General features: G+C 37.4%; 1 protein-coding gene across 6 annotated transcripts; it reads left to right on the top strand.

Annotated features, from left to right (window-relative positions):
* Positions 1-25808: 25808 nt before the first annotated feature.
* On the top strand, positions 25809-59749 carry CPSF6 (cleavage and polyadenylation specific factor 6). 6 transcript variants are annotated; one of them, XM_079938435.1, is made up of 11 exons: positions 25809-25952; positions 33778-33987; positions 35639-35742; positions 40247-40392; positions 41290-41463; positions 41593-41703; positions 42186-42690; positions 44797-44912; positions 45408-45561; positions 47840-48032; positions 54637-59749. In XM_079938435.1, the coding sequence occupies exons 1-10, from the start codon at positions 25893-25895 to the stop codon at positions 48027-48029; spliced, it is 1770 nt and encodes a 589-aa protein (XP_079794561.1). In that variant the 5' UTR covers positions 25809-25892; the 3' UTR covers positions 48030-48032; positions 54637-59749. The 6 variants fall into 6 exon arrangements, with proteins under 6 accessions (XP_079794561.1, XP_079794564.1, XP_079794563.1 ...); XM_079938438.1 differs by having other exon boundaries at positions 47843-48032; positions 54637-59745; XM_079938437.1 differs by lacking the exon at positions 54637-59749 and adding an exon at positions 48575-49230.
* Positions 59750-72089: the final 12340 nt, after the last annotated feature.

Below are 72089 nucleotides of genomic sequence, written 5' to 3'. Positions count from 1 at the left end.
ACAATATAGAGGTAACAATCAGGAAAATACAGGCGGAAATAGCTTAAAGTGGTTACCCAATGGGAATGGGGCTGGAAATGGGGTGAGAAGGGAGACAGGAGACTTTTACTTTGATTTTATTTTTATTTACATTTTTTAGTGATTTAATTTATTTATTTTTACTTTGATTTTAGACTCTCTTGTATTTTATTTTTTTTACCTGTGTATGTATTAATTTATCATTATCTTTCTAAACTTTCAAGTCTTTCATAAATAGTGTAGTTCAGAGACATCGGAAGAGTCATTCTGTGCCTAGGGAGTGATAAGATGTCGTGGTGGGTAAATTAGTTAGGGTAGAATAGCTGCTATAAAAAATTAATCCCCAAGTGTATAATGACCCAAACACCATAGAAGTTTACTTCTGTCTTTCAGAGCAAGGTAGTTCCAGGTGGCTGAGGTGGGGCTGCACGAATGGGGGCGGGGGGGAGGAAGAGAGGCTGGGTTACACACAGTCATTCGAGGACCCAGGTTGGCAGAGGCTCCCTGTCTTCAGCATGTGGTTTCCAAGGTCACCTGAGAATCAACATGGAGCCAGCAGAAGGGAAAAGGACATGGAGAAGTACGCATGTGAGGGTTTTTAGCAGACATTACTTCTGCTCACATTCCATTGGTTGGAACTCTGTCAGTTGGCCATCCCCAACTGCAAGGGAGGCTGGGAAATATGGACCAGCAGAATACCCAGGAAGAAGAGGACCACGTGGGGTTCTGGTTAGCAGATAGCAGTCTGTCACAAAAGATTACCATACATACTTCTAGGGTCCCTGCTTTTGGGGACTCATAATCAGGTCTAAGGATACTAGGATAAAACCCAAAGACAGGATGTAGAAGGTGGTTTGTGGCACATCCCCTCAGCCCACCTCTGAATTCAGCTCAAGCTGAATGGTTCCCATGCTCACTGCCTACGTCCCACATAGAGCTCCTGTAACTCTCAGCTGTTCTGCCTCTGGGGTTTTTCTGAAACCACAAGAGTTCCCTCAGCCTGTGCAGGACCGTCCAAAAGGATAGGGGTATTAATACCCTGGGGACAAACCTTACCAATGGTGGACAGAGCAGGTGGATTCTAAGGCACCTCCTACTTGGGTTTTCATAACATTTCCAGTGGAGCTGAGCCCTAGCCACCTGCAGTGGTAACCAGCCCAATAATGTACCACTTACTGACTTTTTCCTCCTGCCCTGTGTCACCCTCTGCTTGCCCTCTCCTTCTTCCTCATGTCACCTTCCAAATGAACCACCTGAACTCAAGTCAACTCAGAGTCCCAGGCTCTGCTTTGGGGAAGAATGACCCAAATTAAGACAGGAGAGGAGTTAAATGCTTGCCCTCAGCTTCTCAAGAAAGCGAACTGCAGGAATTTAGGAACCCACTCTGAGGAAGGATTTGTTCCCTATTTTGGAATCCTAGGCTAGAATCTGCAGAAGTTATTGCTGGTGCAACTTGGAAGTGTACTAAACAGATACCTGGCTTAACTCCCAAACAGTTGATAACATTCTCTAACAGAGGGGATTGTACACTTGAAAGAATAGGGCCCCTTGGGGACTACAAGAACCACATAGTCAAGGTGATTTGTTTGCAAGGAACAGAGAGCCTTTCAGGGTGGCTTAAGGAAAGAGTTTTAGCATGAGAATACAGGGTATTTCCAAGGCACTCGGGTGCAATAAGCATAGTCAGGCCATATGGTAACTGGGAATCATTGGACAGCGATTCTCTGTCTTTCTCTGTCTATCTAGGACAACGTGTTCTCTCAACTCTGCTCAAGGTCCACTCTGGTCTTTGAAGTCTGGCTTCTGGGCAAGGCTCTTAGTTTCTGCTCCTCCTTAGAATTATACTTCATGTGGCTTTCCATCAAAAAATGCACCAACTGTGGCTCATACACTCTGTAACCATAATTTAGTGCCTACCTCTTCAACTGGAGCTTAGTGTATGTGGGATTTGGGGAGATGGAAGACAAACTAGAAAGGGAAGATGGGTGTGGCAGGAAAATTGAGATGGATATTTTTTTGATGTGGACACTTCGGGGTAGAGTGACCTCAGCAGAAGAGATCACTTTAGTTTATTAAAGGCCAAAGCAAGTTAGAATGGTACCTGGAGAAGGTCTAAGTGTCTAAGACTTAAGGATTAAGGCAGAATTAAGGCTGGAGATGGATGATGAAAGGAACAGAGGTGAGTTATGGCCCATGTGCTAGACAGCAGTGGTGCCATGCTACAAAATCTATGTGTCTGTGGCTACAACTAATAGAAAGCCCAAGTCTGGCTTAAACAATAAGAATATCTAATTACGTCACATAAGAAACCTGGAGATAGGCTGTTCCAGAATTGGTTAATAAAGGAGCTCAAAGATGTCAGGACTCTGGGTTAGCTTCTCTATCATTCTGTGGGTATTACCCTAAGGGTCAGAACATGACTGCTGCAACACCAAATATCAGGTGCTCCTATATGCAAGGCAGGGAGTTTTTCTTCGTGACTGTCCCTTTCATCAAGAATCAACATCTTCCCCAGATGTTCAGAGCATACTTCCCTTCAGGTTCCATTGCTCAGAACAGGGTCACATACCTAATCTTTAATCAATTACTTGCAAAGGGAAATTCCACTATAGCAGGCACCTTATCTGTCTTATTCATTGTTGTATTCTCAGAACTGAGAATATGTTTGGCACATAGTAAGCACTTAATAGATATTTGCTGAATGACTGAAAAGGACATAGAATTACCATGATTGGCTTGGATCAATCTGTGACTCATCTCCTGAGGCAGGGGCCAGACCTCATTTCCCTAAGCATATTGTTTCCCCATAACCATGCCCCATTCAGCCTTGACCATGCATGAAAATTATTCCACGGGGGGTCATCAAACTAAATGAAAAAGTAAAACAATAAAACTTTTAGAAGAAAACATGGAAAATATGTTAATGGCTATGATTATGTTTTTTAATTGAGGTATAGTTGATGTACAATATTATATAAGTTTCAGGTGTACAACATAGTGATTCACAATTTTTAAAGGTTATACTCCATTTACAGTTATTATAAAATATTGACTATGTTCCCTGTGCTATATAATATATCCTTGTAGCTTATTTATTTTATACATAGTAGCTTGTATCTCTTAATCCTCTACCACTATCTTATCCCTCCCTTCTTTCCTCTGCTCACTCTTATCCACTAGTTTGTTCTCTACGTCCGTGAGTCTGTGTCTTTTTTGCTATATCTACAAGTTTCTTTTATATCTTAGATTACACATATACGTAATATCATACAGTATTTGTCTTTCTCTGTCTGACTTATTTTGCTTAGCATATAACCCTCCAAGTTTATCCATGTTGTTGCAAATGGCAAAATGTCATTCTTTTTTATGGCTGGGTAGTATTCCACTGTAAAAAATATATATATATGTATATACCACATCTTCTTTATCCATTCTTCTATTGATGGAAACATGCTTCCATATTTTTTTTTTGCTACGCTTCCATATTTTGGCAGCTGTAAATAATGCTGCTATGAACATTGGGGTGCATGCATCTTTTTGAATTAGTGTTTTTGTTTTTTTAGGATATAACCCAGGAGAGGAATTGCTGGATCATACGGTAGTTCTGTTTTTAGTTTTGTGAGAAATCTCCATGCTGTTTTGCATGTGATGATCTTTTAATGTCTCATCTTGACTAGACTACAGTCCCCAGTCATTCAATCAGATACTAACCTAAGTGTTACAGTAAAGGCATTTTGTAGATGTGATTACAGTTCATAATCAGTTGATCTTAAGTAAGGGAGATGTCCTAGATGATCTGGGTGGATCCGATTCAATCAGTGGAAGGCCTTAAGAGCAGAGCTGAGGCTTCCCAGATGAAGAAGAAATTCTGCCTGTGGACATCAGCTCCAGTCCATGCCAGGAGTTCCATCCTATGCTTCCTGATAGCCTTCCCTATGGACTTTGAATTTGCCTAGTAGGCTCCCATTTCACATACGAAAATTTCTTGCAATAAATCTCTTAATATATAAATCTACTGGTTCTACTTATCTGGTTGAAACTTGACTGATACCATTGCATTGGGGTAAACAAAGATTTTTTAACCAAGACTCAAAAAGCACTACTATAAAAGAAAAAACTTGATAATTTGGACTTCATTAAAATTCTTTCAGGAATTCCCCGAAAAGTACCATTAACATAATAAAAAGACAAATCACACTGGGAAAAGATATTTACAATACATATTTCTGTCAAAATATTCATGTTCAGAATATGTAAATAACTCCTACAAATCAATAAGGAAAAAATAAACAACCCAACTAAAAGTGGACATGAGATTTGAACAGGCTTTTGCAAAATAAGATATCCAAACATCCAATAAGTGTATGAAAAGATGCTCAGCATCATTACTCGTTAGGGAAATGCAATTTAAAACCACAGTGAAATACCACTAGACACCAACCATAATGGCTAAAATTAAACGGATCAATAGTGCTAAATGATGGCAAGGATGTGGAAGAACTGGGATTCTTATACATTGCTGATGTAAAACAGTATAACCACTTTGTAAACCAGAAATCTGGCAGTTTCTGCTAAAACTAAATAAATATATCCAACCACTTGACAGCAATTCCAGTTCTAGGAATTTACTGAAGAGAAGTGAGTATATATGTCCACAAAGGACATGCATAAGGAAGTTCATCCCAGCTTTATTCGTATTAGCCAAAGCAGAAACAACTCAATGCCCATCAACAGAAGAATAGGTAAATAAATTGAGGTATATTCATAAAATAGAATATATTTTACTTAGCAATAAAAAGGAACAAACCATTGGTACATGCAAGAACATGATGAATCGCATAGATACTGAGTGAGAGAAGCCAAGTTTAAAAGGTACATATGAGTCCACTTATACAAAGTTCAAGAATTGGCAAAACTAATCAATGATGATAGAAGTTAGAATAGTGACTACCCACCCTTCCTCTCCATGGAATTGGGATGCAGACTTGGAAGAAGCAAGAGGGAATCTTTTGAGGTGCTGGAAATTTTCTAGATCTTGATCTGTTTGGTAATGATACAAGTATATACAGATTCAACAATTCATTGAGCTATACTCTTAGAATTGGTGCCTTTGGTGTTTAGGTATTATCCCTGTATAAAAGTAAAAAAAAAAAAAAAACACTGGGGGGTTCTATTCCTAAGGACTGTTGGGTACAATGAACAGTATCTGTCACAGCCACTCCAAGGGGTCTGAGAACAGAGGTTCCTGCTCTCCCTACACTACCTGAGTGCATTTCCCACTGGGTCTCTGAAGGAGAAGAACCTGAGGAGCACCTTCTCAGGACATCCACCTGAGAGGCTGGTGGAATTTGGAGTCCTGGGAGTTAAGAATTCTAGTTAATACTCCTCTAAGCTTTACTTGGCTTGGTGCAATGGTGTATAAAAGGAACATGAAGGATCAGACAGGATCTCCTTCAATTTAAACCTTTTGCCTAAAATTTGACTTAGTGAATGTTGTAGGGAGGCCTGGGTTTTTACTGCCTGAACCAATAATAAAGATAGATCTGGAGATGTAATAATTTACAGTAAGCATACATAAGCACAAATCTCAGTTGACAACTGGGAGGTCACCCTTTCTTCCTGTTAGTATAATTTTAAAACTACATTGAAATTTGCTGTTCCTGAAGTCTTCACTGGTACCTAGGAATATCGCCTCATGTATTTCATTTGGTTAGAAGGCTTACGTTAAATAAAGCAGCACGTGAAGACCTTCTGCTATCAAAGTTATTCAAAGCCTATTCAAATGACATCCTCTAAAATATAGACCCATCTGTTTATTAAATGGTCCATTTAAACCTGATGCTTATTTCTTCCTTAAGATAAGTCAGACTGAGGATTTCTGGATCAATATTTTATACAAGTTTCAAGCATAGATACTCCACTATTACCTAACAGAAAAAATTACCAAGAATAATATAATAGACTGTTAGTAGCCTCCCATTCTTGGAATTAAATGGTCACAACTTAAAAACTTAAATACAGTAAATGAATTATAGAGTTGGTTTTTCCTGTTTGCCTTTTGACTTACCTTTCCTCTGCCTTTAATCCTGAACTAGAATAATTCTACTACGTTAAGCTTCCTGAGCACAGTACTAACTCCCAGCTCTTGGTTCTTATACAAAAGCTGCATTTTAACATCTTAGCAAGAGTCAGTATCTGTTTTCTGACAGATCTGTCTCCTGGCAAACCAGATAACTACATTGAAGGGTCTAAAGCAGGACTGTGTTCTTCTACCTCCCACACCTTCTTATCAACTGCTCTTTGAATGACAGAAAACCCTTGGATGACCTGGGTACATTCCCCTCTGCTGGAGACATGAATTAGAAATGGCTTCAAAGTTGCTCAGAACTGGACTTTTCATGGACGCATTATGCCCTTTTTTTCTATGTCTGTGGTGAGTGATTAGTAAAAGCCTCTTTAAAAATCTTCCATGCTAAGTCACCTCGTCCATACTCTATGATGAAAAAAAAAAAAGAAAAGAAACTTCAGGGACTTGAATTTGTTCATTTATTGAAGGACCAGAATAGGTTCTTAAGAATGTTCTTGTCATAGATACTCCTTTGGTGGACCTTTGAAATGAGGAGGGTGTGACAGATTGTATTTTACAAAAATGGCTGCAACAATATTTTAGGTCCCACATGCTCTTCTAAACTCTACCACTTCCCCATTAATACCTCCTGGAGTCTATATCCTTTCCTCCTGAAACTGGGCAGACCTTTGTACACGTCTCAATGGATGGAATGTGGTAGAAGTGACAGTATATGACTTCCAAGGCTAGGTCAAAAAAAGGTAATATGACTTCTACCTGACTTTCTCTCTCTCTCTCTCCCTCTCATTCTGAGCCACCATGTAAGAAGTCCAGTTATCCTAAAGCCTTGCTGCTGGACAGACTACATGCAGAGACTACATAGAGATAGACTCGCCCAAGGAGCCCAGCTGTTCCAGCTCCCAGCTGACTGAGTCTTCTCAACCTGGTACCGGATGTGTGAGTGAGCAGACCTTCAGGTGATTCCAGTCCCAGTCACTGTCTGCAACTGCATGAGAAAAGCAGAGCAAGAACTGCCTAGTTAAACCCATTCAACCCCTATAACTGTGACAGATACTAATAATAACCATTGTTGTTTTAAGCCACTAAGTTTTGGGGTAGCTTGCTAGACAGTGATAGATAACAAAAAAAGAGAACTAGACATCTATTCTGAAGAATGGTTTGGTTAGGTGTCTCAATTTTCATAAAAGCTGGTAAAAATCTCTTTGGATAACTATAGTATGTGTTGCCATCCTAAATGAACAACATAGAACAATCACCCTTCAGGCTCTGAGAGAAGATATAAACTCCAATGATCTGCTCCCAACCCTTGTAAGAGATCTAGTTCAGAGAGGTGATCTTAATGGAGAATTGTTTGAAGGACTTGCACTCCTCTGGATTTTCTAGATGTATTCTTCGATTTAGCTAAAATTTTAGAAAGTTTTGATCTCAAACCATATTTCCCTGGTCTTCCATAAAACTGCTTTCAATGAGTTACACTACGGACCATGCACCAGGTTTAGAAGCACTCTATTAAGACACAGCTTTAGAAACACCTTATTGAGGGAATTCCCTGGCAGTACAGTGGTTAGGACGCTGTGCTTCCAATGCAGGCGGCACGGGTTTGATTCCTGGTGGAACTAGATCCCCCATGCTACGTGGCACGGCCAAAAACAAACAAAAAAAACCCTTATTGAATTTCTTGTAAAAATATCATTAAGGACACTGTTTACCACATTACTCAATGTCCCAGATATAAAACTCCACACCAGAAATTTATTTTAGAGCTAAGTTCCAATAAAAGCTTGAACAACTAGAACATTTTGCCTTTGTAGTCAAGAAAAATCACAACTGGCCTTCATTTTTCAGCAGAAAACTCAAATCCTTATCTGTGGCTCAGCTTAGATAATTATATAAAATCCTATTGCTTATATAACTCATTCCACTCCACTGACTTGTTTTTGCTTAATATATGTTTTTAATGATCCTGACTTTATTATTTATATTTTCTAATGGATCATATGTATTCTTGTAAGCTTTTGGAATCCCTTGTGGAAGAGGACAGAACAGAAATAAAGTGAGAGGAAAATGAATACATAAGTAAATTATTCTTCTGAGACTTCACCCAATTATAGGCCTCCCACAGGTCTGATTTAATGATTTATTCATTTACCTCACAAATATGGATTAAACATCTACTATGAGCCAGGCATTGTATTAGGGAGGGTAGGGGCTGAAAACATTAACACACACACACACACACACACACACACACACACACACACACACAGAGTCCTTGCCTTCAGGGGAATAGAATGCCCGAGGGTGGCCCAGAAGTTTGGGGCCTAAGAGCAGTAGGCAGCAAATGCAAATAGTGACCTCTTTGAGATCCCGTAGTCAACATAAAGGCAGATCTCCTAATCTTTTCCACAAATAGGCCCAGGGATGGGGGTGGGAGTGGGGGCTGAAGGTAGATCTTAGATGAATATGCACTTTAGGTTCCTGGCCAGGAGCATCCAGAGGCTACCATCTCAAAAACTCTTTCTAGTTCTGGAGAAGTTTTCTGCTAAACTTGCCCTCAGACCTGGATTGCCACGTCTATGCTGACCAATTCCTTTGTCCCCTGCAAGACTAACACTTGTAACTCTGGTTTGTCACACCACTGCCACTTCTACTTCTTTACTGATTTTTTGACTCCCTCTCTGGTCCTCTGCCATTTTCATTTGTACTGGTTGGGTCAACTTTTACACCTGACTCACAGGATACACTTGTAAACTCTCAGCTTCTCCTGCCAAGGGTGACAATAATCTTAATCTTCCTTACCAACCTTAAAACGTCATGTTCTGATCCACTTCATTATCTCTTTTTTCTTTCTTTTTTTTTCTTTTGCTTATGAGTAGAAGCCCCTTTCTTTCTCTTTCTCTCTCTTTCCTTCCTCCCTCCCTCCTTCCTTTCTTTCTTTCTCTCTCTCTTCCTTCCTTCCTTCCTTTCTTTCTTTCTTTCTTTCTTTCTCTCTCTCTCTCTCTTTCTTTCTTTCGTCCTTTTTTCCATTATGGTTTACCCCAGGATATTGAATATAGTTCCCTGTGCTATACAGTAGAACTTTGTTGTTTATCCATTCTATATATAATAGTTTGCATCTGCTAATCCCAAACTCCCAATCCTTCCCTCCCCCACCCACCTCCCCCTTGGCAACCACAAGCCTGTTCTCTATGTCTCCCACTTCATTATTTCTCACAGCATTTCCAATGAATATTTCTACTCTGTTTTCTGGTCTCTGTTTTTCTTTGGTCTTTGTCTTTGCCAGCAGGGGGCTCTGTACTCTTGTCTCCAAGAGTTCCCTCTACCACTTGAGATATTTTGCTGTCTTCTAAGAGAGCTGACTCTCCCTACTCTAATATTGTCAAATGTGGTTACTAATCCAGTTATCCTAGTATCTACATTCCAAAGAAGATGCTTGATTGGCTAATGCAAATGTTCATAAATACTTTATAATTAAACTATAAATCCCTTTTGGCTTCTCCAAATGCTGGGTTCTAGGTACTTAAAACAAAAATGAAAATAAGCCTGTCCTCTGTAGGCCCTTGTCTATGGAGTTTTAAGAAACTTTAGTACTCTGAGCTAAATTTAAATAGATATGAATTGCTTTTTTGAAATATTCATATGCTGTCTTCCATTTACCTAATAAGAGATATGTGACCTCAGCTAATTTCCCTGACAAATCACTGTCAAAAAGTGTGAGTACTCTACCTGGAAAATAGTCCTCATGGCTACCATTTTTTTCTCAATGGTGCATAAAAAGGAATAGAAATTCCCCTTTCTGCATATAGGAAAATCACTGAGGGGGTGACTTTAGTAATTGTCCACATCACTGAGCGCTCTTTGCTTAATGATTACTTGAAGTGTCGGTGCTGCAGAATGAAACCACATTCAGGTAATGATGGCCCCATGAATTCAATGCAGCCTTGAAGGCTGAGGTCATCCTGCATCAATATGGTACATTTCATCTCCTGTTCTAGCCCTCCATCAATACCATCCACCCTCCCTCCCCCCAACATTTTGTCAAAGAAATATCCGCCTCTAACTACTGCTGTGTTGGCTGCTGTTTTGAAGGATATGGTTCAAAAAGATATATTTTTGTATCCTACTGTCCACTTGGTTGGGTGTATTAGGTAAGTCTTAGAGCAATACTCCATGCTGTGCTTCTACAGAGAAGAACTAGGTCTATCCCATAACCAAAGCAGATTTTACACACAACTCACTGCATTTCACTACCCAGAACACTTTCTTTCACAGCAGCTGGTTCCACATTTGCTATTTACCCATACCTATAAGTACCACCATTACCCCCATCAACTGGCCAGTACCTGCAGAAGGTATAAGCCACTAGAGAAAGCCTGCAGGAAATCCTCCTATCTGCCAGAAAGCAATCCATGTTTATTGATACTGAACATCAAGGAAATAATATTGAGTGGAGGCCATCGAATTGTTATTTTTCTTATGCAAACATATTACCCACCCATGCTAAAACTGAGATGACCAGCACTGATGTCCCTCCAGGTCTTGAAAAACATTAACCTCATGGCCTATTCTATCAGTCAGAACACTTTGCATTACAAGTGACAGAAAATCCAATTTAAAATGATTTAAACAACAAAGCAAATTTGTAAACCGTAACTCAAAAGATCCAGAGCGAGGGCTGGCTTTAAGAAGCTTTAACCTGCAGCACAAATTGTATCATTAAGGACTGGGTTTCTCTCTCTCTCTGCACTCAGTGTTGACTTCATCCTCAGTCTCCACAACAAGGCCCTCAGTAGTTCTAGAATCTTCTCGAGATAACAAAATGGCTGCAGCACATTCCATCACACCACACGATCCAGGCAGATGCAAGTAGTTCTTCAAGAACTGAGAGGGTTTCTTAGAAGTCCCAGTAAACATTCCTTGGGTCTCATCAGCTGTGGCTAATATATATGACCATCCCTGAACAACTAAGTAGTACCTAGGAAATAAGATTGGAACTTTCTACCCTGAAGAAAATCAGGATATGGAATGGATTTGGGGTAGTGAAAATAATGTCTGTGCAAGTTTCCTACCCATGTGCATTTATCTTTCACAACTCCCCATGCTACCTGACACCAGGTAAAGAAACCTTTGCTCATCTAAACTGATATAATTTTTCTCTTTTCAAATCAGTGGGCCACCTTCCCTGGGTTATCTCGTCTACTGCCAAGGCTTTAAATACCATCCATGAGGATACATCTCAAAGCAGTACCTTCAGGCCAGAACTTTCTCCCGAATGTTAAAGAGATATGCCCAACTGCCTACTAGATAACTACATTTTTTTTTACTCAAAAGCATTTGAAACTCTTCTTTAAAAAAAAAAAATCCTTGTCTTTTAGAGATACATGCTAAAATATCTATAGAAGAAATGATATGATATTTGGAATTTGCTTCAAAATATGTCAGTGGAAAGAGGGGGAGGTGTGGGTTTAGCTTAAATCAGATAGATGAAGTGGTAGCTGTTGAAGTTAAAGTTGAGTATGCATGAAATTATCATACTATCCTTTCTACTTTGTGTATGTTTAACACTTTTCATAAGAAATTTTAAAGGCACCTCAAACTCAACATGTATATGAAAGTTAAGATATGGTTTCAGCCACACACATAAAGACTTAAAATAATAGTGGCTTTACAGGAGAAAAGGTATCTCTCTTTCATGTAAGTCTGGTAAATCACTCCACAGTGTCAGGGGCCCAGGTTCCTTCTATCTTATTGCATCCCTAGCCCTATGGTGTTCTCTTGGCCTTCATGGTCCCAGATGTGATATCGTATCACATTTCAACCAACAAGAAAGAAAAGAGGAAGGGAATATGCCACTCCTTTTAAGAGTGCAACCGAGTCATGAACATCACTCCCACTCAGATCCCATTTCCCTGGACTTAATTATGTGAATAATTTAGCTGTAAGCACGGCAAGGAAGTATACTGTCTTCCGCGGTAGCCACGTGCCAAACTCAAGACTTCTGATACTAAGAAAGAAGAGAAGACATGTAGAAGGACAACTAACAGCCTCCAGCCCATTCTGCCCCTCTAGTCACCCAAATATCCATGTGCACCCTTCTTCCTACACATTTATTTCCTCCCTGGGGGAAGAAACCACCAAAGTCCCATCCAGTTTCTGCATCCAGCTCAAAGTTCACAATCTCTGTTTAATTCTCAGTCCTATTTAGAGCATCCATGTATAATTCCTCATGGTCTGTTAGCCTATAAACTAAAAGAAAGTCACCTGACTCCAATCATCCTGTTATAAATTGTAGAGCACAAATAAGATTGCTCCATATATATTTTTCTCCCCTCCCTTTTAAACCATCTATTTGAAAAGAGGTGAATGGGAAAGACACAGCAGCCTCTGGTTCATCGCAATCATCAAATCCTGCAGATCAGTAATTGCAAAGACTCCCTTCACTGGTACTGGAGTGAGTCTCTAGGTTATCCTATATGGCAGTTGCTATTATTGCTGCTTGGGGGTGGACAGGTGGGGTAAGTGGGAACCTCTCTCCTGAATCCTTGCCCTTTTCTCTCCATGACCCCAAATTTTGTCCTGTGGGCGGTTCTTCCTGTCCATTCTTCTCAGTGGCCACATCTGAAGTAGGCTTTGTAGAGTGTGCTCCACTCGGGGCTGGCTGCTTAGTTTTCAAAAGGGATTTCTGTGCTGCAGACTTGGGAGTTGTTGGGCAAGTAACCACACAGCAAATGTTTCCGCTAGATATTTTTTAAGGCTGAAGACTGATCTTTTATCAAAAAGGCATGGAAACAGATTACCTCCTAAAGCCTCCAAAAAGGAACACAGTCCTGCCAACACTTTGATTTTAGCCCAGCAAGACCCATTTCAGTTTTCTGACCTCCAGAACTCTAATTTTGGAGGTTACCTTTAATTTTTTGAGTAACATATTTAACAAATATAACAATTTAACATATAATTTTTTTCAACCTATATCTGAAGTTATTCGATAGTTCTATCATAGTCCAGAACAGAACCTTAGCACAAGCTATTTCTATCTATTCTAGCATCATTATCACGTTGGCTTTTACATACATGTTTACTGCCTCATGGTTGCCATACGGTTGCCATAACTCCATTTGGTACCAAGTTTACATTCAAGGCAGAAAAAAGGAGGGGGGGAGGTGAAGAGAAACTTTATATCTATCCCATTTATTTATTTATTTATTTTTATCCTATCTCTTAAGAAAGCAAAACTTTTCTCATAAGCTACTAGCAGAATTCCAACTAGCTTGCATTGGCCAGAACCAAGTCCCTAGTTGCAAAGGAAGCTAGGAAAACTAAGGCAACACAGTATTTGCTAGTAGATCAGGATTCCATTCCCACTTTACAAAACTTGATAATGGTTTATAAGAGGGAACCAAATGCATCCCTTCTAATTATGATCTGGAGCAAGTCACTTTCCTCTGTTGTAAAACTAGCACATTATATTAGATCATCTTTGTTGGTGATGAAGGCCTGGGACAAAATAATAATAGAAGAATGGAAAGTATTTGAGAACTAGTTAAAGAAAAATTTAACAGTTTTGAGACTGAATGAGCTCAAGCTTTTCAACAGTTTTTTTTTTTTCATTTCTTTCAACATTACCTAGTAAACACCTATATCTCAGTTCTAATTTCTTTTACTTGGTTATTCAAAGATTTATGTGGGATCATCACTGCTCTACCACCAACCTGTTTAGAATTAGGTTTTCTCTTCTATTAAAAAAAAGGGGAACTTGGATTCATAGGTCCTTCTTAGCTCTGAAATTTCTTGATTCTTTTTTAACAAGCCAATTCAGCCATCATTCATTTAATGCCTTTTATAACTAAGGCATTCTTCAAGATGCTGTGGGAATATAGAGATGAGTAAAATGTGTTCCTTGACCCCAGGGAATTCACAGTATAATAGGTGTGACATTTGGGTTTATCATCATCATCATCATTATCATCAACATCAGGCCTGCTTTTCTTCAGGCCTGCTTGCTTCCAAACATTGTTGTAGCCTAGTACAGAGATCGTTTGTAACTTTACCCTAGGTATTTCCTTTCCTGGCTCCATGTAATTGGGATTGTTTCTTTTCTTTTTTTTTCTTTTATTTATTTTACTTTTGGCTGCGTTGGGTTTTCATTGCTGCACACGGGCTTCTCTCTGGTTGCAGCGAGCGGGGGCTACTCTTCGTTGCCATGTGCAGGCTTCTCATTGCAGTGGCTTCTCTTGTTGTGGAGCACGGGCTCTAGGCGCACGGGCTTCTGTAGTTGTGGCGCACGCATGGGCATGTGGGATCTTCCCGGACCAGGGCTCGAACCCATGTCCCCTGCATTGGCAGGAGGATTCTTAACCACTGCACCACCAGGGAAGCCCTGGAATTGTTTCTTGAAGAAGGGAGACAGCATACAGAAAAAAGATTGAATGGCAGGATTAGCTTCCTTTTGGAAGGATCCATGAAAATGAGGTGGAGCTGGAGATACACTAGCTTGCTAGTCAGAACCCCATAATAGCTTCCCTAGCTCCTGAGATCAAACATTTCTTTTTGACTTGAGTGAAGAAGAGGCATTAAAAAAAAAACGAAAGAAACTAGTACAAGTGCTCACTATTGAAGAATTAAATCACTGAACTGGCCATGTGGAAGGCTTAACCAGATTTGACTAATAAACTTTAATCTCATTAGTCTTGGGCTAGAATTTAGAACAATAAAGGTTGTAAAGTAAGCTTGGCCCAGAAAGATCCCTTCTAGCTTTTTGATCCCACAAGTGAATATACATGGTAGGTAACATTTACTCATTTCTATACATTCTATTCTACTTACTCTTCTTTGACCCTCCAGATCCACTTTCTACCCTTTTCCACCCTGCTCTCTACCTCAGTAGGTGACCTTTATGGACCGTATCAGTGGTACCTCTTCCACCTTTCCAGTTGGGTTCATCCAACAGGAGGCCCTACCAGGAGATGTAAGGTCAAGAGCGGAGAAATATCAGGTATTTACTTTCCAGGTTCTCTCCACTGTGTGCCTCTACTGAAGGCTACAGCCTAGGCAAGGGGTCTTCTCTTACATTTACAGATTTCTCTGAGTTTTAGTAACTGATTGCTCTCTTTGTCCCTTCAACCTTGCCCTACAGTGCTTCATCACCCTTTATTAGTTTCTCTTAACCCTGCCCACACGCTCGTAAATCACTGCTCTATTAAATTCTCTCTTTTCATATACAAATCAATTTTCACTGCAAAGTAAAGGAGCTGTTACAGTGGAGGATTACTGGACTGAATGTCAGTATTATGACATAGTATGAGTGTGTTTCGTGTTTGGTAATTGCAATCATTGTTGCTTTTGTTGTGGACATCCATTTACAATGCTTGGTGTCAGTTTATCTCTTGTAAAAATAAAATACAGTGTGTGTGTGAAAAAAAAAATCTCTTTTCCGCATTGTGTAGCATCTCTTTCTTGCTGCGTTCTGACTGGCACATCTTCCCAGAGAATTCCAAAAGAGTATCACTGCTTCTAAGGACCACTAGTTCCCTCACATCCCACACACCACACATACTATAATTTTTGTTATAAATTTATTTATTTTATTTACTTTGGGCTGCGTTGAGTCTTTGTCGCTGCGCGGGCTTTCTCTAGTTGCAGCGCGCGGGGGCTACTCTTCGTTGCTGTGCGTGGGCTTCTCATTGCGGTGGCTTCTCTTGTTGCAGAGCACGGGCTCTAGGCACGTGGGCTCAGTAGTTGTGGCTCGCGGGCTCTAGAGCGCAGGCCCAGTAGTTGTGGAGCACGGGATTAGTTGCTCTGCGGCATGTGGGATCTTCCTGGACCAGGGCTTGAACCCATGTTCCCTGCATTGGCAGGCGGATTCTTAACCACTGCGCCATCAGGGAAGCCCATACTTTCTAATTTGAGCTGATGCTTATAAAGCATTTGTCTCAGGGGCTGGCACGTATTACTATATGCTCAATAATTGTTGGCTCTTTCCCATTTCTCTTGTCCTCATCCTAACACTCTATTTGAGGTAGATAGTATTATCCCTATTTTTTTCAACAGGTCCTATTGAGTTTAAGTAACTGTTGCCCAAAATGTCACACTTGGGTCTCAAATGACAGTGTTGAGTCTCAAGCCTAGATCTGTCACATTGCATGTTACCATGCCACTTCTTACTACATCATGATGGAGTTTTATTCATATTTGTAACACTCATTACTACCTACTACAGTGGCCCCCACATAGTAGTTGCATTAAAAATATGTGTTAAAGGAATTCCCTGGCAGTCCAGTGGTTAGGACTCTGTGCTTTCACTGCTGAGGGCCCAGGTTCAATCCCTGGTCAGATCCCACAAGCCACGCAGCTAAAAAATTTATATATATGTGTGTTGATTAATGGAATGAATAAATTATGTCATCACTTATACATTTATTTAGTTGCTGTATAAGTTGTAGGAAAAAATAAACAGTATGATTATTAATTTTGAGCCCCATTAGCTCCATAAAAATTGATTTTTGATATTAAAATAATACTTCCACTCATATTAATGTTATTGTGTTTTGCTGAAGTCCAGTCCTTCACATGGACTTTATATTTCCATTTCACCTCCAGTAATTTCCAGAAAGAAATCGCAAAGATTTGTTTGCAAAGACAAATACATTTTACAAAGCACAAAATAAGGCCACTTGTAACAAACAACACACTTTAAAGTCATGGCGAGAACTGTTTATTTTTTAAAATATATTTTCACACAAATGTTGAAAAATAGCCTATGGCAAACTACAGTGTAGCCTTCAGATGGTTTTATTTTTTAATCAGGTGTGTGTCATTAGGATTATAATTTTCTAAATTCCAAACTCCATCCTGAGTCCAAATGAATAGCTATACTGCACAATAAAGTCTTAATTCTATGGTTTTTATTTTTTAAACTAAAGTTTAAATTTTTCTTGATTATACAGTTAATAAATATATATTATAACAACAATGAAAACAGAAGTGTATAAATAAATAAGAAACTAAAAATACTCAGATCTCCACTGCCCAAAAATGATATTAACATTTGGATGTCTTTGTAGCCAGTATTTTGTCTATACATACTTGAGATGAACTTTTTATTTTGGCCAGTATCTGATCATCCTGGCAGTGTGTACATGATCCTTTGCTTAATGTTCCAGCCCTGGACTTTGAATCTTGAGGGAATGTACAAAAAAACAACACAGAATAGGTATGAGGTGGCTTCAGCTCAGTAAAAAGTGTGTCAGTCTAGCAAGGATCAACGGTTAAGGGTGGAGTTCAGCCGAGTGACAGCAATTATCTAGTGGCAACAATGCTGGTGAAAGCTTCCTAGGCAGTTTCTCTCTGCAACATGATCCTGACTCTACTTTGCCTCCTTTGGTTCTTCTGCCTGTTTTCCAAATTCAGTTCTCAAGCCTTTTAGTCAATTTTGTGTGTTCACTGATACCTCACAGTATATTTTCTTACTTTCAGTGTCAACTTGAGTCCTCTTTCTTTTACTCGCAGCTGAGTACATCCTAAATGATATATTAGGGTGAGTTCACCAATGTTAGACCACGGTTGACCTATAAAAACTGCAATTTTAGGTGGTTCAGTCTAACAGAATTTGGTTAACAGGAAGTGCAGTGCTTTAAATATGAAACTGACTGATTCAAGGAGGGAATGCCTCACTTTTCTGGACTTTAATAGGTCTTTCTTATTTAGCCATCACAAAATAGTTGGTTTAACCGTTGTCTCTGAAGTGGAGTATACAAATCTGTTCATTGGGATATAGAAAGATATTAGATCATGTACTGTTTTAATTTTTATTTAAAAAATTGAAAACTTCAGCTGAACTAATATTTAATATGTGAATTGACACTAGTGTCCTCACTCAATTCATATGTCAAATGGCTTTATGTCACTAACGTATGTAGAAGGTATGAATCAAGGTTTCCTGGGGCCCAATATGTCTATATTTAGGGAACTTTCTTAAAGAAAAAGAACAAAAAGATTATGAATACAAAATAAGGTATGAAAGCAAATTGTTATTTAGAAGAAGAAAAGAAAAAGGAATTTCAAGTTCATGTGAATTTCTCAAAAAGAGGAAAAAATGTATGGTGAGTTGATAATTTTATATGCCTCATTATTTAGTGTATTCCTGTCAGTAGAGACTTTCATTTTGACTAGCCATTAATGAGAACCAGATCTTCCACTTAAAATTTTGCATGTCTCTTTAGATTAATTTTCTAAAGAATAGTATATAATTCCATACCTTTCAAACTTTGTTTCTCCTCCACTACCCACATACCTCCAGAGCCTAGCACGGTTGGACACTCCCAGATCACAGTATGACATCTGGCCTTGTGTCTTCGTACCACAGAAGTTGGGTGAGTTGGCACAGTAGCAATAAAAATATTTCTAGAGGGCTTCCCTGGTGGAGCAGTGGTTGAGGGTCCGCATAACGATGCAGGGGATGCGTGTTCGTGCCCCGGTCCGGGAGGATCCCACATGCCGCGGAGCGGCTGGGCCCGTGAGCCATGGCCGCTGGGCCTGCGCGTTCGGAGCCTGTGCTCGGCAACAGGAGAGGCCACAACAGTGAGAGGCCCGCGTACCGCAAAAAAAAAAAAAAAACAACAAAAATTTCTAGAAAGCATTCCTATATCAGGATGGCTAGCAATAACTTACACAACATAAATATTTTCTTTTAACCCCAAACTAAATGTACCCCATCATTCAATTTCCACTTAGACTCAATAAGATGCCCACTGCCATTCCAACCCCCATCCAGCATGAGGGGGCATTGTATGACAGAGGAAAGTGGAGTGGAAAGGAATAGTGGTCTCAAATTGTGGAAAGGGCCCATGAAAGTGAGGAACTTTGAATCATTAACTCCTTTTGCTTCCTACATAATCCCTCCTACTGGGGGCAATTCTGAGGAAAGAGGGGAATTTCCTCCTCAACACAGAGGATTCTAAAAAGATTCCCTCACACAAGCACTTAATACATTTCACTTGCAGTGTATTTCGATACGTGGCAGTTTATGAGAGCCCAGTTATACAGACTTACAGATTATATTCTCTAGTTTTAACCAAACTAACCATAATGAAATGTCCAATCGTCTTAAAAACAATCCTGAGAAACCATGGTTCACAGTTAATACTAATAATGAAAGTACAAGCGAAAGCAGGAAAATGGCAGAACCAACATTATCTACTTCCAATACGAACCCTTGTCAGGTACATATAGATGAAAACAATGATGATGCAATCAGATTTGACAAGCGTAAACCCCAAAATTTCAAGAAGATTTGAAATACGGATTAACATCCACTAATGATAATACTAGGCCATTATGATTAGCAAGACATTTTATTTTTATTTTTTTATTTTTTATTTTTTTTTGTGGTACGCAGGCCTCTCGCTGTTGTGACCTCTCCCATTGCGGAGCACAGGCTCCGGACTCGCAGGCTCAGCGGTCATGGCTCACAGGCCCAGCCGCTCCGCGGCATGTGGGATCTTCCCGGACCGGGGCACGAACCCGTGTCCCCTGAATCGGCAGGCGGACTCTCAACCACTGTGCCACCAGGGAAGCCCAGCAAGACATTTTAAAATCTTATTTATTTCATCCTCTAAAATTGTATATTTGTATATATGTTCATGGTATAAAAATGTTAATATAAAATGTCTCAATGAAATAATATTTACATTTTCATATACTATGGCTGTATGTTTTTAAATGTTATACTGATAGGGGTAAGTATTTTTAAAAGTTTGGGGACCACAGCACTAAACTATGGCCTGTAGTATGTTAGAACCAAAATCATGTTCCTGCAGAGGTTATGGCATTGACTTATTTGGAGTAAGTCAGAATGATAGCATGTGTTAAATATTTATGGATTTGGATTTTCCTTCCCCAACCATCAGGCTTTTGTCTATGTGTTGTCATTCAATAGGTGGAATGTGTTAGACAACCTTTGGGGTGTCCGCTTAGTTCAAAGCAACCATCTTTCACTGACAATTCTCCATGCTTTCCTAACTCACACGAGTAGAATTTGCAAGCCAAGTTGTTACTCTGTGACCCTACTGCCTTAGACAAACTTGATTGGACTAGGAGTAGACTTCTATTAAAACGGAGCTAATCAGTTGCTTTCTCCTTAGATTTTGTAATCGAAACTAAGACAGGTGGCCATGTTCTTGCATAGTCGTTATTTGAACTCTGGAGCTGAGGTTGCCATTGTTGCAAGGCCATGTACATGGAAAAGGAGAGCAAGTTCCTCTATACAGAGAAAAAGCAAATGTACAATAGGGAACCTTAGAACATTACTTATCTCCCTTCCAATCTCTTTGCTACTCTTCTTAAATATTTTAATTTATATTATTTATACTATTGGAGTGATGTGATTGTGGAAAGGGGGCCATAGCCAAAGCATGTAGGCAGCCTATAGGTGATGGATAAAACAAGAAAAGGGATTCTCCTCTAGAGCCTCCTAGAATCCAGCCCTGCCAACACCTTGACTTTAGCCCAGTGAGATCCATTTTAGACTTCTGATCTCCAAAACTGTAAGATAATAAATTTGTATTGCTTCAAGTCACTCAATTTATGGTAGTTTGTTACAGCAGCAATAGGAAACTAATGCAGGTGAGCTAGAAGGAAACTCCTCTGCAATATTTCATATACTATTGTCAAATTCCTCCCAAGGCACCTTGAACCTTCAATTCTATGAGATCTGAACAACAGAATTTCAGAACTGAGAGGGACCTTCATGGAGGACTTGAGGAAAAGGACTTGTCTAAGTTTACTTGACTAGTCAATTGTAAAGCCAGGACAAGAACCCAAGTCTCCTGTCTTTCATCTATGTACATTAACAGCTGTAAGATGTCTAACAAAGAGACTGTTATGCAGAAAGTACTCAATAAGCGAAAAAGTTTGTCATTGTTGTCATAATTATTATGCATTTTCCTTTGTAACCCACTACAGTGTTTCATTTTGTGGCCAAATAAGGATGTACCCTGCAACAACATTTTAAAATCATCAGAAAGTTGGGGAAGTGCGAGGTACAAACTATTGGGTGTAAGATAGGCTCAAGGATGTATTGTACAACACAGGGAATATAGCTAATATTTTGTAATAACCATAAATGGAAAGTAACCTTTAAAAACTGTATATGGGAATTTCCTGGTGGTCCAGTGTGTAGGACTCATGCTTTCACTGCCAAGGGCATGGGTTCAATCCCTGGTCTGGGAACTAAGATCCCACAAGTTGTGTGGCATGGCCATAAAAACAAAAATTAAAATGAAAAGCTATAAAAATTACTTTTAAAAATAAAATAAAATAATCAAAAAGCTAACCAGGAAGTGAGTAAGGAATTATCTGGCCAAGAAGCAGAAGGGGATAGTGTCTATACATTCAGAGTGCTTTTGTCCTGGGGGGCATTTTTAGATTCAAAAGAGATGGCTGAGAGTTTTAACTCCACTTTTGACATCTAGGGGAACAAAATATGGAGTCTAGGACCTGTCAAAAGTATAATTCTGAACCTGTCAAAAGTGGTGATTTTGGTAAACCATATTTTGGGCTGGTCTTCACAAGGACAGTACCCTGAGAAGTAAGGGCAAACCAAACTAAAGCAATCTCCCCAAGATTCCCAATCATCTGGGTTTGTTGGTATCACCAGGTGCATGCCAGAAGAAAATGAAAATCCTCTATGGAAAAAAAATCATCATATGTCCCACATTATTTCTTCAAGTGATTCAGTTATGATATCCAGAGAGATAAAACCTAAGATCGACAGTTTTGGCAAAAAAAAAAAAAAAAAAAAAAAGATGGCATTAAAATGATCCTAACAGATTTTAAAAAGAATGAAATAGAAATTTTAGAACGTAAAATTTTAAAAAAAAGCTAAAAAACAAAATTAACAGCTCAACAGATGAATCTAACACTATAGGAGAGAGAATTAGTAATCCAGAAAATAAACCAGAAAAAAATCTATTCAAAAGGAAGCATGGGGCGCTTCCCTGGTGGCACAGTGTTTAAGAGTCTGCCTGCTGATGCAGGGGACGCGGGTTTGTGCCCCGGTCCGGGAAGATCCCACATGCCGCAGAGCGGCTAGGCCCGTGAGCCATGGCCTCTGAGCCTGCGCGTCCAGAGCCTGTGCTCCGCAACGGGAGAGGTCACAACAGCGAGAGGCCTACGTACCGCAAAAAAAAAAAAAAAAAAAGAAGCATGGGGGAGATAAAGGCATGGAAAATTAAAAAGAGAAGGTAAGAGAAATAGTGGATAGAAAAGATCTAACAAACATTTCATTGGAATTATAGGAGAGAAGAAAGAGTGGGGCAGAAGCCATATTTGAAGAGATAGTGTCTGAGAATTTTCCAGAACTTATGAAAGGCACCAATCAATATATTCAAGAGGCCCAATGAATTCCAAGCATCATAAATAAAAAGAAATCCACTTCCAATAACTTTAAATCTCATATTTAAAGCATTTGTTATAATAAATCCCACTTATTCATTCATTAAAAAAAGAAAGAAAGAAAGAAAGAAATACACTTCCAGACATACACAGTAAAAGAGCAGAAAACCAAAGTGTAAGAGAAAAAAATCTTAAAAGCAGCCAGAGGGGGAAATCTCCAATGACCTTCAAAAAAACAGTCATGCTAACAGCTGACTTTTCACAGGTAGCAATAGAAGTCAGAATCTTGGAGTGATTTTTAAGCGTACTGAAAGAACAAAAACTGCTTTTACCCCACTTCTCCTCTGACTCTTGCCTTGCTCTTTCACTTATAGGACTCTTGTGATTCCTTTGGACCCACCAGGAAATCCAGGATAATCTCCCTATCTCAAGATTCCTAACTTAATCATATCTGCAAAGTCTGTTTTAGAATGTAAGGTAACATATTCACAGATTCCAGGGATTGGGATGTAGAACTCTATGATGGGCCATTATTGCACCTACCACATTACCAATCTAAAAAATGCTCTTGCCCTTTATCATGAGTGGCTCTTTTTTTCTATGAAGCCCCATAGGAAAAAGGAAATCAGTGTTTCCAAGAAGCAGAAGCAGATAGGCATTTTTCATACTATGTCATTTAAACCACTATCAACCTTCAACCTTGGTGAGGTAAATATTATTACCCCAATTTTAAAGATTCTGAAATTGAACATGAGAGAGGATAGGTAACTTGAAGGAGGTCATCTAGGTGGTAAAGTGTCTGACTAGAAATTTGTATCCAGATCACCAGACTGGTCTCTAAGACTCCAACCAAGCTTTTCTACCATATTAAGCACAGTTATCACTTGGCTTATCATTGTATGAATAATTTCTGGGCAGTATGTATCTTATGAAACACACTCTAACTTGGTGGGTTTTAAAAAAGGTGAAAAAGAAATAAAGAATGGGAGAAGGTTTCAAACTGGAGAGACACCTTTGAATAAAGTGTGGTAGTCCCCACCTACCTGAGGGGATATGTTCCAAGACCCCAGTGGATGCCTGAAACTGCAGATAGTACTGACCCCTACGTATACAATGTTTTTTCCTGGACTAATAGGTATTAACACACATATGTGGAATTTAGAGAAATGGTATAGATAAACCTATTTACAAAGCGGAAATAGACACAGACGCAGAGAACAAACGTACGGACACCAAGGGGGGAGGGGTGGTTGGATGGCTTGGGAGATTCGGATTGACGTATGTACACTACTATGTGTGAAGTAGATGGCTGGTGAGTGCCTACTGTACAGCACAGGGGAAAAAAAGGTACAATCTGTCTGCAGGACATATATTAAGTTAACCTTAAAAATGCATTCCAATATACTTTAGATGCAGACAAATACTGTTTGATTCCACTTATACGAGGTACCTAGAATAGTCAAATTCATAGAGTCAGAAACTGCATTGGTAGATGGGGGGGGTAGGGGCTTGGGGAGGGGGAACGGGGAGTTAGTGTTTAAAGGGGACAGAGTTTCAGTTTAGGAAGGTGAAAAATTCGGGAGATGGATGATGGTGAGAATTGTACAACAATTTGAGTGCTACTGAACTGTACAGTTAAATATGGTTAAAATGGTATGTTTTATATTATGTGACTTTTACCACAATAAAAAAACATTTAAAAAAATGTGCTAGACAAAAAGATGATTCATTTCCAGGGCTGGTTGGAGTGGGATGGCTAAAGATTACTTGACACTACTAAGAACGGTAGCAACTTAAAACTTAGAAATTGTCTATTTCCAGAATTTTCCATTTAATATTTTTGGATTGCAGTTGACCCCAGGTAACTGAAAACCTCTTTAATGGAGGACTGCTATATTGGTGGCAAAATCTTTCTTTATTAACCACGTGACTCCGGTTAAACCACTTTGGTTCTTTTTTTATTTTATTTATTTATTATTATTATTTTGCGGTACGCGGGCCTCTCACTGTTGTGGCCTCTCCCTTTGCGGAGCACAGGCTCTGGACGCGCAGGCTCAGTGGCCATGGCTCACGTGTCTAGTCGCTCCGCGTCATGTCGGACCTTCCCAGACCGGGGCACGAACCCGTGTCCCCTGCATCGGCAGGCGGACTCTCAACCACTGCGCCACCAGGGAAGCCCCGGTTCTTTTTTTAAAAAATAAATTTATTTATTTGATTTATTTCTTTTTGGCTGCATTGGGTCTTCGTTGCTGTGCACGGGTTTTCTCTAGTTGCGAAGAGCAGGTCTACTTTTTGTCGCGGTACTCGGGCTTCTTGCGGTGGCGGAGCACAGACTCTAGGCACACTGGCCTCAGTAGTTGTGGCACACGGGCTCAGTAGTTGCGGCTCACAGGCTCTAGAGCGCAGGCTCAGTAGTTGTGGCGCACGGGCGTAATTGCTCCGCAGCATGTGGGATTTTCCCGGACCAGGGCTCCAACCCAGCTCCCCTGCATTGGCAGGCGGATACCCAACCACCATGCCACTAGGAAAAACCGATTCTTTAGGTCTCTGTTCCCTTTCTCAACTATAAAAGATGTTTGGATTTAATGACACCTTTTCCAGTTTTCTGACATTCTATGAGTCTAAGAGCGAAGCCCTTGCCTGAAGATACCTCCACCTTATAGGGTGGGTCCGAGGGGGACCGCATTCAAGTTAGAGGCATTTAAACTATCCCAGAGAAAACCAACTGCAGCTCAAAGGAGGAAACAAATGAAGAGAGATGAAAGGTTCGGGGTGGGGGGAGGTGGGACGCGGAGGAGAGGAAAGAAGACGATGCCGATGATACAGATGGAAAGATAAACAGCATGCAAATGACACAAGTAGCATGCAAATAACTAAAGATAATCATCAACGGGTAACTAGCGTTTACAAGGCAAACGAAATTCTGCTGGTCTCTGAGGTTGCAGGGGTGAGACATCCTCTCTGGGCGCTCACAGAAAGCGGAGCTACACTTTGTATTTCATCGTGACATAAAACTTCCACCTCTCTAAAAGCCCTGGTTGTGAGAAATGTAAGAAAAACCGAGAAATGAAAATATCACAAAACGCTTGAGTCTACCAGGGACAACGTGAAACCAAAGTCTCTGGAAATGACTGGGACCACCCCCGCCCCTCCCCGCCCTGCCCCCCAAGCCTAATCCAGACACACAAAAGAAACCGCTTGTGTCCTCCGAGGTGCAGTTTTGATTCTCCGCCTGCGGAACTGGCGGCAGCGCAGCAGACGCACGCCCCCTGCCGCCCCCGCCTCAGCCCTCGGAAGTGACGCAGCGCGCCCCGCCCCCGCCGCTAGATCCGCTGCTGCTGCCGCGGCGGGCGGACCTGCAGGAGGTAGCGGCGGCGGCGGCCGAGGCCGAGGGAAGATGGCGGACGGTGTGGACCACATAGACATTTACGCGGATGTGGGCGAAGAGTTCAACCAGGTACGTGAGGGCCCTGGACCCACGCCGCCGAAGTAGGCGGTGCTGCGGCCGGGATGCGGACCCGGGGCCCACCGTGGGCCGCGAGCCGCCGCGGCTGCAGCCCGTGCGCCCTTGGCGCCTGTGGGCCGCGCCGCCCGACCCAGGCGCGGCGCCTCCTTACCCCTCGTTCTAGCACGTCGTCTTGCGGGCGGCAGGCGCCGCCACCCGCCGCGGGTCCCCGAGCGCGGACGCGGGCCGCCGTGCAGCCGCCGCCGACCCCTCCCTCTCCGCTGCCTCGCTCCCCATTGTTGGCGGCGGCCGGCGGGCGCTTCCCGCCGTGTTAGGCCTGGGCGGAGGGGCGGCTTGTGCGCGGGGGGAGAACGGGCCGCCCCTGCGCCCCCTCCCCGGCCGCCGGGGCGAGGAGGAAGCCTGGCGGGGCGCGCGCCGGCCGCCGTCTCGCCCCCGGCCCTGCCGCTCGGGCTCCGATTCTTCCGGTCGCTCCATTTTGTCTCTGTCGGCGCACGGTCGCCTCATGGAAGGCCGCATTCACGGCCCTTTGTATCCCGCGCGCTCTGCTTCCTGCGCTCTCCTGCTCGTGTTTGCGACAGGTTTCGGCGTGGCGCCTTCTTCCTCCTCCCCTCACACTCCGGGAAGGCGGCTTCGTGGCGGGCAAGTTTGCAACAAGTCCTTTGACTTTCGGACCCATGGCTCGTGTTTAAAAAGTCGGTTCGCTGCCTCCCTGCCTCGGTGGCCCAGGGCTTGTAGTGCCTTTGAGGCCCAGTCGTTCGTGCTTGGCCTTTGTGGTGAAAATACCTGTGAAGATAGGTGGCCCGGGCGAAAAGGAAGACTTGGACGCCCGAGGGCTGGATGGAACAAAAAAAGGCGGTAGCTCACCAAGAGATAAGAGGTGTGATGAAAGAATCTCACCCGAAATTCACGTGGTGTTGGTTTTAAAATAAAGGATTGTAGCTATGACCGGATTTCCGAAAGCAAAATGTTTACTGTCCTCCGAGGGGTTTTGAAAGGCTGGAGAAAGTGAGAATGCAAGGTTTTTCCGGTATCTCACTGGCCACAGTAGCCTAGAAGGACTAGCTGTGGAGCTATGATGTCTGATGTTGGGCATCCTTGCGAAGGGTTACTAGAGTAGTGACGTTTAAGCTGTAAGCCTACTGCTCACATCTCTACTCCCTTTTATGTAGTAACACATTTAAAAAATTAAATTGTGCGTAATTGCAGTGCACCTAATCGCTTTATCTCTTATATTTTCCAGGTCCATATGAGAAGCTTAGTAAAATTCTGGTTAATGTGTTTTTGTGGGTTTTTCCCCCTTCCATTAAGGATCTTATTTCTGACTAGGGGCTAAAGATTTTATTTTAAATAGGGAAAGCTAGAAATCTTTTCTGGTTTTTTTGAGGGATGATTGTGCCCCTGGTTTAAATATTAGAAAAAAAATGCAATTAGCTTTAAATGTTTCCTACTCAGATAAAGACTGAATATTTAAATGTAACCCACTGTAATCAAACATTAAGTTTAAAAATTTTTCTTTTTTGTTGTGTTTATATTTTGGATATATGATGCCTGAGTTGTGTCAATGACAGTTTAGAAAATTACCTTGAGTGCTAAACAGAGTCAGATTCTAATCCTTTTTTAAGGTCAGTAGACAAAGACTTCTCGGGAAATTTCTTTTCCTTTTATTTATCAAATAAGTGTAACATTCCATCGAAAAGGGGTCCATATCTGGAAGTAAAGGAAGAGTTAAATGTTCAAGACAGTCTTCATTAGCTTTCTTACAAGAAAATATATGTGCTTTGTCTTTCTACCCACAATAAAGGAAGAATTGGGCTACAATTTTAGAAGTTGAGCTTTCTTCAGAACCTTTTAATTAAATATTTTTTAGGCTTTTGCCTGTTTAATTTGGGATGGGCATTTCTCTAACCTGTATAGCTGGATGTAGTGATACTTGCTTATCCCTGTGCAGCAACTAGTGCTGACTGAGCAGGAGGTAAGAAGAGGTTAAAATTCTGTGACCCTGATGAGGAACTGCTTTAAAGGGTTCTTTTAAAAATGTAACTTTTTGTTGATTTGTACATATAGTATTATATTTCACACATAGTTGCATGATTTTTACTAGAAAGATATTTATACTTTTCAATCGGTTAATGGGATTAAAGAGACTTTGTTTTTGTTATTATTTTGCATATCACTGGCCTTTGTAATCTGCTTGCTGTGGTAATTCCTGTTTAAAATATGGCCACATAAGGATAGTTGGTGGGTTTTAAGGTTCATCCTTCATTTTTAATAATGTTACTATCATTGAAATATTTATCTGAAATTTTATCAGAATTAGAGGCAACTACAAAATTATTATTGATTGTTTTATTTTGCACTCTTACTTTGCACTGACATTACTTCTGCTGGTTGCTGTAGTAAACTATGACTTTTTTTTGGCTGTGTTGGGTCTTCGTTGCTGCACACAGGCTTTCTCTAGTTACGGTGAGCGTGGCTTCTCTTGTTGCGGAGCACAGGCTCTAGAGCGCAGGCTCAGTAGTTGCGGCACTCTAGAGCGCAGGCTCAGTAGTTGTGGCGCACGGGCTTAGCTGCTCCGCGGCATGTGGGATCTTCCTGGACCAGGGTTCGATCCCGTGTCCCCTGCACTGGCAGGCGGACTCTTAACCACTGCGCCACCAGGGAAGTCCCAACTATGACTCTTTATTTTGTTGTAGTTGAGTAAAATGTTTTGCTAAGTATAACGGGTCATGACTTTGGCTTCTAAACTGCTGTAAACATTTGAAAAAAATCTTTGTTCTTCAATGTGAGCTGTAGTTTTAATTGCACAGTATGCTTTGAAATTCTTTGTAATACATGTATTTTTCATTTTTTTAAATTTTAAATGGTCATACTTTTATGATGCTTTTTTTTCCATGTGTGTTTTGGTATAGAACAGTATAATAAACCTATTTCAAAATATGAGATATTCTGCTGTCTTAGAAGAAACTTTCATTTGGATATGGTGTGAGAAAAAGTTAGTGAAACTATAGAATAGTTCCTTTCTTCACCAGATGAATTAAGAATGGAGAATGAAGAATGAAATTGGAGAAAGGGAGAAGGCACAAGGGACTCAACTATTCCTTATAGCTGCTCTTTTAGTTCTTAAGTTGAAGGTCTTTGCATGTAACCAACCAAATTGAGAACAGTTGCTCCAGTGGAAGAATTTGAACTTCCAAACCTCTACCTTGGATTTGGAGTTGAGAAGAAAGTGGGTGGTTTCAGCCTCTATAGTGTGTATCAATTCAGTTTGAACTGGGATTTGTACTTGAAGGTAGTAGTTACTAGCCTAATATTTAATAATTATAGATTTTTATTTTGACCAAAACTAAATTAAATTTTTTAACTCAATTGTTTAATATATCTTGAGTATTTGTTATACGCCAACAAGGAAGGATACAAAGTTTAGATAGTCTGTCCTTAGAGTGCACTGTAGTGGGATTGGGAGACAAATACATAAATATAACACTGACAGGTCATGTGTTATAGAAACCACTCCTTTATGTGTATCTTTATCTGTAGAATTTTTGTTGGCAGAGGAGAGGAAAGTCAGATTCTATGAACTTCGGGAAAGCTTATGCTGGGTGCGTTGAAATGGTGTGTATTTTGCTTGTTTGGGGAGCAAAAGCTCTTAATGTGGCATTTAGTTATTGATGTACCTGGTGGTAGGTCACTGATAGCAGTGCTCACTTAGTAATCTGACCATCCAACTTTAAAATGAAAATGTATATAGGTAGTGGGAAAAAATTCATTTGGAAGCTAGAGACCTAGACATGCTTATAACTCTACTTGCCTTTATATCATGAGTCGTTATAGTTTATATTTAGTTATTGTGTATCTACTATAGCCAATGTCTAGCTAATTTTGGAAAATAAGTTTATTAGGCAAATATCAGTGAAATCTTATTTCTGATAAATTTATGTTGAATAGAGAACCCTCTAAGATAAGACTTGTAAGGTGGAAACTGAGGTAGGTAGAGATTGATTCAGAAACTTGGATAGAAGAAATGTTTAAGGGAGCTGGAACTCTTCTTACTCAGTTTTATTATTTATGAGTAGTTCATTCAGTTGCCCACTTTGTGGTTTATGTGGCATATTTTTAGTACCAAGTTGGCTTCCTTACCATTAGTTGAGCTTTTTACAGGGATTACAAACTAATTTTAATATCTACTTGAAACAGACAAAATCAGAAAGTGAAGTATTTTAAAAAGATAAATATGTATTAGATTATTTGCTGTTGGATTTTATGTGCTGGTATATTATATTCTCTTCCATGGTATAGAATACATTTTGTAAATGCAAAATAAAACCTTTCCCCCTGCTATATTTCTCTAAATGGAAATGACTATTAAATTTCCTTTTTTTTTTTTTACTGCGAAGACTTTGAACAAGTGGCCTTTGCTGTGCCATTAGTGGTAGTATCATAGAATGCAGGAGTGGTATTAATACAATTTTAGGACCACCAAAAGCAGTCTTGGGCCTATCAGGGAGAGTGAAAATATAGTACAACTATACCACAGTCATCCCAATAATGGTATACAGTATATCTGTGACATGAAAATTTTATGGGAGGTGATTAGGGAAAGTATGTCTAAAAAATAATTCTTTGGAGGGAGGGGTTAACGATAATGAAAAAAAGGTTGAGAAACACTGCTTTTAAAAGGAGCTGATTGAATTTTGGTTATTTTACTATCCATCTTAATTTAAGTGTTTTCTCTGACTGGGCAACAGCTACTCATATATCATGAGGAACATAATCTTGAAGTGTACAATCTTGAAAGGATACTTTGCCTTTAAAATGATTATAGTAATTAGAATGTAGGGAATGAAATAACTTAGTGGATTTTTTAACAAACCCTAAGAGCTGTTGCCTACTGGAATTTATATATAATGTACGGCTCTATTGGTGATTACCTGCTATGAAAAGTAGATAGTTACAATTGGGCAGTATTTGGTATCTAAAATAATTAGAGGGGTAATGTTGATTATTTTTTGTTGTTGTTGTTTTTGAATGCCATTAAAATTTCCTAATGGTAATGATCAAAAAGACTACATAGTAGAACTTGACACTGTGGGCTATCTCTCTTTGACAAAGTTTGTCCAATAGACTTTCAGAGCTCACCTTCTTTATTTGTGACCCATGATATACATTTTCCATAATTTCTGAATGTGCATGTTTTCCCCCTTTTTAGAGTGGGAACAGAAAGTAGGATGTGTTCTGTGTGTGTATATATATATATTTTTTTTTTCCTTAATCTGGAGGATAGGTGTGATATGCTAAAGCTGAAAAGGAAGATTACTGATACTACAGAAGAGTATGTGTTTTGAGTTGCATTTTAGTAATGGTGGCAAATGTATTCAGATTCATTAATATTTTTTCACCAAGTCCAAATGCATACCATTGGGGCTAGAAGTACAGGCTGTGGCCTTGGAACTGAGCGAACCTAACTAGTCCACATGGAGATCAGACCCCAGGACCATGGTCTCAATTAGCATCATACTTCAACCAATTGGAAGCAGTCCAGCTACCAGACAAAATGGCTGATCCTAAATATTGGTAGAATCATATCAGTATGGAAAATTGGTTGGTGTCAACATAGGAATTCGTGGATGGACAAAAATAGTAAGTCATGGTGATTCACCAGGTTAGTGTAGCTGCAATTATGCTTGTAAATGATGTCTACTTATGTGAACATTTTCCTAGATTTACAACTAATGAAAAATCATGTTGTGTTAACCTGTTTCATGAAAGTGTAAATCTAAATACTTTTATTTGAGTGCTGCTATTAATAACCCTTGCATTCTCTTTTACTCTCCCTCAGACCATATAGTGTGATTATAGTCTCTGCTGAGGAGGATGGAAACACAACTCCTTTTGAATAATAGTAATAATAATTCTACTTGATGTACAGAACTGGATTGCCAAAGAGTCTAAAGTGCCCACTACCCCTTGCGGGAAGGTTTTTAGTATCTTAAGTGTGTGGAATCACTGCTGCAGCCATGCCACCTGAAGCTTCAGCTACACTGAAACTTCATAACAAAACTCACCCTTCTTTTTTCTAATTTTTGCTATCACTGCGATTTGATCATGTTGCTTGGTTTTTGAAAACTCAGTTCTCAAAGGTTATTTTGGTATTGTTGTACAAACAAAATTATGGCATTATTCAGTGACTTGTCTTAGTTTCTGCCCATTGCTAATGATGGTTTTGTTCTCTGACTTAGCTTGAGATTTTTGTTCCTTGTTAAATGTTACAGACATTCAACCTGGTTAACAATGTTATGTAGAGATTCTGTTACATAATCAGTAAATTGGATAACTTCGTTATGCAGAAGGTTACCTGAAATGACTTTACAAATTTCAGGTCCCTTTGGCTATGCATTATAAGTGGTATTTCCCCTTCTAGATTTTTTTCTTCTTTTTCTGTTTCTTTTTTAAAAAATCTTTTTCTGGCTTCCTTCTGAATAACAAAACAACAGCCATGTTCCCTTGGGGCCTATAATAAAAATATTTTGTTGATCTGTTCACAGTCATCACAGATATCTTCTCTGTGTCATTCTTTATCCATATAATAGTCCCTAAAACTATTAGCTTTTCCTTATGTGCCATTTGTATTCATCCTTAGTGAATTGTATTAATGGAGATGATATGAGTTATGTCAGAACTCTTTAAGTTTATTGTTTCCTAAGTGTAATTGCCTCTCTTCCCTTATTATCTCAAATATTCTACCTCATAAGAATAAAATAGTTCACATCCATCTAGGTACTTGGCGGTGGAAAGGGAGGAAGATAAAAATAGAACTTTTCCTCTGATACTGGCTAGTCAAGCCTGTGGCCCAGTAACTGTTACCAAAGGCAATTTAAATGGTGTTCAGTGTTCTGCCAGTACCTGCATTTCATTTTTCTTGTGCTTATTTACAGATTGAACCCTATTTTTCCATTTTTCTCCTGTTCACATATTTGCCTTTTTTTCGTTTACCTCTTACTTGCATATCACTTGGGCATGTAAGTGGCATCTACTAGCATTGCTTTAATTCTGCTGCTGACAATGGCAAAGCTTTACTAGATCCTTGTTCGTATCCCTTTTCTCTTGGCTATGTAGATATCTTTTGCCAATTGACTAAGAAGTCAGGTAAGCATTAACTCTTTGTTGACGGAGAATAATGAAACTATTAATAGATACTAATTTGGATAGTTTAACCTGTGTTTTATTTATTGTTTCTCTTTCCCCTGTTCATTTGTTGTGACATACGGAATCATTTACATACTCACATTTCTTTATCCCTTTCCTATGGCTTAGCTCACTATGCTTTTTCTAAAACTAATAGCTTTCAGAGTTGGGAAGCAAGATACTGAATACCAAAGAAAACAATAGTTGTATTTTTCTGTTAAATATTAAAATATTTGTAATGGCTCTGATTTTTGTGATATTTTTGTGTCAAAAAAATGTAAGCCCATCTATTTGTATTCATGTGTTGTTTTAGAGTATTTTATTTCCATGGAAAGTTTTTTATTATTACTTTATTTTGTCTACATGTTATTCTATTCCTAGAGGAATGTTATTTCCTGTATTATAATAAATATCGGTGGGAAAATAGGATTGATTGTATAGAAATTCGCTTTATAGGCACTGTTCAAGAAGAATACGTCTGTGGCATAAAGTGAAAAGATTTGTACTGAGATCTTTGGCTGTTTCTGTCTTCTACCAAATGTTTAAAACAAAATAGTTGAATGAATTTGCATTCAAATCTGTTTAGTAGTAGTCTGACTATTGTATAATCTAGAGCATTATTTCTGTATCTCAGGAAGCTGAATATGGTGGGCATGATCAGATAGATTTGTATGATGATGTCATCTCTCCATCTGCAAATAATGGAGATGCCCCAGAAGATCGGGATTACATGGATACTCTCCCACCAACTGTTGGTGATGATGTGGGTAAAGGAGCAGCACCAAATGTTGTCTATACATATACTGGAAAGAGAATTGCATTATATATTGGAAATCTAACATGGGTAAGTGACTTAACATATGAATAAAAGCATAGGTGATTGATTTCAAACTGCTTCAGTAGTTGGTTTTCTCCAGTTTTATAAAATAAGAATTTGAAGTTACTAGATTGGTTCTACATGCTTCCTTATGCAACAAGGAGGGAAATACAAGTACCTTTAAAATATCGTAAATTCCAAATCTTCTAGTTCTGAATTTTGTAGACATTCAACTTGTTTTGGTAGAGATTCCAGTTAAATATAGTTCGATTTTATCTTCAAATCAATTCTTTTTATTTTACTACTCCTACACTTCAGCTATCCCAGTTTTACAAAGAAAAATGCTCACATAAAGGTCTCAAACCGAGATTCAGAAGTGCAGGAGAGAAACACAGTACACCTCCTGGTTTTAAGAGTTTTCATTATCTAAATCATACTACAGACGTGTTGAGTTTCATTTTTGCTCATAAATTTGAAATCTGATTTATGGAAATGCTGCTATGTACATTGTATTTTAATTTGGGTTATTTATGAGACTGTAGGATTATTATTGGTTGGGAGTTTCATTAGCTGGATGTTCAGTGTTATCTATATTTTATTAGTATTAAATCTTAAATATTTACTAAAATAGTTCTATAGAATTTTTGAATCTCTACTTAGAAGCATTTGTTACACATAATTGAAAATTTTTTAGTTGTCTAGAAATCAAAACTTGTTACTGTTCCATTTCCTTAATAGCATTTTATTTTTAAATGTTTACATTTTTAAAAAACTAATTGATCTATCTCCCACTACCCAGTCTGAAGAAATTTTTTTTTTTAAGTTTTTTGGGTTTTTTTTTTTTTTTGATGTGGACCATTTTTAAAGTCTTTATTGAATTTGTTACAGTATTGCTTCTGTTTTATGTTTTGGTTTTTTGGCTCTGAGGCATGTGGGATCTTAGTTCTCCAACCAGGGATTGAACCCACACCGCCTGCATTGGAAGGCAAAGTTTTAACCACTGGACCGCCAGGGAAGCCCCTGAGCAATTTTTAAATATTGGAGACAGTAGCAATGTAGTTATGAAGAGTATGGTTGCTAAGTAAGCCTCTGAATCTTAGTTTTTACATACGTTAGTTTTATAACCTTGGAAAAGCTCTTTAACCTCTCTATAACCTCTCTATCCCATGTGTAAAATGGGAGTGATATAGGACTTTTATGTTTTAAGAATTAAATAGTTGATATAAAGTACATGGTAGGTACTCAGTACATGTTAGATGTTTTGTTTTGTTTTTTTCCATCTTGCATTGAAACATAAGATGGAGTTTATTTCCCCAAATAATTTCCTTTAAGGAAAGGAAGTGACAAGTGACATTGGTTTTATTGAAAATTTAAAGTTGTAGCAGTTTGAAAGCTGGAAGAGACCAAAAACTCATTAAGAGTTTAAAAAAAAAAAAAAATCTATGTTCTCTCTAAGGGTATGTAGCTTCTAATTTCCAAAACTCTTATCAAGGGATAAAATTATATCCTCAGGTGCTTTTGTGCTATTTAAAAATTGAAGGCTGACTGGCAGTAATTGTACTTAATTTGCACTGAGCTTTTTCTCTTGTTTATCCTGAGTTTACCCTTAAAAAATAAATGGAAACAATAAAAATCTTGGATATGTTTTGATGGTTAATGAGGGGGAAATATCTTGCAGTGGACAACAGATGAAGACTTAACTGAAGCAGTTCATTCTTTGGGCGTAAATGATATTTTGGAGATAAAATTTTTTGAAAATCGGGCAAATGGCCAGTCAAAGGGGTAAGAATTTTGTTTTAATTCTTTTTTTTCCCTAATGGAAGTTAGTAGCTAGTGATTACAATTTTGGGGGTAACTTTCCTTGAAGTTAATGCTAACTACACATGTGTAGGATGTTTTATTTCTACATTGTCAGGAGGTTCTTGGACAAAGATTCATACTCATTTCATGTATCCTGTGATCTACCTCACTAAAACTAGTGGAGCTGGGAGTGTAGATAGATTAGGTCTCTTTTCCAGTTTTCCTGAATTTTCTCCATCTATGGTTGAAATGATTTTTGAAATGACAGTTTGAAGAAGCATTGCTATCCCTGTAATTAAGGGATAGTGGAAGATGGGCAACTGAAGAATAATGTAACATGGATGTTTTGCTTTATTTTTTTAAACTATTAAACTACACAAATGAGGTAGGATCATTACGGGATCATTATAAAATACAGATGTCGAAACGTAAGAAAATAAAAAGCCACAATCTCATCATCCATAGATGATCGCTCTTGACATTTTAGTGAACATACTTTCAGGTTTTTAAATTTTCACTGCAAAAACAATAGGATTACAACTCAGGTTTTATAATGTATTTGATACACGGAGTAAAACAAATATTTAACACTTAAACATACATCTTCCCTAATGTATTAAGTTCTTTCCATCATACCTTGTATGCTACTGTAATTTATTTTACCATTCTAATTTTTGGTTATTTGGGTTTCCAGTTTTTGCCTATTATAAATAATGTTGTGGCAGGCTTCATTTTATATAAATCTTTAGGTTCAGATTTTTGACTTTTTAAAAGGTAATTTGCTAGATGCAGAATAATAAAGAAAAAATATGCTTAATGTACTTACTTTATATTGTTTAATATGCCAGTTTTCAGTAACTAGGAATATTTTCAAAATGCGTACAGAGTCTGACTGCTTTTCATGAACTTCACTTCTACTACCTGATCCGAGCCACTGTTCTCTCTTACTTGAATTTCTGTAATAGCCTCTTATGTGGTGTTCCTGCCTTCACTCTGATTCTCTACAGTCTATATACATGACACATAGCAGAAGTTGAAAAAAAGTGACATCAATATTTGCCTGCTCAGAATCTTCTAATGGTTATCTATTTTATTCAGAGTAAAACCCAGAATCTTCACTGTGGCCTACAAGGCACTAAGACCAGTTTCCCCACTACCTCTCTGACCTCATCTCCTACTACTCTTTGCCTTCCCTATGCTGCTTCAGCCACATTAGTCTCTGATGTTCCTCAAACACATTGCTACTTAAGACCTTTACACTGTTTCTTCTTTTTGGTTTATTTTTTCCCAAAATGTCAACATTTGGGATCTTTCACTTCATTCAGGATTTTGCTTGAGTTCCCTTCCCTGGCCACCCTATGCAAGACCTTCTGCCCCCATCACTGTTTCCTTGTTTTAGTTTTTCTTATGATGTATTTTACTCGTTTATTGTCTTGTCTCCTACTAGGTTTAGATTGTAACCTCCATAAGAGCTTGGCTCACTGTTGTATCCCTAACCCTAGAATGGTGCCTGGGATATAGGAGGTGGTGCTCAATAAATGTTTGTTAAATTAGTGAATTAATTAAATTATTTCTAAATGTTGTGACCCAAGATAATCTTGAATCAGACAGCAGACTTTTTTGACCAAGGATCTAGTTTTTTTTTTTTTTTTTTGTGGTACGCGGGCCTCTCACTGTGTGGCCTCTCCCGTTGCGGAGCACAGGCTCCGGATGTGCAGGCTCAGCGGCCATGGCCCACAGGCCCAGCTGCTCCGCGGCATGTGGGATCTTCCCAGACCGGGGCACGAACCCGTGTCCCCTGCATCGGCAGGCGGACTCTCAACCACTGCACCACCAGGAACCCCAAGGATCTAGTTTTTTTTTTTTTTTTTAGCGGTACGCAGACCTCTCACTGTTGTGGCCTATCGCGTTGCAGAGCACAGGCTCAGCAGCCATGGCTCACGGGCCCAGCCACTCCGCAACATGTGGGATCTTCCCGGACCGGGGCACGAACCCATGTCCCCTGCATCTGCAGGCGGACTCTCAACCACTGTGCCACCAGGGAAGCCCCAAGGATCTAGTTTTTTAAAAAATATTTATTTATTAATTTTGGCTGTGCTGGATCTTAGTTGTGACATGTGGAATCTTCGTTGCAGCATGCAGACTCAGTTGCAGTAGGCAGCTTCTTAGTTGCGACATGGAGGCTTCTTAGTTGCGGCGTGCGTGTGGGATCTAGTTCCCCCACTAGGGATCGAACCTGGGTCCCCTGCATTGGGAGCACGGACTCTTATTCAGTGGGCCACTGGGGAAGTCCCAAAGGACAATTTTGAATACCAGGGAGAAAAGGCTCCTAAGAGTCCTTCTGAGAATAATTTAGAATATTGTATACCTGTGAGTTGACGCTCATTCATTTTTTTTTTCTATTTTAACTTTATTTTTCCTAGTGAGATATAATTCACATACTATAAAATTCATCATTATAAAGTCTTCAAATCAGTGGGTTTTAGTTTATTTATAAAGTTATACAACCATTACCACTGTCTAATTCCAGAATATTTAATCACCCCCAAAGGAAATCCCATATGCATTAGCAATCTGTCTCTGGATTTGCCTATTCTGAAATGGTATCATAAAGAATGTGGTCCCATGTGACTAGCGTCTTACACTTAGCATAATGTTTTCAGGGTTCATCATGTTGTAGCATGTGTCAGTACTTAATTTCTTTTTATAGCTAAATAATATTCCACCATGTGGATACACCACATTTTAAAAATCCCATCCATCATTTGGCGGACATTTGGGTTGTTTCCATTTTTGCTATTATGAATAAGACCCCTATGAATATTCATATACCAGTTTTTGCATGAGCATATATTTTCTTTTTTTTTTAAGGAAATTGTTTCTTTCATCTAAATAGGTTACACTGTTATTATATCTTCTACCACTGCTACTACTTGATTAAATAGCTTGAATTTGGGGCTGTTTTATAAAATGTTAATTTTGAAAAATAATTTTGTATTTTTAAACACTAGATAGATTATCATAAGCAAAGTGAGCTACTCATACTTTGAGAAGCACATGGAGATGAGATCTGACTGTGGAAACTGTGTACTAAGCATCCCATTTCTTCTTCATTCTAAGGTGCAAATTCTCTGGGAGCCAACAATAGGTTAAATTGCACTATTAACTTTTTTTGTCTTGTTTGGGGGGAAGTTTATTATTGGTCCAATACATTATACCTGATTTATATATGTTAATTGTGTAAACAGGGAACTCTGTAATAATACTGGTAAATAATAACATCAGCATAGCATGTGAAAAAAAAGATAGGTTACACTGTAGTCCCCATATGATTTGGCACTGTTCCAGAACCACCCTTTCATATAGACAGACAAATATTTAGTGAAAGAAGTTAAATTTATAAATATTTATAGTTTCCTTTTTTATCTTATAAATTATGCCCCTGTGAATATTCATGTACCAATTTATGTGAACATGTATTTGCAATTCTGTTAGGTACACGTATACACGAGGAGATTTATTTTTCTGCCATGAGGCTTGCAGGATCTCAGTTCTCCAACCAGCGATTGAACCTGGGCCACGGCAATGAAAGCGCCAAGTCCTAACCACTAGACAGACCACCAGGGAACTCCCAGGAGAGAAGATTTATTGGATTGTATTTTTAACTCTGTATTTAACCTTTTAAGGAGCTGCTGGGATGTTTGTCAAAGTGGCTGCACTACTTTACATTTTCCATCAGTGTATGTGGGTTCTAGTTTTCTCCACATCCTCACCAGCACTTGTTAATTGTCTTTTTGGTTAGTGAATGTGAAATGGTATCATTGTGGTTTTAATTTACATTTCCCTGTTGGCTAATGATATTGAGCATCTTTTCATGGTGACATTATTCATAATAATGAAAAAAGTGGAAACAACCCAAATGTCTGTCAATTTTTGGGAAATGTGGTATATCCATATAATGAAATATTATTCAGCCATGAAAAGGAATTAAGCACTGACACATGCTACAACATGCATAAACCTTGAAAACATTACGCTTAGTGGAAAAAGCCAATCACAAAAGACCACATACTGTATAGTTCCATTTATATGAAGTGTCCAGAATAGGCAAATCTGTAGGGACAGAATGTGGATTAGTGATTCATTAGGGTTGGAGGATGGGAAGAAATGGAGTGACAGCTAACAGTTATGGGGAGTTTTTTGAGTGATGAAAATTGTTTTTAAAATTGATTGTGGTGATGTTTGTAAAATTCTGAATATGCTAAAAAAAATAAACCACTGAATTCTATACACTTAAAGTGAGTAGGTAGTATGATGTGTTGTTATTAAAAAAAGTTAAAGATCAAAGTGTGAGCTTTGTATATTTCTAAGAAATATTTTCCGTTTTCTTAGGTAAAATTAAATTCAGACCATTTCCTTTTTAATAAGAGTAATAACAGTTAATCCCTCCTCACTTTCTACCCACACCCCTTTAAACATCTTTTAGGTTTGCCCTTGTTGGTGTTGGATCTGAAGCATCCTCAAAAAAGTTAATGGATCTGTTGCCTAAAAGAGAACTTCATGGTCAGAATCCTGTTGTAACTCCATGCAATAAACAGTTCCTGAGTCAATTTGAAATGCAGTCCAGGAAAAGTAAGCAACCCCTCAAAGGCTTTTATTAAAAGTTGTACATTTTAACTAATCTTGCTAGCATTTGTTAGATGTTATATTGGAGAAGTCATCTTAATATTTATAGTTAGTATTTAGTTCATTGGAGAATCCATTTTAGAAAGTCCATGCTTTGAATTTGATTTAAATTACCGATTATGACTGGTCCCGTGTACTGGGAACCTACTCCCGTTTTTCTCTAGATGTCACAGACCCAGCATTATACAACAGTGTGCAAGTTCTGTAGCCCTGTCATTCCCATCGTAAAAAAAGGATGAAACTACATTCTAATCCTTAGATTGAAGGAAAGTTATGTGGGTGTCTGTTATGGTGGAGGAGGAACCATTGATAATCAGAAAGTATTTGTTGATTTTCTGCTTAGCACCAAGACCTTTCACTACTTAGTAAAGTGACTATAGAGAAGATTTGCCATTATACACTTACAAATGTTATCACTTAAAGAGATAAATGGATGATCAGGCAATTAACAGAAATTCAAGTGGTTGTTTCAATGTTCTAGCACTTAACACTCAACTGACGAATGTTACAAAATTTAAATGATTTATACTTACTGACATTTAGATTTCTGTTGGAGAATTTTGGTCTTGGCCGCTGCAGAGTACTGGTTTTTTGAAAGTAACTCATGTTTGCTTATTGGAAATACATTTAAGCCTGGATCTTTTGAGGCTTCAAAAGAGCTTAAATAGATATGAATGTTTTCCTAAACTGGTACTTCTCATGTAGTTTGGACAGGCCCAAGGCATCTGCAAGTTAGTATATAGTGTAAATGAACTTTGAAATAGAGTTGTTTCTGATATCTAACAGTGGTTATGTATCAGCTATTTTAATAAATGCTATTTATGAGTATTTGGATATTTGCAGCTACACAGTCAGGACAAATGTCTGGGGAAGGTAAAGCTGGTCCTCCGGGAGGCAGTTCACGTGCAGCCTTTCCACAAGGTGGTAGAGGACGGGCCCGTTTTCCAGGGGCTGTTCCTGGTGGGGACAGATTTCCTGGGCCAGCAGGACCAGGAGGGCCACCTCCACCTTTTCCAGGTAAAATTTTTCTTAAATTACCATGGATAAAATGTGTCTACCTAATACCTCTTTTCCTTTTCTCTCTTTTTCAAGTAATGCATTATTAATGTGACTTACTCTCCTTGTTATGCTATTTTTGGAATCCAGGAAATTTGATCAAGCATCTTGTTAAAGGAACTCGGCCTTTGTTCCTGGAAACTAGGATTCCATGGCATATGGGGCACAGCATAGAGGAAATACCCATTTTTGGCCTAAAAGGTCTTTATTTTTCTCCAAACTTGCTTGACTTATATATAGAATATTTACATCCGTCTTATTTTCTTACCTCTTAAAAAATCCTTTCAAGACCATTTTTCCTTGTTTCACTTTCTAGCTTGGCATCAGAGTAGACTATAAGGTGGGTGATTTCACTGTAAGAAGTGTGTGTACGCTGAAAGATGGAAACTATCTCTAAGCAATGTAATCTATTAAAGTTTTTGTTTCAGTAGTTTTTCTTAAGCATAAATTGAGCTAGCTAAATGTGTAAGGATAAACTTCACCTTTGTAATTGTTAGTGTAGCATTTACCATATGGGTTGCATTTAAAGAGAAAGAGTCTTGGTCTATGAGTTACGCTTTAAAAGTATAATTTTGGCGTGAAGACAAACTGCCTTATTGAAGTGTTTTTCTCTCTCTCTCTCTCTCTCTCTCTCTCTCTCTCTCTCTCTCTCTCTCTCTCTCTCTCTCCCCTTTATTCTATAGCTGGACAGACTCCACCACGTCCACCCTTAGGTCCTCCAGGCCCACCCGGTCCACCAGGTCCTCCACCTCCTGGTCAGGTTCTGCCTCCTCCTTTAGCTGGGCCTCCTAATCGAGGAGATCGCCCTCCACCACCAGTTCTTTTTCCTGGACAACCTTTTGGGCAGCCTCCATTGGGTCCGCTTCCTCCTGGGCCTCCACCTCCAGTTCCAGGCTACGGCCCCCCTCCTGGTCCACCACCTCCACAACAGGGACCACCTCCACCTCCAGGCCCCTTTCCACCTCGCCCACCTGGCCCTCTTGGGCCACCCCTTACACTCGCTCCTCCTCCGCATCTTCCTGGACCACCTCCAGGTGCCCCACCACCAGCTCCACATGTGAACCCCGCTTTCTTTCCTCCACCAACTAACAGCGGCATGCCTACATCAGATAGCCGGGGTCCACCACCAACGGATCCATATGGCCGGCCTCCACCATATGATAGGGGTGACTATGGGCCTCCTGGAAGGTAAGTTAGTATGTATCTATAAAAGTAGACTTGGTGTATTTGATCTGCAAAAGGTATTTTTCTCTGTCAGTGAAGTTTTAAAAAAATCATGACCTTTTCTCCAGGTACATAATTTTTTGTATTGTTTTCTCTTAGAAGAAGCAGTGTGATATGGTGAAAAACATACTGAACGGGGTTGGGAATAATCCAGCTCTGCCACTTATACAGCCATGTGATTTTAGGGCAAGTCACTTTGTTTTCATCATTTTTAAGTTAAAAGAGGTTAATAAAGATAATTTAAGCGAGCAAATGGGATCCTTAAGCTATTTTCAAGGTTTTAAAGTCAATCTCATTTACCATTGATGACATTACATAGAATGCTAAAGTTTCTTCATTGGTTTAGGAATTAGGTCAGTTTATTAGATAGGTACTATTGATTATCTCATGCTTATCAGGAGTCCTGAGTAGCAGAATTACTAACTTTTAATTAAAATGGGAACATTAAATAATTTACAAGCATATTTGGGTAGACAAAGACTTGTAAAATACAGACTTTATGGAAATTAAAATGATTAATGGCAATCCTTAGAAAAAAGCTGCATGGAAGTCACGGTGGAACTAAGTGATCCCTAAGCCCCCTTTCAAAATACTTTTAAAGCTATCCATACTCAAATCATAATCTGGAGATTAATCTCTAAGAACTACTTGAATTTGCCCCGTTCAGTTTCTTTTGAGTTTATCATTTGATTTTATATTCTTTAACTATCACTGTTGAATGACTTTGTATTTTGTTTTGTCTGACAGTGTTCTGCAGGGATGGATTTGAGCATCTGCCTAATTCCATACAGTTGCACAGGGCCAGGGAAATAAATTTGATGTTGTAAACAAAGTCTCCTGACAGTTATTTACCATAGAGCTTGTGTCTTTATGTGACTGCCAAAATTGCTTCGTTTTCTTTTGAAAAACGTTATAACTAGGAAGGTAGCACAACTTTTCTCCTGTTCAGCTTAATTTCAGTGAGCAACTACCTATTAAGTGTCCACTCGGTGTATAGGGGTGGGTTAGGTGGTTTGGTTTGACAGTTTAAAATTTGAATCTCATGTCTTTTTTCTAACATAATAGAATTTCTACAGTGTCAGTTTTTCTTAAAATACATTTGTGTATATATTTTTAGTTATTATTGAGTAATTTTTAATTGAAAATTGGAGAAAACTGATTATCTTGCGTGGGTTTTTTTTTTTTTAGGGGATCAGATGGGTATGAGTCACAGAAATTAATTGAAATCATACATGGATTTTGAACAACTTGTGATTTGGTTGGGCTGTTTATAAAGTTTTGGGAATAACAATAATACCTTATAAACATGAAGAAGGTTATATGAGCTGTTTCCTCATTTCATTAGAATGAACTGCTACTGCTTACCTCAGTTCAACATCCTACCTAATAACTAATAACTAAGATGGCAAAAAGTTTACCTTTTCCTATACTGCACATGCAGTCACAATTTTTAAAGTTGTCCGGCAGCTTTAGAAAATCTTGGGATTTTACTGTTTTTTTCCAACAAATATTTACAGGTACTGAGTGCCTTTTATTTGCCAGATATCCTTCTAGGGATTCAGTGGCAAACAAGATAAGTCTAAAGTCTTCTCCCTCCTGAAATTTTATTAGTCCAACAGACATTTATTATCCTTCTCTTATGAATTGGGCCTTGGCACCTAGAGGATCCAAATATAAATGAAACCAAATTCCATCCCTTGATAGTGTAGGGTTGTATTTTTTGCAGTCAGGATTTTTTGTTTAGATATACATATGTGTTGGGACATCAGAACAATTTATTATATCTGTTTTTGTATGACTCTGAAAAATAGTATATTATACTTATGTAAGTACAGAATTTCTGGCCTCCAGAAAGATGAGGTTTCTAAGTTGCTACTTTATTTCAGCTGAAAGATAAGGGAATTTTGCTTAGACCTTCTCTTCGTAGGAAAAAGATCACATTTCAATCTGAAAAAGTAACTATTAGCTCTAAGGCACTTGTCAAAAGCAATTATTTGAATTGCTTTACACTATTGTGACTAATTTAGAAAATCTTTTGAGTATGATTTAAGGTTTATTTCGATTTTACAGGGAAATGGATACTGCAAGAACACCATTGAGTGAAGCTGAGTTTGAAGAAATCATGAATAGAAATAGGGCAATCTCAAGCAGTGCTATTTCAAGAGCTGTGTCTGATGCCAGTGCTGGTTTGTATATTTCTTTCTGTATTAACATTTCTTATTTATGTTATTAGGAATGACCTAAAAAGTACAGTCTTGAAGATGGGTCATCTACATGTAGTAGTTATTTTTATATTTACAAATCATTACCTATACTTTATTTAAAAGGCATTGAAGGGAACTGTATGTCACAGTGTAGTGGAAAAACTCCTAATTTAAAAATTTTAGGTGTAAATTTAAATATTAGCCCTGACATTTAATGGCTCAGGGACCTTAAGGCAGCTCATTTATTCTCATATTTACTAAATGATTATGTGTTTCACACAGCTATAATAGTAACAAGTGGTGTTAACTTCATGTACATTAAAGCCTTTCAGAATGGTGAAACTCTGAGAAAAATTAAGACATCTTCTGTAGTGATTTTAAAGTGCATTCCTTTTGTAAAATGGTTGCCCCAAATGGTTTGGTGGTATTTTGAAAACAAAATTTATTTGACTTCGGCCCCTCTCCTTCCACTCACAGGTGATTATGGGAGTGCTATTGAGACATTGGTAACTGCAATTTCTTTAATTAAACAATCCAAAGTATCTGCTGATGATCGTTGCAAAGTTCTTATTAGCTCTTTGCAAGATTGCCTTCATGGAATTGAATCCAAGTCTTATGGTTCTGGATCAAGGTAAAACTTTCCTGTCTCATGTCTGTTTAAAACTGCTGCTTTGCAAATAGAAAAAATACTGTGTTTGGGACTTTATAGGACTTTGATTTTACTTATTACTGTTTACTTAGCAGCTAGTGTGATCTTGTTATTGTTTTTGTTTAAACCCTAAATCAAATGTTAGATGTTTGCTTGCTTAAAACCCTTCAGTGGCTTCCAGTTATTCTTAGAATAAGACTGTAAATATTGAAGTGCTGTGTGATATAGTTCTACCTATCTTTTCAGCCTCACTGTGTACCTCTCCTCTGGCTCACTGTTCTCTCGCCACATTGGTCTCCCTTTTCTTCTTGACACATCAAGCACTTGCCCACCTCACTGTTTTGTTTTTTGCGGTACGCGGACCTCTCACTGTTGTGGCCTCTCCCGTTGTGGAGCACAGGCTGCGGACGCGCAGGCTCAGTGGCCATGGCTCACAGGCCCAGCCGCTCCGCGGCATGTGGGATCTTCCTGGACTGGGGCACAAACCCATGTCCCCTGTATCGGCAGGCAGACTCAACCACTGCGCCACCAGGGAAGCCGCACCTCACTGTTTTTGTACTTGGTATTTATGCCCACCTTGCTGTTTTTGTACTTCGTATTTCTTCTGCTGGGAGTCCCTTTTCCCTGGCTCTAATAGCTGGCTCCTTATCCTTCATGCCTCAACTCAATCTAACTTGCTAAGAGGGGTCTTCTCTCAGGTTATTCTGTCATGTTCATTCTGTTTATTTTTCATAATACTTACTACAGTCTATTCTTATTTGTTACTAATGCACATTTTTTTTCACTAGAACACATCGAAAGATGGAAAGGACCTTACCTGTCTTGTTCGCTACAATATTTGTAATGATGAAACAGTGCTTGGTACAGATTGGGTGCTAAATAAATATTTCTTGAACAAAGGAGTTAATAATCTATTTCTTAGTATTTTTATTTTGATTAGGCAGTTCCTTTTTTTGGCATTACTGCTAACCTTGAAATTTTACATATTTTCAAAAGGTAGATCTTTAACCTTGACATGATACTTTCAGGTCTTTAGTGTACTTTATCTAGTGGTAGAGTTGTCTTCATTAAGTTAGGAAAAGAGAGCTTGTCTTTGTCATAGTCCACAACTTTATGATTATTACCTTTTTGACCCAGTATAAAGATGTTTGGACCTGAACACATTTGTTACAGCTGAAGACCGTATCTTATATAGTCTTCTTTTAATTATTTAAGTCCAGAATAATAACTTCTACTTTAATCACAGGCTTAGCACTTAATAATGTTTGCTAAGTTGAGCTGTCTGGTGCAGAAATACAAAATAGAGATTAAACTAATAGCCAGTTGTTATTTCCTTGTTGTGAATTTCAGAATTTAGAATAGTAGGATTTCTAAGATACATACTCTGGTTAAAGTACCTGTTTTTTGTTGTTGTTTTTAAAGGCAGTTCATGAAACATTTCTCTTTATTAAATAAAAATGAGAATAGTATCTCAGTCTTTTCTGGTGGTCATGTTTACTAAGTTTCTTCTCTGCTTCCCACCATGCCCCTCAGCACCACCACCCCCCAAGCATACCTACGAATATATTTCATTAGGAAGTTTCTTAGTGGGGTAACACTAATGATGAACCATATTTTGGCTAGTTTTAAATGTAAAATTGATATTTACATATAGGTTTAGGTAACATGTATTAATGGGTGGTAGTTTTATGTATTTAAGTCTCATTATATATTGAGTGATTTCATGAATTTTGTGTCTAAAAAACTACCTTCTGTATGTTCTTTAGCTTGAAACACAAGTCCTTTGAAATTTTCTCTCCTTTACCTTTCTGCTTTTCATTCAGTAAATACTACATGTCTGTTTTAGGCTGCTAGTTATAATAGATGTAATAGATGATATGGTGTATTGCCATGGTGTGTCTGGTTCCCAATTTTTATTTATTTGGCTGCGCCGGGTCTTAGTTGCGGCACATGCGATTTTTAGTTGTGGCATTCGGGATCTAGTTCCCTGACCAGGGATCAAACCCAGGACCCCCCTGCATTGGGAGCGAGGAGTCTTAACCGTTGGACCACCAGGGAAGTCCCGGGTGAATGTTTTTAAAAATGGGGTTTCTAGTTCATGCTTGTACGTGAGTAAATCATTATTGGCAGTTCAGGATATTTTAGTTTAAATTAGATTTATAAGTTATTTTTTGCCGTAGGTATTTTTAAACACCAAAATATTGAATATCTTTTTAAGCTATCTAATTATGGAGAGCATTAATCCAGTAATTTCTTTTAGAAGACGTGAACGATCAAGAGAAAGGGATCATAGTAGATCACGAGAAAAGAGTCGGCGTCATAAATCCCGCAGTAGAGATCGTCATGATGATTATTACAGAGAGAGAAGCAGAGAACGAGAGAGACACCGGGACCGGGACCGGGACCGCGATCGAGAGCGCGACCGAGAGCGCGAGTATCGTCATCGTTAGAAGGTGGGTATTCCTTGTTCCTGTTGTATTTAACATATGTATTATTAATAGTAATTATAACTCCGAGGCTATTGTTTATGCAGTATATACCCACATTTTACATGGTTCAACTACTTGTTCTGAATTTAATCTTCTGGAAACATCTGAGATAAATGACAGGTGAGTAATAACAGGTAAACATTTTGACCTCTTATCCTTAAATATTGTGTTGCTTGCTTGAGCTACAGCTTTTAGGTTTCAGGTTGTTAATGGTCCTAAGAAATAATCAAGAGGACTCATTGTCTACTTCTAAAAATCTAAAAATTGGAATTCTCTTAATCACATACATAGTTTTCATGTGATTTAAAATATAAAATATAGGGAGTTAATTCATACTATATATAGTATGCTTGGACTTCAAAAAATAAAGTTTCTTTCCTTGAACTAACTTTATTTATCCCTAAAAATTTTAAAGAAAATCTGACAGTATAATAGTTTATAATACAGGAAGAATATAGGAGGGTGGTTTCTCAGCATTGAGAAAAACTTTTTTTTTTTTTTTTTAGAAGACACTTTTCCTGCCATCTGGGTTTTGTTTTTAAAAGAAAAGAAACAGTATTCTTTAATTTGCAAAGAAGATAAGAAAGTTACTCAATTAAAATGGATTCAGGGTATTCCATATAGAGAATTTTAAATTGTACCAAATCATACATCCCAGGTTAGAATAACCTTGAAATAATTTTCTTTGATGTTTCATTCATAAACCATAATCATTGTGTCTTTTTTTTCTGTATTTTAAAACTATTGTGTACATTTTTCATAAAGCGGGAAGAGTTGTCTGTTTATACTTCATTTTCACGTGTAATTTTATTTTTATATTTGTGAACAGCGTTTATTCATGTGAAAAGTGGGGAGAGGGCACTATAAGGCTTGTGCATGTGACACAAAGGTTATTCTGTAAACAGATTTTTTTTTTCTTCATATGTTGGTGGCATATCCAAAATAAATTAGGCTAAAACAAACCCCTTATTGGTAATTACTCTTTACATGATTATTTTCCATAAAATAAAATTGGGAAATATTGAAAATTCAATTATGGTAATTGTTAGTATTTAAATTGTTATGGGCAAAATTAAAGGATTGTATGTAATTCTGTGACAAAATAACAGTTTCTTTAGATATATTTTAGCAAACGAGATCCTTTTTAAGTAATATTACTTAGAAAATAAGCATGTAAGTCTTATTTTTATGGTACACAAATAACCTATTACATTATACAGTTTTAAGGGCTTTTTGAAGTAAAAAGGCAAGTTTTAATACTTTTCCATGCATTTTGAATATATATCAAAACCTTAATTTTAAAATAGTTCTCCATGTACTGTATTATAGAACTTAACATAAATAATTCTCAAAACATTATTTTAATATGAGGCAAAACTTCTTATTTTTAAAACTAAGCTTATTGAAATTGATACTGTTTTTGGATGTAAGAACTGAATGTTGTATCATGTAAGACTAAATACTAAATTTTAAAGATGTAGCCCTCTGCCTCTCCCACTCCCGCCCACCCCACCCCCCAGTTATAGATCTGATCCCATCTTATGAAAAAATTCTCAGTGCCCATCAGTGCTTAAGGTGAATTGTGGCCAACTTAGGGAAATGTTTAACGTATATCAGCCATTTCATTTAAAGTAAGGTACAGGTCCTTCAATTTATATTTTTATTTAGACTTTGTCAGTTATCAACAAGCTTCTAGTTACTGAAGTCATGATAATGGAACTTGCATACATTTTCAGTCATCTCCAAGATTGGATATGCCCATCAAGGGCATTCTGAGCCAGTTTATACCCAAAGTTAATTAACAAGTCTTCTTAATGGTTTTAGCATAGTTAAGTAAACTCCTTCTGAAAGGTCCATTGTTAATTTTAAATACTTTGAATTAACATTACATTCCGGTAATGGGTACACGTAACTATATCATGGTTTGAGTTTCATTACGTTCAGACATTAACTATGAATTCCTAACTTGCAAACTATTGTTGACATTTTTTCTTAATCACTGATGTGTACCATACCAAAATTCCCATGTTTTGTTTGTGCATTAATCAGAATTGAGTTGTAATATTGTTATGTGCCTTCATCCAAGCAAAATTTTACATAAGCATTTCCAGTGCAAAAAATTCTGTTATCCTGGAATATTGTACCTTTGCTATACCAAACAGTATTTATTGTGAACATAGATGTGAATAAATGGGTAGGGACTGGGATTAAATATATCTGAGTGAAAAACTTTTTTGAGCAAATAAAAAATATCTGCACATTTAATCACCATCATAATGAGGTCTATTGACCTTTTTTAGAAGTTTTAAAATATGAGTCCTTTTGAACTTTCATGTAAATCTTAAACGGACTGAATGGAATAAGAGTAACTTGGAAGCTAAAGTGAATGTCAGTAGTAAGTCTGTATGCAAATAAAACAATAATGTAATCTATTATTAAAGTGATGATGAATGGCTAAAAGGGCAAGTTCTTAATTTAACTGGAAACTTAAATGATGTTGGCAAGCTGTTAATGTCTGTCCCATCTTAATTTTTTTGTGTGTTTGAACTGTTGGTAATGTTAATTGCATTCTCTCATTTAAAAAATGTATTAGTTTTTCTAAAAGCATTGAATATCTAAGTTCAAATATATAATATTTTAATGGGAATATCGGTATTGTAAATTTCAGCATGTAAATATATTGTGCTTCATATTCTGTAATTTCTGCCTCTATTCTCAGACCACTCTGAGCAAAACAAAAGTAGTTCAGTGTTTTAAGATTATATGCTTTTTACAGAAATAATTTTGTTTTCATAGTTGTTTTCTTTTGTGTTCCTCTTATTACTTGCTGGGAACAACCCTACTCAGCGATTTCTGTTAACAGTTCCACTTTTCTTTGTATACTGAAGAGTAATGAACTGAAATTATTTTTTTAAATACTCTATTCATGCTTTTCCTCTCTCTGACACATGATGTTTACATTCTCAAATCATTATCCATTCCTTTGATTAGATTTTAAGCATCATATACGGGCTATAGGTTAAGTAACTATACTTTCCTTTGCTGTATGATTACTTTTCTCCTTTCACAAATACCATGATCTTAGATTTTGTTGTCATTGCACAAGATTTAGGGTGTTTTGCATTCCTTATTCAATTTATAGCTTTGCATTAATTTGGCAGGGGGAAGCCAAAAGAATCAAAAGTTCTTGCGTAAATGTTAAGATGCTTTTATCTCCTCAAGAGTTAATGTTACTTCGAGTCTTATGTGAAAATTAAATTCTTCTAATCATCTGATGAATGATACGGGTGGTAATGAGATTTAAAAATTATTTCTGCAACTCTTAAGTCATCTGAGATCTAATACTGTCCAGCCCTGTGTTTATTGTTTCCCCATATACCCTAACCGCTTCATCTGGATACGCCAGCTTTCATTATTTTCACTCTAATTTTCCTTGCTTTTAGTATTATTTGCAAAACCTGCCTGACTACACAGTTATGTTAATTAAAGTGAGAAGAGGGTAAAAAGTGATCCTAGAATGGATGTATAGTGTGTGTTTTGCTCACTGTGGTTTAAGAATATGGTTTTGTTTACAAATGATTAATGTTCCCTGTTTAAAAAATAAAAATCAGTGCCAATGTGAGTCACCTTGATCTCTCACCTTCATCTCAGTGTGAAACTTACTACCATTGTTCTAGTTTGTAAATTAGATTGTTTTGAATAAATAATGATTTGAATGAATAGTTAGCATTGTTTAAAGGAAATCTAATAACCAAAAAAGGAGTAAGGGTGTCATAAATGCTGTCCAAATTTACTACTTTGCCTTGGTGGTAGCATGTTTTAACTCTCACAGTGAAATCTAAATCACACAGCAGCTTATTTTGAAATGTCCATTTTGTCAGATTTTTTGGGCAAAGCTGGGTATTCTTTAACTGTGAAGTTTATTTCTACTATTTAGTGAACTGCCTAGAGCAACAATCCTGTATATGTTTTATAGTGTAATGAAATGCGTTAGTTAAAATGAGGTAAGTACTATCTGCAGAGATGCAAAGATGAAAGTACGAAATGTTTTGGTAGTAGGGAGTTTTTTGTAAACATCTACAACAAACAGGATTTTGTAATATGTTCTAGTCAATGCAAGAAGGGATTTTGATTTTAAAGAGTTCACTTGTATTTAGATACTTCTAGTTCTTTTGCCCACTTCATCTCCTTTCCTCTCATTAAGAAAAAAGTGAATTTTATTATACTGCATTAATAAAAGTATATCTCTAAAATTATATTAGAATCCTTCTTATTCAGTGTATTAATGTGAAAACCTGTAAAAGATCCATATCTAATATATATTTGAATCTTCTACCTGAAAGGTGAATTAACTGATACCAGTAAATTTGCTTGGATAAGTCTTCTAATAGGAACACTTGTAATTTGAGTTGTTAGTATTGACTTGATCTTGCATTATCTCAAAATGCAGGTGCTTCTCTGTATTGAAATTTTAACTTAGTGCTCACTTTATATACTTCATTAAAGAGCCATAGATTCCATCTGTCTTAGTTTTTTTAACAACTGCTTACATAGATCTTCCTTCTATAACTGATAGCTAAAGCAAGAAATTGTGTGGCTTTGACATTACAGATTTGACCACATGGTATTCTGAAAACATGACCGTTGAATGTATTTGTCACTTTAAGCTTCTTTTTGATATCTGTGTTTATGTAGATTTCTACTTAGAAACTTGAGACTATAATATGGAATTGGGTTATTGGAAATGGGTTGTATTGCCTTCAAATTTGCTTTTTCTTTTTTTTTTTTTGAGATTGTAAAATTTTGTATTTCCAAATGGATAAATGTAAAGTGTTTAGAAATAGAAATAAAAGCTGTCAGATTATCCCCCAGATTTTGTCTGTATGGTGAAAATTAGAGACTTATTAATAGTAAAGATCTATCTATAAGACAAAAGATAAGTGCATTCATCCTAAAGATACGTGTTGTAATTTCACAATAGGATTCTCTACCTAAAAAATAGTAAAAATTCTCCATTAGAGTGATACAAAATTGCAGAGTATGCCATGTTTTTTGGAAGGGTTGGGTATGTTTGTTTTGCTCACTGTGACTTAATTTTTCCCTCTTATTTAAATCCCTTCCAGCATGATAAAATAACTAGGGAGATAAACATCTTTTTGCAATAAGATTTATGAATTTCCCATTAATCTATTTTTTCAGATTAGAACATATGCCTTGTCTCTCTTTAATACTTCAATACCAGTTTTTTTACGTATATTGCAAAGTAGTAAAGATAAAATGTGTGAAGCTACCTTTCTAGATTTTTTCCATGAAATAATTCCACCAAAAGCTTTATCAGCATAAGATAAAATATATGAAAGGTAACATTAGAAATGGCTTAAGTATCTATTTGAAAAATATGGGCAAATTAAAAACTATTTAAAAGTCCAGGATTATAACATCTGCTTTTTCATTTTGTAGTTGTAAAATTTAAGTTTTTACTGCTAGGCAATGTGAATGCGTATGTGTACTGATGCTCTTAAGATGCTTACACCCTAATTGAGGAGGAAAGGACATAGAAGAAGATTTATAGTTGTGACAGAATATTAATTACTCTTAATTGTAGAGCAAAAAGTATTTTTCAGTTACTTTTATGGAATACTATCACTAAACATTGTGCCCTTTTGCCTCTAACATCATATTATTGAAACACTCTCTTGGAATTTATATTTTAAATATCTGGTGTTTCAAGTGATCACTTATATCCACGTTACTTGAATGTTTCTTTTGTGAACCTCTACCTGAAGTTTGCACATTTATGTACTCCTGAAACTTTAGGTTATCTCATTTATTGGGGTTTTATTTCTTTATGTGAGTTTTCAATGAAATTTATCATTGTAGATTCCCATTTAGCTTGTTTCGGCTTAGTTTATATATTTACATTAGATATTTCAGTGTAGGTGGAATAGAGGGACAGTAATGTTATAAATTTGTATATGTCTAAAGATTTGTACGTGGATGTCATATTTATTTAAATGTGCATACTGAGCTTATATTTATAAATTTTGTAACATGGAGGACCGTTTGATTTATAACATTTGCAGAAGTTCCTGTATGTCAAATAAATACAACTAATCTGTAAAATAATTTATTGCATTTATATTCAGTTCTCATTTAATTGTTTATGAGTTATATAGAATTTATGTGGGTGAATAATATTTACATTAAAATCATCCAAGTGTTTTTCCATTTATTTTTGTAGTACGCATACTTTAGAAAATGACTTATAAATGTTTCCATCTTCACAGAAACAGTAGCTGCTACATTTTCATTTCCGTTTCAGTCATTAAATTTATAAGGCAATAATATTTAAGAAGAATGAAATCAGAATGTCTCAGTTTTAATCACATACATTTGGGAGCCTTTCTCCATCACAAAGGCAGCTACTGTTTCAGTTAATTCTTATTTTGTGTTAGAATACATAACAGTGAAGTAGATGCACGACTTGTGTATGTATAGTTAAGCCAGCATTTTTCTGTGTATTATGGGGAATAGCAAAATCTACATCATAAATTTTGACACATTACAGCTGAAGGAAGAGGAACACCTTCCAAGACAAAACAGTCTTCATGGGGGAAAAATGACGCTTGTCCAGCAGTTTGCTTCTTGTGATTGAACTGAACCTGTAAGGATTCATGGATAAAATGAACAGGAATAGATCTGAATAAAGCAAATCTGCATAAATGGTAACCAGTAGCTCTACTTTTATTTTTTATGTTGCTTACCTGTTTTATTTGAAGGAAACCTGTGTGATTTAAAAAGTTATAGCTTTTGCAACTTTATTACTGGTTATATACATTTGGCCATTATAATGTGCAAGCAATTGGAAAAAAACGTCAAGTAAATGCTTGTTTTATAGTAGTTTGTTCTTGTTAAAAATGTTCATACGATAATGTCTGTAAACAGCACCACTTTGATTACAATAGATGTAGTGTTGTAATAAACTGTTTAATGGGGCTGATGTGTAAAGCTGTTCAAGTTATTTGATGTTTACACCTCAGGGAAAGTCTTGTGTTCAGCAATATCTAAAGATAATGTTACTATGACATTTATACTGTCCTTTAAAAAAACATTGCAATAGCATTTTTGGATATGCATCAATCTAATCTTGCGTTCAGTGAATTAAACATACTAATTAAGTGTCTCTTGCCCTTGATTTTGATATTAGAATAGGTGATTACATGGGTATTTAATATTTCTATATTCTGCTTTTCTAGCTGTTTTTACCTAGTTAAGCTTGTGACTTTGCTGAATGGTATGTAAACTTGTAAAAACTGAAATTTCACAACATAACAACCCAGTCATTGTGTTAGGGGTCAACAAAGATTTTGTGGTTTTAACATTTTAGTAAAAACCCACACGTGATTTGCTACAGTAATGCAGCTTAATTACAACACAGGTGTACTGAAACGCTTAATTGTAAACTGCTAGCATTGAAGAAATATTTTGACAGTTCTGATTTGATGTGGCAGTTATTAGCTATTTTATATTGATAGTGCTTATGGTTTATTGTTGAAGCCATGGGCAACGTAAATATAGGCAGCCGTGCAGCAGACAAATGTGAGTAAAGAAAGCCTTAGTTTTATTTTCCAGTTACAGGAAATAGATTTCTGAAGGGTGTGATGTTTATTAACATTGGGTTGTATTCTCCTATATGTGTAATAGGAGATTATAGGTGTACCGATCTCCACAGTTTAAGGAGTTCTGTGTATCCATGCAACCTATTAATTCATGCTAAAGTTAACCTAATCAAAGATTTTTTTCAAACCTGCCTTGCATATAAGCCCACATTAAAAGCACCTGGCTAGCATGTGTTCTTAATTGTAAAATTAGCATAGGCAGAGTGTCAATTTGATTAGACATTTTTATAGAAAGTTCATTCTGAATCATTACTTCAGAAATTTGAGTTAAAATCCTTAAGCAAGTTAATATGTTTTTTAATGTTTTTAAAATCTGATTATCTTTGAGAGATCTTCTGATAATACACTTCCTTTTTTTTCTTTTTTTAAACGTATAGCCAAATTTTAGGACGTTGCTTGTTTAGGCACCCTAAATATTATGTAAGTGCAACCTTAGAAGCCCTCCAGAGAACTGCAGTTCTTTACTTTCATGTTGTCCACCATCATACCAGTTCTTGCAGAATTAGCTGTTTTAAATTATCCATATTATTGCCAGCTTTATTTTTAAAACATTTTGTGGTTAGAGTATTTGTGCATGGAATCATTGGTGTTTGTCAGAACTGTTTGCTCTCAGAAATGATTTTTTAAGTGTTCTATCTTGTTGAAAATGCAGTTGCCTTTTTAACATTTGAGAGTTGTATCAAAATCAGTTTTCTTGCTTTGTGTATAGATGTTGTTAGTTTTATTTCTTAGATTTTTTTTATATTACAATGCTGTAATGCGAAGAAGTATGGACATAAATATATTACAAGGGAATTAGTTAATAGTAAGCTTAAAAGGTAAGTAAATGTCCATAAGGATACAATTTTCTCTGAACAATTTAAAAATGGGATCATAAAAATCTTAACTGTGCTTGAACTTGAAATGAAAACTGGAAATTTTGTACTAATTAAATCCTTCATTTACCTTTTCATTTTTTTTTTTTTTTTTTTTAATCAGTGGAACCCTTTAATTGCTCATACTATATCACTCTTCTCCCTACTTGGCTGATCTCATTACGTGACTTTTGTTGCAGACAATGTGAGTGTACTAGAATTGTTTGCTGTTAGTGTATTATAAATGTTATCAGAAGGGAATAACTTTTTGATTTGACCAGTTTTTGCCAAGTCTTTCTCTATCTGATACATGAATATATAGCAATGAAGGTGAAAATGCAAGCTATGTTTTATTCTTCATATCCCTTTTTTTTTAATGGGCTGATGTTATTTGAAAATTTTTTTAAATGTTTAAAAACAATCCAAAGAGAGAAATCTCTACATAGACACCAAAAAAAGAGTCCCAGAGATCTTTTCATTTCTTCTTAATAATAATTATAGTGGATATGAAAACAAAACTGAATTTAATTTTAAACCATAGCACTTGTTAGTGCTATGCCATCACATTCCTTTCAGCCAGTAAAGTTATGAATGAGTGATGCAGCGCCTGAATGGTATTGCTTTTGAAGCAGTACTTTGAATTGAATGTGCTGCTTTTGGTTAATGGACATAGGTTTTGGAAAGGATATTCCAGTATAAATTTATAAGTATTTATTTTGTCAATTTTTATAAGCAAGATTCGGAGTAAGTTACAGTGGCTAATGATCATAGTTTAGCCCATTTACCTAGAATATTCTTAAGCAGTTAACTACAATTTGGAGTTCACAAAAAACTTATAGATTGTAGCTTAAGGTATTACTTTCAGTTAATTCTCCTGTGGAGAATATTGCTTTGTTTTCTACTAGTTTAAGGTCAGTTCTTAAAATAAACATGGAGATTTTAATGAATGTTGTATAACATGTTGTAGTGAGGGGGAAAATTTGTTGGAAGGGTAAAGACTTTCTTTCCCTTATGTATTTAAATGTGCCAATAACCTAAATACATACTGTTTTATACAATGAGATGCTACTACAAGACTTTCTGTTGGCGCGCTCTGACATTTTGGTTTTCATACCTGAATGATCATTGCGTTTTCTGTATCTTGTAAGATGGCTTCACTTTTGTGTTTTAAGCTTCAGCTTGTTATTTTAAGAGGAAGTTTATGTTCTGTTTCTTTACTGAGAATACAGTATTGAGATCCTAGCTGTTTTACAGATAACTGCCTTTTAAATTTTATTCATTAAGTTCATTTGCATCCCATAGCCATCTGTAATATTTCCCATAGTTGTATGTACTTTAAGTGCACGCTTACCCATTGTACACATTAGACATTTTTGTGCTAAAATATATTAAGTGGGATTTTTGTAGCAAAGTATTTTTCTGTTTTTACAGTGTGTGTGTGTGTTGTTTTTTACGTTAACCTTCAGTTTAAACACTGGTGTATTTTATTTTTTAGCAACTTGACTCTTAGAAGCCTTAGACTAATTTTTTAATAAATATTCAACCAAAAATTATAAATTTATTAAGATGTGGCCTTACATATAGCATTCCTTATGTTTGTAATGTGAGATTTTTGATTTAGAGAACTCAAAAGATTCAGGATTAAAGTATCTTATTGTAAGTTGAAATAGAAAATGTGTTAAAATGTCTAAAATGTCTAGGCTTCTGGGAGGAAGTTCTTATACTCTTCTTTCTTGGTATTAGAAAGAAGCAATATGAATTTCTATGAATATTCAAAATATTCAGGCAGTTGTATCTTGTTCAGATTGATTTAGGTTTGTCTTAACCAATTTCTTTAAAATTTCAGGTTGTTGGCATTCACTCTGAGTATGCAGCTACCATGGTTTTTGTATGGGACATATAAACACTTGGTTAGGTATAGACAGATGTTAATATTTTAAAGACTTCCTGCTATATTAATTAGCATATTGTAATGGAAGTTTTTTAAAATGTTAGGTGGAGTTTAATTGAAGTCACACAAATCTTGAAATGGTATCTGCAGATAATAAATACTACGGAGAGTTTTTCCTGTGGGAGTATCCTAAAACTCCGCCATGGGTGTAAATGTTTTACATTAATTTCATAATTGGACAGACCCTGCATTTAGTGAAAACATTTCATTTTGAAGATGTGTTCTTTTTGTCTCATTGTTACTGCGTAACACTTCTCAGCATTCTTTCTGTAAGTTAAATTATTTTAAAATGGTGAATTCGTGTTTATTTTTTTACTTTGAAAATTGTAGTACTCAGGTGGTATTTAATGGGAAAGGATCCTTTGGGGTAAATCATAATGTATTCTAAGGAATGCATCTATAACATTGACTTTAGCCTTAAAGAAAGGTCTATTATTCCTTCTTCCTCTTCATTCCATGGTATATTAGCAAAGTAGTTTACAGCCTTGTACAGCCTTACAAAGTTGTTTTACAATTTTTAATCGAAAGCCCTTAACAAAAAACTGTATCATATTACCAGTATACATGCATTACTGAACCATGGTTTGTAAATAATTTGACTAATACCAGAAGGCCAAAGAAAGTCTTAAAATTTTAGCTATTGACTCTATGGTGACTTCACAATAAGATTTCTGTGCAAAAGGTAAGGTGATATTTGATCAAATAAACATCTTTTTGGTGTCCCTGAGAAGTAGACTTCCATATTCGCTTCTATTAAAAAGCTTATCCCATTTTATTAAAATGTTTGTAATTGCAATTTTGTGTTTAATGTTTACTTTCTGTCTTTTCTTTCTTTAGCATTTAGGTGACTGTTCAGCAGTTTGCTATATGGCCATTGTTGGCCTTTAAACTGCACTAGTAATGAGCATGGTATTTATCTTGTATTGAAAATAAAACACAGTTTTTATAATACTTTGCAGTTTGTCTTGTTTGTTTGATTTATAATTTTTTAACCATTGTGTATGGTGTGAATAATTCATATCTAATTGCAATATGCAGTATAACAGAAATTGTACTGTTTGTATTTTATCTTTAAACCAGCCTCCTAGATACTGGTCATTTTCTTTTGTATTGGCCTTTTGATGGTCTTTAAAGCAGATGATATGTGACTAAATTAGGATTTAGAAACCTAAAAGATTTCTAGGCTGCTTTATTTTTAAGTCTAAAATTCAGAAAATGTTTGTCTAATTTTAGAGGATTATTAACCTTACTAGACTTTAATCAAGTAAAAATGTTTCTAGGTTGCAGCAAAAATATTTCATACTAGCTTTGAAGTAATAGAGTACTTTTTAAACAGTAACAAATTATGATTTCAATAAAGATTTGTGTGCCAGGTGTTAAATCAGACCCCAGATTTCTCATCTGTAGGATTCAGTCTATGTTGAAGGTAGCAATTCTGAACAATTGAAATAACGATATAAGAAATAAATGACCATTACTAGGATCACTTTCTGCGACCCCATTAAAATTGTGCTTGAGGTTTTATTAGTTTCCCTAATATTCTTTTTTACATGTTTACATTTTAAAGAGGATTGTGTTCATTGATCCTCACTTGCATTGAGTTAATTGAGTCTCTTGAAGAGTATTTGAAAGAAAAGATTATTGGGAACATCTTTTAATCAGGTGCTACACAAAACTTAATAGGAGTCAGTCAAGGCCTGATTTAGTGAAAGAGGGAGCTTTTTAATAAAGGATTTGTAAGGGAATTCCTTGGCGGTCCAGTGCTTAAGACTCGGAACTTCCACTGCAGGGGCACAGGTTCGATCCCTGGGCAGGGAACTAAGATCCCTGCAAGCTATGTGGTGCGACCAAATAATAATAATAATAATAAAGGATTCATAGACAGAATTTTCCCAGTCTTCTAGTTTTAATTCCAGAAGTAAATGATATTAGAAATAGTTTCCAATGCTGTCTTGTCTTGTATCTTTGTTTCTCTTTTATATTTCACTAATAGTTCTTGAATTTTCATGTTATATCAATTCCAGTCAGTTGCTATTTTCAGTGTTAGATAAGGAATACATGTATATTTTTTACAAACCTTTCAAAAAACCTGTGACTTATAGGAAAACTTGAGAAAATAGTTTACTCCTTAAGTTACACCGAGTCCTGAAGAAGGAATAAGATTTAACTTGGGGAAAAGGGAAGGGGAATACCTTCTAAGCAAAGGGAGGTTTGCACAAAAGACCTTTTGGTATGAGGGAGCATATTAGGAAGAATACTGATTTGGCTGAAGTAGGGAGTGAAGAACATGGCCTGTGTGTGGGACTTAAGAAACAGACAAGGACCAAGACTCTGCAGGGCTTGTAAATCACACTAAAGATTGTCCCAGGAATGATGTGGCATCACTGAAGTGTGTGTAGTGTCAAAGCATTTCTGAAAGCTTGGCTGCACGTTAAATCAGGTAAAGAATAGATGAGGTAAACCAGTGAAACTATTGCAAGAGTCTTTGACTAGAGAGATAGTGGGAATAATAGTGGTGGAGAAAAGTTGATTTGGTGAAAGACTTAAGACAAAACTGGTAATAACTGAAAGTTTGGAAGGATGATGTTTAGAGCTTAGTGGTAGGTATGTCATTGCCTGAGATGGGAAACACTGGAAAAAGATAGACACTGAATTTAATGCCTTTGAGATCCAAGAAATAGCAAGTAGTCGTGTATTCATTAGTTATGGTTTTGGAGTTTAGAAGACATGTGGATTAAAGCCATAACTTTGTAGTAACAATTAAAATAGAGAAGAAACTAAATAATGGGGAGAGTCTTCATCATTTTTCAATTTAATGGCTGTCAACCCAGCTGCAGAATAGAATCACCCATGCCCTCATTGTTTTTTGGGGGGTGGGGGGAGTGCCATCAGGATTCATTACATGTTTGAATTTTTATATTCCACATATAAATGATATCATAGGGTACTTGTCTGGCTTATTGTACTTAGCATATGCTCAAGGTCCATCCATGAGCATTTTTTAAAAATTGCTGTTGTACCTATTATCTCGATAGAGTTTCTTACCCTGTCGAATACGCAAGGTGGTTTTCTCCTTTTACAAGTGGGCCAACAGGCTCTGAGGGGTTATGGCTAGCAGAATGGTGAGTTGAAGTTAGAGTAGGTTTATGACTGCAAATCCACACAGCTTGTGTGCTGAATGGTTATCAAACTAAGCCCCCACTGTTGTTAAGTGCTAAATTAAAAAGCTTTATTGATAGCTGTAAGCATTTAGGAGTATATTACTTTAAAATGTTCATTTCTGGGACTTCCTTGGCCGGCCAGTGCTTGGGACTGTGCTGTTCCAACGCCGGGGGCGGGGCAGGGGGGGAGGAGGGGGGAGGTGCAGGGTTTAGATCCCTGGTCAGGGAGCTAAGATCCCACATGCCGTGCAGTGCGGCCAAACAAAACAAAACAAAAAATGTTCATTTCCACAAATACTGAACATACCTGTTCTGTAAAATATACTGTGCTGTATAGGACGGACCATAGCAACTCAGTTGTATCTCGTTATTTTTATTTTAAAAAATTTCATATTAATAGTTGTACAGGTTCTACTGACATAATTCCTGTAGCTGTCCTATTAGATATAAGATCAATGAGTAACATTTGTGGAAATGTTAATTTAACATTGTGGGAAAATTTGGCATTGACTCAGGAATTGGGCCGCACCGCATTGCAGTATAGAAACTCGAGTATCACTGTGTACCACTTTAGTTCTTTTTCCCCTGAAACTGGTAAGTCATTTTACATTACTCTTTCTTCAGCTTTTTCCAAGTAAGGGAGAAAATGAAAACAAAATGCTGGAAATTCCAACTAAGCATCTAACTTAGCCTAAGAACATGCTCACTTTATTAGAAAGTGATTTGCAGACTGAAGACTGGAGCTAACTGTTATTTGCTGAATTTAGTGATGACTGGCTTTTCACAGTTAATAATAGTGTATCCATTGTAAACATTTGTTGAAATCATTTTTATGCATCTCAGAAATTGTTTCAGGATGGCTGGCAGCCAACATGCTATGTATATCTACACACTGGGAAACTGCCTACCTATAAACTTCTGTGGTAATCAGTTTTATGTTGTCCTTGGCTTTCTAAATGATCTGAGTATGTAGATGAACACTAAAGGGAGGAGGGAGATAAATGGCACAACTCCTCACCCCTGGGTGAGATGACCTGAAGGTACCTTTTACCAGTTGTTTCACATGCTTACGTGAATGTTGAGGATGGAACATGCCCTCTTATTAGAAGTTGATCAGTTCAACATAAATAGGCAGATAAAATGGGGTCATAAATGAAGATTTTTAATTTAAAATTTTATTATTCCTTACATCCTTCTTAGTCTTCTGTTTCTCTTCCCTAACCTTTGGCCTGTGGGGTACTCCCAGGAGGCTTAGCCTCCCTGCATTCCTTGGTCCTCTTTTCCTGTCTCATGGCTCTAAGTATTAATATGCTGTCAGTTTCTAAATTTATATTTCCGATTCAGACCTTTTTCTCAAACTGGAGATTTAAGTGTCTACCGACATCTCTACTTGAATATCAAACAGGCATCCCAAACATAACATGCCAAGGTTGAATTCTTTCATCCTCACCCATTCCCCACCACCTGCTCAGCCCGCAGTCGTCCTTAACAGCTAACATCAACATCATTTCAAATGCTTAGGGTCAAAACCTGAAATTATTGACTCTTCTCACACCCCATATCCAGTACATCAGGAAATCTTGTCCACCACAGAAAATACCTAGAATCTGACAGCCCATTACTGCTTGCACTGCGCTCATTCTTTGCCTGTATTACTGCAGTGATTCCTAACAGCTCTCTGTGCTTTCCACTCCTGCCTCCCTGCAGTTTGTTCTTAGCACAGCTGTCAGAGCTTCTGTCGTTTCTGTTCAGAATCCTGCTATGGCTCCCCATTTGTACTAGAGTAAAACTCAAGTCCTTAAAAGGTTCCTCCATAATTTGGCTCCTATTACCTGTCTAACCAGACCTCCCAGTACCTTTCCCCATGCTCGCTGCATTCCAGCCATTCTCGCCTCCTTTTTTGGCCATGCCACGTGGCTTGTGAGATCTTAGTTCCCCCACCAGGGGTTGAACCTGGGCCCTCAGCAGTGAGAACTTAAGAGTCCTAACCACTGAACAGCCAGGGAATTCCCCTGGCCTTTTTCAAACAGTCCAGGCATATTCCTCTCTCTTAGCCTTTGTATGGGCTGTTTTCCTTGCTTGGAATGCTTTGGATATCTGCATGACAGTATCATTTTAATGAGATTTATTTTCACCTTTCTATTGAAGAATGGAACCCAATATCTCCCTTAGTTCTGCTTTATTTTTCTGTGTGTTACCTAACATAATATATGTTGTTACCTAGCACAAGATGTTATCTTTGTTGTCTGTTTGACTATCAGGCACATGAAAGCGTATATCTTGTAAGTCCCAAGTGCCTACATAAGGGTATGGCACATAGGTGTTCAGTAAATAATGAATGAATGTCCTTAAGGTTTAGGTCTACCACGTTATCCTGTTAGCTTATGCTTATGGTAGTACAGTTGTAAGAGCTAATTCAGCATCTTTCAAATTGTATATAACAAAAATTGCCATTTAAACCATTTTAAATATACATTTTAGTGGCATTAAGTACATTCACAATGTGCAGCCATTACCACTATACATTTCTGAACATCCTAAACAAATTCTGTACCCACTAAACAGTAACTCCCCATTCCTGTCCCACTTCTAGCCCCTCTAGCCTGGCAACCTCTACCGTACTTTCTATGAATTTGTGTGTCCTAGGTACATTATATGAGTAAAATTACACAATATTTGGTCCTATGTGCTGGCTTATTTCGCTTAGCGTAATGTTTTCAAAATGCACATTGTAGCATGTGTTAGAATTTCATTACTTTTAAGAGTGAATATTCCATTGTATGTATATACCACATTTTGTTTATCAATTTGTCAGTGGACATTTGGGTGGTTTCCACCTTTTGGCTGTGGTGAATAATGCTGCTGTGAACATTGGTGTACAAGTATCTGTTTGAGTCTCTTCTTGAAATTCTTTTAGATATATACCTAGGAGTGGAATTGTTGGATCATATGGTAATTCTGTATTTAACTTTTTGAGGAACCCTGAAGCTTTTCCACAACAGCTATACCATTTTATATTTCCACAAGCCATGCATGAGAATTTAAGTTTCTCCACATTTTTACTAAACCTATTTTCCATTTTTTTTCTAGTAGCCATCTTGTTGGGTGTGAGGTATGACATTGTGAACTGTGATTTTTATTTAATTAATTTTTTTTCCTGGAGTTCCATCAGTTTTCGCCTCATGTAGTTTGATATTCTGTTGTTAGGCACATACACATTAAGAACTATGTCTTCGGGCTTCCCTGGTGGCGCAGTGGTTGAGAGTCCGCCTGCCGATGCAGGGGACGCGGGTTCGTGCCCCGGTCCGGGAAGATCCCACATGCCGCGGAGCGGCTGGGCCTGTGAGCCATGGCCGCTGGGCCTGCGCGTCCGGAGCCTGTGCTCCGCAACGGGAGAGGCCACAACATTGAGAGGCCCGCGTACCACAAAAAAAAAAAAAGAATTACGTCTTCTTGGAGAATGGACCTCTTTCTCATTGTGTAATGTCCCTCTTTATCAACTGATTTTTAAAGTGGCTCATCTTTAGCCAGTTTTTCCAAAGCACTTAATGTACTTTACATTGAACCAGTTGTGTTTGCACTCACATTTTATTGGTTTACATAATGTTAAGTCATGAAATCACAGGAAAAAATACTATCGATATAGTTTAGGAACACACGCACTGAATCTTATGTAATGTAATTAGTAAGCAGAAGTTCTTGGACATGAATTTTGTGTTAATAAGTCAGTTTTATAGAGAGACTGTACAGGTAGGTTATGTGGAGGGCATTGGGTACTCAGGTTATCTCACTAGACTTTTGACTTGTATAAAGGATACAAAGGATGAAACTCCTTTTTAAAGGATGAAAATCCTTACAAGTAAATCTAAATGCACATCTTTTCCAAAAAGTTTCTTTTGGTGCTTGATTCAGTAAGTATGAACAATTGAGGTTTTTGACACATGAAGTTGCCCTCTGATTGACCTTCACCACAGCTGTATGTGAAAATGCGTATTTCTCCACATCCTTTTCAATGATGGGTGCTTTAAAAATTATCGATTTTAGAGGTGAAAATTGATATATTAAAATATTGTGATTTTTTTTTTACAGAGACTTAATATTTTAAAATATTAGTGTGCTGCCATCTAGTGATAACTATGTAAGAAAAAAGGGTAAGTTGTAATTTAGTAAGTTCATTTTATAATTGAGGAAACAGATAAGTGTATGCGTTCGGACCCAAAGTAATAACTAATTAAGGACAAACTCAAGAACTGAAAAATTCAAGCCAGGCTCTTATCCAAGAAAGATCTGAAGGATTCTTTTCTAATCATTGTCCCTATTAAGTCACAGCAATATAGTCAAACCAAAAGATCAAAATAATAATAATATTCCGATGAAGTCAGTTAATAAAACCTTTTTTATTTCCATCGTTATACTGAAAATATTTCTAAATTTGCTCAGTGCACGTAATAAGGGTCATTTGAAGGGAAGGAATTTTGTATTTATATATAGGTTATATGGAGAATATATTTAACATTTCTTTGAAAAGTATAGTATTCTAATGTCATTCTGAATAGAATTCTGTGGTAGGTATAAGAGTGTGGGCTTAATTTTACTTAGCTATATAATACTTCTTTTGTTTTTAACCTTAGGTGAAAAAGCCTATCTTTTTTTAGCGTTTGAGTGGCCACTCTGCTAAAATTGGCATTCAGGAAGGGGACATAAGCCAAGGAATATTTTTTTGCCCTTCGGGAGTCAGGAAATAAAGTAATTTATACTCAGTGAATACTCAAAATGACTGCCATGTGCAAAATACCATGAATACACAAAGAAAGAAAACGATGTGCTGTCTGGAAGAAAGCCATTGAAGAGACTAATATATGTTGGCCACTTTCCCAGGTGGTATTTTTAATGTAAGCATCAAATCAATTCCATTGGAGTTCCTCATTTTACAGGTGAGGAAACAAATTTAGGAAGATTCAATAGCAGAGCAGTAATCCACTTTAGGGTCAGAAGAGCAAATCTAGAGAATGTGACAGTGGGATTTACTGGTCATTAGTTACAGAAGATAGGAGATGGTATGAAAGATTCTACAGATAAATTATTAGAATCAAAAGGTTAGAAAGCTTTGTGGACACAACATCAATATAGAAACTAGATATAAAGTAGCTAGTTTTAAATCTAATAAAAGATGTGCAAGCCCTTTAGGAGAAAGTTTTAAACCTCTAATGGAAGGCGTTCATATAGACCCAAATCAATGGACATACCATGTTCATGAATAGGAAGATTTAATGTAAATATGGCTATTCCCTCCAAGTTAACTTAGCATCAGTGCAAATCCAATTAAAATTCCAAGAGGTTTGTCAGGTCTTACTGGATATGACAGTCTCTATCTAAACTTTATGCGGAGTTAAAAGCAAATGATAACGAAGAGAGGGAAGAGTTGCTCTTGTCACATACCAAGGCCTGTAATAAGATAGTGCAGACTTTGTACACGAATAAATAAGTAGGCCATGAAACAATATAGAGGGACCAGAAACCACATATATATGAAAGCTAGATTTTATGCTAAGATGGAAATGCTGTGGATTATACTGAAATAGAAAAATGGGATCTACCTAATGTTATACGTAAATATCAATTCTAGGTGTATTAAATGTGGATTTAATGGGAGAGGCAAAGCTAGTCTATTAAGAAGAAAATATAGGAAATAATTTTATGAACTTGGATTAGAGAAGGATTTCTTAAGATACAAGTACAAATCATAAAAGGAAAGATTGATAAATGTGAATAAATTAAGAACTGTTCATTAAAAGACACCACAAAGTGAAAAGAGAAGCCCCAAACTGGGGAAAGACACTTGGAACACATAAAACTGACAAAGGATTAATATCAAGAATATATAATAAGCTACAGACCTATAAGAGAATGACAGAAACCCAGTAGAAAAATGGGCAACAGACATGAACTGATATTTCACACAATATTCCATAAATATATGAAATGATACCCAACTTCATTAGTAATCTAGGAAATGCATATTGAAATCACAGGTACCATTTCACACCTACTAGATTGGCCCCCCCCCCCAAAAAAAAAGTTTAATCAGTTCTAAGTATTGGCTAGGAGATGGTGCAATGAAGAATACTGCTGGAAAGGGTCTGAATTGTTAAAACCACTTTGGAAAACAGTTTAGCATTGCTTTGTAAAGTAAAGGTGCATGTATACACCAGGGAAACTTGTGTCTTTGTACTTGGAGGCATTTACAAGAATGTATATAGCAACATTATTTCCAACAGCAAAAAAACTGGAAATGGCTCAGATGCCCACCAACAATAGAGTAGATAAATAGCAGGGCATCCATAATAATGAAATACTACATAGGCTGGAAAGACAAGAACTCTAGCTACACACAACACCATAAATGAGTCTTACAATTATATTGACTGGAAGAAGCAAGTCACAGAATTTACACCGTATTATTCTATTTATATAAAGTTCCAAGACAGGCAAAATTTTGAGTGTGTATTAGAGATGCCTATGTAAAGAAAACAATAGAAAAGTTCAAGGAAGTCACGAACAACATTTAGCATAATAGTTCCGGAGGCAGGGAGGTAGAGGAATACAGTCAAGGGAGCATGCCACAGGAGGCTCCTAAGGTGGCATAATGTATTTGTTAATCGGAATGGTTGGTACTCATGTGTTTTTACTCTTTGAACTGTAAATATACATTTTAGATATATTTAATACACAATAAAATAGCAGTGATAGAAATAGCCTTTTGTTGTGTTAAGTGCAACTGAGTTCTAGATCAAGCTATCATCATACCTAGATAATGCTACTAACGAGTATTTAAGATAATACTTAAGGTATTTTTCCAAAAACATTACAAATGCTACTCTAAAACAGTTGATTTCCTATTTATATCTGAAAATTTATTTGAGCACGAGTTGACTTGAAGTAGGAGATAGCACAATCCATTGAGGGCATGGCGATAGCCTCCTGCTCTATTCTCAACATGAAAGAAAGATGTGTAGTTTGGAAAAACTACCATTGCTTTGTTGTGTTTTATTTCAAATAACATCAATGTAAAGCATAAGGTTTATATTAGAAGTGAGCTTATGACACTACTTGCTCTCAAAACAGCCTTAAAATTAGTCTTAACACCATACTGGTTAAAGGAAGCTACGTGCCTGGTCACCAGTGTCCCAGCGTACTAGAGTGGGTGTTGGGATAAGTGCAATTGCCAACAATGGTCAGTAACAAGATAAACATTCTGAAACTTTGAGTTGCATGTCAGGCTGCACACGAGTATATTTTGTGTATTCATTGTCTTAGATGGGATGCAGTGGTCAGTACAATCATTGTACTTGGATGTAGACTGAAGAGTCGTCCTCCCTCGTCGAGCAGACTGTTCTGGAGTTCTATGCCTCCTAGAGCCACTCTGGGTGAGCCTTTGCTCTTAGTAGTATACATGTGCCAAACCATCTCTGTCCTCCTTACGGTGATGTGGTGCCTCCTTTTTTTTCAAAAACTGTTTTGAAAAACAGCTGCTTGTGCTAACGGCTCCCAAATCTTGGAATGATGACCTCAGTTGGAGTCCGCTTCTTGAAGAAATTAGCTAAGATGGAGATTACCAGAAAGAGTCTTCTTAGGACAGAATGGACCCTAGCATAGTGTTGGAAGCAACTACCACTAGGTGGCAGGCCAAGATGGGTTAGGGAAGCTATCGATATGTGGGTGGCAGTGAAGTGTCTTCCAATATTTGAAAGGCCTTAATTACCAATGGGTTCTGTGTATTCATTCTTTCAGGAATTACTGAGTTGCTTACTAGATGCCAGGCACTGTTCTAAGGGCCAGATTGGAAAAAAAAATTCCTTCATCTCAAGATTAGTGAAGAAATGAAAAGGTAATTTTTCTCTGAAGCAGTGGATATATTTTCATCAATTTGGGGGGCTCCCAATCTTCTATGACTGAGTTATTTTTGGATATTATGGAGCTAACTTGGCTGAAGAACATATAGCTCATGAACTTCACTTTTTGAGTGCTTTTATGTGCATGCTTTTAAGGGTTAGCCCCAAAAGAGGTGGTGCTGCAGTATTCAGGATGTCTTGGAAGAGGGGTTTATGTGAAGTCATATATGGTGTTCAAACCAGGACATTGTATAGTTAGCATCTCTCTCCAGGTGGGAGAGATTCATTCATTTAACAAATGTGCTGACCACAGATCTAGGAGCTAGAAATGCAGCACTGAGTGGAACAGACAACATCCCTCTTCTCTTGGAGCTTATTTTTAATGAGGAAAGATAGACAATGGTCAAATATACCAATTGGTGTTAAAGTTATTAAGTGAAATAAGGCAGGATATTTTTATACAGGTTCATCAGGGAAGGCCCTTTTTTATAAGGTGCAGTTTGAACAGAGATCCAAAGATAGTGAAGGAGTCAGCTATGTAGATATCAAGGAGAAGACCATTCTAGCAGAGGGAATGGTAAGTGGAGATGCCCTAAAGGGTAAGTGAAGCAGCAAAGGATGGTAGGATGAGGGAAGAGGAGAATGGTCAGAAATGAGTTTAGGGAAGTGTTTGGGGGCATGATTGTGTAGGGCTTTATAAGGAATGGTAAAGATTTTCGCTTTTACTCATGGTGTGACAGGAAACTTGGAAAGATATGAGTAGAGGAGTGATATAATCCTAAGTTTTATCGCAGGTTGCTATCTGAAGAAGAGGCTGTTAGGGAGCAGTTGTGGTAGCAGGTAGACCAACTGGAATGATTTTGCATTAGTGTAGGTTTGAAATTAAAGTGTTTTTTTTTTTTTTAAGATTTTTCTTTTTTTTGATGTGGACCATTTTTTTAAAGTCTTTATTGAATTTGTTACAATATTGCTTCTGTTTTATGTTTTGGTTTTTTGGCTGCAAGGCATGTGGGAATCTTAGCTCCCCGACCAGGGATCAGACCTGCACCCCCTGCAATGGAAGGCGAAGTCTTAACCACTGGACCACCCGGGGAGTCCCTAAAGTGGTTTTGATTAAGGTAATAGCAGTGGAGAAGCAGTGAGACTGAGTATATTTTAAAGCCAGCTACATTTGTTGATGGACAAAAGGTGAATGTGAGAGAAAGAAATCAAGGCTATCTCTATAGTTTTTGACCTAAGAAATAAAAAAATGAGATAAAGAAGACTGGAGGGTGGGGTAGAAACATTTTCTGGTGGGAGCAGGAATAAAAAGTTTCATGTTGGGTATGTTGAGTTTGAGAGAACGATTAGACTACCAAGTGGAGATATCAAGTAGTCATTTGGTTGTACATATCTGGAATTCAGAGACAATTTCATGGCTAAAGATATGACTGTGCAAGGTATCAGTGTCTAAATACTATTTAAAGCAGTGGGACCAGATGAGGTCACTGAGAGAATGATAGATAAAGAAAAAAATGTCAGCAGCCTGAACCATAGAGGACTCCTATGCCTAGAAATAGGGAAAATAGAATGATGCAACCAAAAAGACAGAGGCAGCAGCCTGTAAGAGAACCGGGGAAGAGAGAGAGGAGAGAAAGAAGCGGGGGGGGGGGGGGGGGGGGGGGGGGGAAGGAAGAAAGGAGGGAGGGAGAGAAAATGAGGGGGGTTTCAGAAGACAAGTTTCACAAAAGAGGGAGTGAGGTGTGTCATGTGCTGAGGGTTTCGATAAAATGAAGACTGAATTGACCTTTTGGTTTGGTATCTGGAATTCATTGGTGACTTTGAGTGGAATGATTTTAATGGAGTGGTGAGGATAAAAGGAGTGAATTCAGGAGGGAATGGGAGGAGAGAAAGGAGATAGTTTTTAAAAGTATTGTATTGTTGTAAAGAGCAAAGAAATGGGAAAGTAGCTGGAAGGAGATGTTATTATTAATCAGTGGATGTCTGGGGTCTGACACAAACCGAGTGTCATGATGAATATTCAGGAATGGCCAAGTCACATTTGAAAGGCCATTCCACTTGTTGCCTTATATAAAGTTGAAGCTCCCAGGGAGCACACATTTTTACAAAATACCCACCCTCCAGTAAGCTACTAACTGGTCAGGGAAAAGTGAGAGTATATAAAAGTCTGGAACAGTGACCTCATTAAGGCCTCCACAGTCCTAACAATGGAGCTTCCCATTTTTTCTAACAATGCAAGTACTTGACAAGGACACAAACGCACAATAACTCAATAGCTTTATATATTGCAGTCACACTTATACTATGGAGAAGTTCATTTGCCTCCATGTACGAATATACTCATTATATATATATATTTATTTATCCAGGATAATTTGTGAGTTAGCATATGGAATTAGGACCCAGTCCTTTTTTGGGAAATCATGTAAGCAATTCTAGTAACAGAATTCTTTTGTAAAAGTAGAGAATAATAGTGGGCAGTGA

This window comes from Stenella coeruleoalba, assembly GCF_951394435.1.
Source record: "Stenella coeruleoalba genome assembly, chromosome: 11".
In the NCBI taxonomy this organism is placed as follows: Eukaryota; Metazoa; Chordata; class Mammalia; order Artiodactyla; family Delphinidae; genus Stenella; species Stenella coeruleoalba.
Note: the sequence above shows the minus strand (reverse complement) of the source record. Positions and strands in the feature narration are given on the sequence as shown.

What these genes read in the sequence shown, in the direction of transcription:
- CPSF6 (XM_079938435.1), top strand. Translation starts at nt 25,893, where the DNA reads ATGGCGGACGGTGTGGACCACATAGACATTTACGCGGATGTGGGCGAA. An exon ending in GCCACCTCCACCTTTTCCAG is followed by an intron (nt 41,464 to 41,592) that starts GTAAAATTTTTC and finishes TTTGGAATCCAG; the next exon opens with GAAATTTGATCAAGCATCTT. An exon ending in TCTTATGGTTCTGGATCAAG is followed by an intron (nt 45,562 to 47,839) that starts GTAAAACTTTCC and finishes AATTTCTTTTAG; the next exon opens with AAGACGTGAACGATCAAGAG.